At 42.8% G+C, this 70,853-nt stretch overlaps 3 protein-coding genes and 1 long non-coding RNA gene across 6 annotated transcripts; 2 read left to right on the plus strand and 2 right to left on the minus strand.

Moving 5' to 3' along the window:
• The first annotated feature begins 1,250 nt into the window (after positions 1–1,250).
• On the plus strand, positions 1,251–12,640 carry LOC110777896 (uncharacterized). The gene is made up of 4 exons (XM_021982477.2): positions 1,251–2,647; positions 8,796–9,367; positions 9,460–9,679; positions 11,147–12,640. Exons 1-4 carry the CDS (start codon positions 1,448–1,450, stop codon positions 12,485–12,487), a joined length of 3,333 nt encoding a protein of 1,110 aa, XP_021838169.1. The 5' UTR covers positions 1,251–1,447; the 3' UTR covers positions 12,488–12,640.
• A 9,492-nt stretch (positions 12,641–22,132) lies between these two features.
• LOC130465688 (secreted RxLR effector protein 161-like) lies at positions 22,133–22,495 on the minus strand. Its single transcript, XM_056834554.1, has one exon. The coding sequence runs from the start codon at positions 22,493–22,495 to the stop codon at positions 22,133–22,135; it is 363 nt and encodes a 120-aa protein (XP_056690532.1).
• Positions 22,496–26,486: 3,991 nt separating this feature from the next.
• Positions 26,487–28,373, plus strand: LOC130466239 (protein SEH1-like). Its single transcript, XM_056834937.1, has 5 exons — positions 26,487–26,699; positions 27,274–27,385; positions 27,750–27,850; positions 27,951–28,028; positions 28,220–28,373. Exons 1-5 carry the CDS (start codon positions 26,538–26,540, stop codon positions 28,316–28,318), a joined length of 552 nt encoding a protein of 183 aa, XP_056690915.1. The 5' UTR covers positions 26,487–26,537; the 3' UTR covers positions 28,319–28,373.
• A 10,141-nt stretch (positions 28,374–38,514) lies between these two features.
• LOC130462577 (uncharacterized) lies at positions 38,515–41,267 on the minus strand. 3 transcript variants are annotated; one of them, XR_008923114.1, is made up of 4 exons: positions 40,887–41,267; positions 40,717–40,809; positions 40,194–40,332; positions 38,515–38,742 (listed from the first exon to the last, which is right to left on the minus strand). It is a non-coding gene; the product is annotated as an uncharacterized lncRNA (long non-coding RNA). The 3 variants fall into 3 exon arrangements; XR_008923112.1 differs by having other exon boundaries at positions 38,515–39,295; XR_008923111.1 differs by having other exon boundaries at positions 38,515–40,332; positions 40,887–41,263.
• Between the last annotated feature and the right edge of the window lie 29,586 nt (positions 41,268–70,853).

Consider the following 70,853-nt stretch of genomic DNA (forward strand, 5'->3'; position numbering starts at 1 on the left):
AGGTTTGAGACGAGAGAACCCTACTTTAGGGACTTTAATTTTGTTGACTATATATTATATAGTTGTTGATGTATTATAAAAATACAACAATGACCATACATGTGATCCACATTTGATGACATATCACTGTATTTTAACTCATATTTAATGACATTTTAGTAGACCTGTCAAACGGGTCGGTCGGGTTGTAAAAAATGATTTTCGGGTTCGGGTTGAATCGGGTCGGTCACTTTCGGGTTCGGGTTTACAAATGCTTGTTCAAGACCCAGGACTTTCGGGTTCGGGTCGACCCAACGGTTTGAGAGATTTTAAAACGTGCATTATATTTTCATTAATTTAGTTGATAAATATACAAAATATGAGCAAAAATTAACAAATTTTCCTACACAAGTTTATATTTAGTCAAATTCAACCATAAAATGGCGTATAATTCAAATTAAAATTATATTACACACAACAATAGTAAAAACAACGTGTTTATTATGCTTAAATTTTCTCATAATCTCATTTTTTAGTATAAATACAATGATTTTTAATCGATCGGGTTCAAAACGGGTTCGGTCGGATTTTGACCCATTAATTTTGGGGTTGCTCGGGTTCGGATAAAATCGGGTTACGGGTCACAAAATCTTGTTCAGGACCCATTATTTTCGGGTCGGATTCGGTTCGGTTTTCAGGTCGGGTCGATTTTTAATAGGTCTATATTTTAGTAATAAATTGTCAATTATTTATAAAAATGCCATTTGATTGGAAAAAATTCCCAATGAATGAGTTAGACGACTCAATTCTTAATCCTCAGGAGACGGAGGGTTTCTAAATCTTAAGTGACTTGTGTCCACATGGACACAAGTGATCCAAATACAATCATCTTGAATACCAATACATAATATGTCAGTACCAAAATGCAAAATTGCTTAGAAATACCACCAATATAAGTCATACTCCCTCTGTCCCTTATATGAAAGCAAATGTTAGTATATAATATATTGTTGGCTTCATCTTAATATATATTTTCAAAATATTAATATTTTTACAAGTTTTTATAATATGTAGTTAAAGATATTGGTGGTCAAAGTTGAGCATTGGCAAGCGTGTCAAGTAGAAACGGTGCCAGTATTAAGGGACGGAGAGGGTATGTGTTATTATTGGTATTCACATAATTTGTATTGGTACTAACATATTCTGTATTGGTACTCTTGTGTTATATGGACACAAGTCACTTGTGATAAAAACTTCCTCCAGCAGACGTAGATTTGGTTTAAGTTTTGATCTATAACGATGGTGGATGCAACAATAAAGCATTCTTCAGTCTAGCATGAAATGGGTAGTATAATTGTATATGTCCATTGATACGGGAGTAGTTGTCTGCTCGGAGTGAGTTGCCATTACTACTCTTCAGATCCGTCCCTTAACTGTAATTTGTCACCACCACCGGGAAAGGGGGACGATGTTACCGCCGGAGCTTCAACCCTTACAGTATCGTCCTTACATATCACCGTCGTCATCTTCATCTTTGAGATTCAGTGGGGGTGGAAATCCTAACCCTAACCCTAGGTCTGATCGATTGAAGAATTCGCGATACACTCCATCCACCTTCGCTCACAATGCTCGGATCGCCATCGCTCTCGTCCCCTGCGCCGCCTTCCTTGTTGACCTTGGTGGTACTCCCGTCGTTGCCACCTTAATCCTGGGCCTCATGTGCTCTTACATCCTCGATTCCCTCAATTACAAGCCTGGCGCCTTCTTTGGAGTATGGTTTTCTCTGATATTCGCCCAGATCGCCTTCTTCTTCGGAGCCTGGTTCTCCCTCTCCTCTGCCTTCAACTCCATCTCTCTTGCCATTCTCGCCTCTTTGCTATGTGCTCAAACTACCTTTCTGATCGGGGTCTGGTCATCTCTTCAATTCAAATGGGTTCAGATGGAGAATCCTTCTACTGTACTTGCTTTGGAGCGCCTTCTCTTTGCCTGTGTTCCTGTTGTTGCTGCTTCCACCTTCACATGGGCCACTGTTTCTGCTCTTGGTATGGCCAATGCCTCTTACTATCTCATGTCTTTTAACTGTGTATTCTACTGGCTTTTTTCCCTTCCCTGTCCTTCGTCCTTCAAGTCTAAGCTCGAAGCTCCCCCTCGTTACCATGGCGGTGAACTTCCTGATGATATGTTCATTCTTGGTCCTCTAGAGAGCTGTTTTCATCTTCTTCATTTGCTCTTCTTTCCTTTGCTCTTTCACATTGCATCTCACTATTCCATCCTTTTTTCTTCCTCTTCCTCCTTATCCGATGCCTTCCTTCTATTCTTTGTCCCCTTCCTCTTTTTGCTCTATGCATCCACCAGGAATTCTCTCTGGTGGCTCACTAAAAATCCTTCCCAGCTGCATAGTATCCGCATCGTTAATGGGGCCATCGCTTTACTTGTCGTTGTTGTCTGCTTGGAAGTCAGGGTTGTTTTCCATTCTTTCGGCCGTTACATTCAGGTCCCTCCTCCTTTCAGTTATCTTCTTGTTACTGCTACAATGCTCGGTGGAGCAGCTGCTGTTGGTGCATTTGCCTTGGGTATGATTGCTGATGCTGTCACTTCTCTGGCCTTTTTCACCTTGGCTGTCATAGCTAGTGCTGCTGGCGCTGTTGTTGTGGGATTCCCCATTTGGGTATGTTCTGCACTTTTCTAATTTTTGCAATTCAGTATTACGGAGTACTTTGTTACTGACTGGTGCATTGAAAGAATGAAGATTTCATAGTTGTCTTGCTCATGCTTTTGAGTCATAATGTAGCTCACTAATCACGAATAAGTGAATAACATATCTAACCCAAGTCATTTACATAAGTTGACCCCAGTTTTTGCTTAGTCATCAGTCTTCACTGTATTTAAGTAAAAGGAACATTAGTACCTTGGAAAACAAGGGAAATCCCATTGACGTGACTTGCCTGCTGATGGAACTCGTCTTGTAGTCCATTTCTTTTGTGTTCTTATTTGTTCTTTATTAGCTTATGTTCCAATGACATTATAATATCAAGTTAATTATAATGTTGGGTAAGTAACATGAATTTCCATGAAGATAGTGTAGGGTTTCACTTTTATAGTTTTATGTGTATCCTTAAGTTAATGCCACCTTTGCAAAATTCTTGACTATTCTGATGAAAACTCAAGAAGTTTTATTGGGTCAGTTGTCTTGATGTCATAGTTTTGAGGTTATCTTCCTTACTTGGGGTTTTGGGGGTGTAACACTTGTAACATTCATAGTTGGAAGGGGAAGACTTCATTTTGCTTAAATTTCCTCTTTTTCTTTTCCTCTTCAAGATTTCTTTTTGATCAGTCACCCAGCTCTTGTTGGTATGAGTTGTAGTTCAAGAGCTGATGACTTATTCTTATAGCTACTATTAGAGAAGTACTTACTGTCACCTTTTATATTCCTTTTCGGGGTGTCTCTTTGAGATTGCTCCATACCTTAATGAAAAGTTTTTCCACTTGCTCTCACTCTATCTCCCTCCTCATGGGTCCACTTTATCAAACCATGTGCACATTTTACACCTAATTCTTAATAAAGTGAATTTTGGTTATGGGGCAATAGAAAGGGATGGATAGAGTATAGGACTATAGGGTAATACAAAAATAGTAAAGGTCCAAAATGGCTGCCTTCATTTTCTTGTTATTTTCTCCCGCATATTGCTGATTCCCCCTTTTTGGTCCTTTATTCTCTATCAACTTAAATCTTTGATTTTTTTTGTTCTTTTGATTACTTTCCAAGTATTGCATTTTCCCTTTTTGTCCCTTTCACATTTAGACTATCATCTCTCCGGGGAAAAAAGTTACGTTTAATAATATCTTATAGTCATTGTGCTATAATTGTTAATTGTCTTGTCCACATTTCCCCATTTCATTATGTTAATTCTTTATTATAAAGTGTTAAAAGCTTCCCCCCCCCCCCCCCCCCAAGTTTTGGTATTGGAAGTATGAACCATTTTCTATGTTCCTTTTGGTTCTTATTTGATAAAATTAATGCTATACGGAGTATTATAGTAAACATCTTCTCATAGTTTTTAGAGGCCTAACACTAATCCATATTGACTCCCAATTGCGCAAGACTTGGCAATCGAGCGTCACATTTTAGTTCAAAATATAGCCACTGCCACTCATGTAAATAAATAGAGTTTATAGAGAACCACCAATTTTAATGATATCAGTGAAAACGGAACACTAGGAGTTTATTTTATGGGAAACTCAAAGAATTAGCGGTCCGCTTCTAGTTTCTCAAGAACCTAGAGAAAACTACTTTCTTGGGCTAATACCTCTGATTCAGCTCAACTATACACTTTAGTCATCTTTTCTCTGTCTTATCTTTGTAAACGACCACAGGAGCATTTTCTCAAAAAAAAGAAAAAAAGAACAATACACATTTATCTCCTTTATTTGATGGCTTTGGATTTTAAAAGTTGGAGTAGTTTAGCCTTTCTTAATAAGATTTTGATGGTATGAAAGTAGAAATTATGCCAGTAGTTTGGGACTTCTACTGGTAATGATATATATTTCGTAGTAAGATTTTGATGGTATGAAACTGATTAAGTTTATGTGACTTGAATTGTTTAGGCATGGCCCTTCTCATAACTTGTGTCTAGTTCCTTAGGTTGGAGGTTATTGGTGAGAAGCTAAATAGGTTCTAAGAGATCATTTGGGATGATCTTAAATTCACGGTGAAGTTTGTAAATGGAGATTTTAGATGAATTTGGTGTACATTGATTTTACTTGTGCGATTTGAGCTCTTCTTCATTTGGGAGTGGAATTTTTCCTTTTCACACTTTTGGAGAACCTCTAGCTATTATGGAGACGAAGGTTGAATTGTATAGTTAAGGGGAGGATTTTTCAATTAGTTAGGAGGATTGAATCCTTTTCTCATGATGGATAAACCGTCCAATCTTCTACTGCTAATAAAATATACTTCCTCTGTTATTATTTATATGACATAATTATTTAGTCACATTTGACAATGCACGATTTTAAACATTAACATCTTCAACCACGGATAAGAAAAAAATATAAAAGTTGATATTTAAAAAATATTTATTGAGACGAATCTAACAAAACCCCACATGATGACATGACTATGTTTTTTTCTTAAGTATAAATCACAAAAGGAAGTCCAGTAGCTTGTGTGAATAGTGTCCAAAATCCAATTGTGTCATATAAATAAGAATGGAGGAAGCATTTTCTTAATAAAAAAAAAGAGACAAACCATCCAATCTTTTTTTTTGAGAGGGGAACTTGGACTTAAGGGGTACTAATTGGGATAAATTAATTCTGTTAGTGTCTTTATGGGCCAAGGTGGATAGGACTTTCAAAGGCTATTCAATCTGGGAAATACCAAGGAATTGGGCTAATTTGTTTGTACTTTCTTTTGAGGACACCTTGCCTCCATGCTGTACTCTTTCTACTGTTTTAATAAGTATTTTTCATGTAAAAAAAGGCTTAAGGGGTTCTACTAGAGTGATTTGTTAAATATTTGGAAGTATGTGACTATCTTGCTCCAGTGCCAATCATGTCGCGGAGTAATTCTCATCATCTGACTGTAACCTATTACTTTTATCTAGTTGTGCATGCCAGGTATTGTTCACGAACCCTTCTTTTTCGTGTTCACGAACCCTTCTTTTTCGTTGTTATAACGAACTGCCTTACGTACCAATCTATCATGTCCCGCTAACCTCCATATTTCTAGTCATACTCTTTCCCTTTTAATATTAATAACTTATCCTACTTTGGGGGTGGGGGGTTGTGGACTTGTGGGTATCCTATGGATCCGAGACCCCATCCTTGATCTTGTCGTATCATATGGGGCCCATGATTTATTCAATTGGGGAAGCTAAGTCGGTGCCATTTATGATGCTTTAGTGGAACTTGTCATATGATTTGTAGAGACAACTCACATTCATTTTTTGTTGTTTACAAAAAAAATTAGAGACAGCTCACATTCATTTTTTGTTGTTTACAAAAAAAATTGCATGAAGCATAATTGTTTTTTGTTTCATATGCGTTCCTACTATGTTCAAATTTCTTTATGTCTTATTTACCCCAATTGAACTCCGTCAAGGGTTTGTATTTATCTTGAATCAAGTATTCATATAGAAAAAGGAAGTACTGTAGGAGGGAAAGAGCAGAGAAAATTATGTAATGCAGAGAATATCCTCACAAATGGGCTACAAGCTAGCAAATAAGTTGATCTAAAATGTGTGCATATGAATTAGTTATGTGAATAACATATGCAAAGTCTTAAAAGTTGTTTATGTGTTGGAAAATTCAAGCCTTGACGTATCACTGTAATATGTATCTGTCTTAGTTTTAAAAAGCGCGAAGCGCACTGAAGCGCAAAAGGGCCCTGGAGCTTAAGCGCACGCTTTTCGTAGGCGAAGCGCATCCGAAAAGAAATAATAAATTTTCAAAAGTTCAGAAAATATGGAGAAAATATGGAAAGAAAATATGAAAATAAAAAGAGAAATCAAAACGATGAAAGAAAAATTCAGCATCCGACGGGAAAAATCCGTCGAGAAGGCTAGAGAAATCAGGCTACGGGAGAAAATTGCACTAGGGTTTTCAAAAACTTCCCAAATATTCGCTTTTTAAAAAAAAGAAATCACGTGATACTTTAAAAAAGAATATTAGAGTCACGTGGCTTTATTTTTTATAAAAAAGAAGGATCTGATGTGCCTAGACTACAGGAAGCGCTAGGAAGCGCAGAAGCACCGAAGCGCTAGGAAGCGCGCGCTTCTTGTATGTCGCTAGTCTTCGGGTGGCAGAAGCATTTTGTTGTGAGCTTCTGGGCTTCCGAGCTTTAAGCGCAAAAAAGCGCGCTTTTTAAAACTAAGGTATCTGTACGACTGTACCCCCACACTCAAACCTGAGTAACAAAGTCTTAAAAAATTGTTTCTGCGTTGGGAAATTCGAGCCTTGACGTGTATTGACACTGTAATATGTATCTTTACCCTCACACTCAAACCTGAGTAAAATAACTACCCTTATTTATAATGTCGTTGTTTGAAATTTCAGAATGATTATATTTTTGAGCACTACCGTTTTCCCCTATTTAGGATGTCATAAATTCTAAACTTCAATTTTGTAGAAAGAGATGAAATACTGTTAAGGCACTTGCTCTTTTTAAAGTTTTCAGCTATGTATTACCTTTCAAAAGCAAGATCTTGAATATAGGAAGGAGAGAGGAGAAGCTAATGTAGATGTTAAATCTGTTTTTAACAAGATAAAGTTTCCTGTGAATTGACAACTCCATTTGAAGGCCATGATGACAAGAAGGCTGTACAGGGTAATTGAGTCGGAAAGCTTTGGAACTTAATGCTAGTGAGATTTTGTATTGTCAGAGGAATGGCTTTAAAAACGTTCTTAGGGTTTGGATTTGTATGTTGTAAGGTGCCTCGTGTCCTTTATTTTGGAGATTTTGCCTATAATAGCACCAACTTTAGGCAATTTACTATCATTGACACGAACTTGACACCATCAATACTAGAAACTGTTTGTATTTCTACTTCTAATTAAAGGTTTTACCGGAGATGCTTATGTGGCATGTTATTTTTTGGATGTGTATGTTTTTTTCTGTATGCTTACATGGCATGTATCATTTTGGATGTGTATGTTTCAAGTCCTTGCCTCTTTTTTTTTTTTTTTGGTGTGAATCTCTCTTTTGTAACAGGACAATAACTTGACTCCCTATAACCAGTAATACATTTTTTCCCCTCATCTCAGTCTTCCTTTTCCACTTCACCAAACCCATGCTGTTGTCTCTCGCTCTCCGCTTATGGGATTTAAGAAGAAAATCTGAAAATGAGACATTGCTTACGAAGAAGTAAATGTTTGAAATTTTAAATAGAAATAGTAACCTCTTCATCATTATCATTATCATTACCCCATTGCCTCAAAGAGGCTCCCGCAAGAAGCGGGGTAAGGGGGGATCGGGTGTACGCAACCTTACCGCTGCAATTGCAGAGAGGTTGTTTCCAATTGAACCAAAAGCAATAACGGGACGACCATCTTCTACTTCATGGAAAGGAAGCGAAGAGGTTTTAAGAGCCATTTTGATTTAGTCCATTACTTCCCATAGCTAAAAAAAACAAATGAATCTTTGGCTCCATCGGAAATGGACATAGAAATAGTAACATCTTAATGTTATAAAATTATAAATCTATGAGAGATTCATGCCATATCTTTAGTGCAATCTTAGTTCTGTAACACCCGATTACTATTAGACCTAGGAATATTAGAAGTTTGTTTTGTAACTTTTAGCCAAACAGGTTATCAAGTTGTTATGAATGGTTGAAGAGAGTCCAAAAGACGCAGAGTTTATGTTGTACTTAGGCAAATAGCCCTTATTATTTTTCTAATCTTGGGATCAAAATGGCTACAAACATTTGTGCTAGATGAATGCTTATTACATTGCTTGTGAGTTTGAAATGTAAAAGGCTGAGTCCTGTAATTCTTTTGTGGATGATGTCCTCATTCTTGTGGCCTTATTTTGTCTAAGAGCTTTCTTTGTCGACGGTAATTGAGCCTTGTGAGGATTCACATAGGATAACTCTTTGGCGAGAGAATCTTCTTGAAATTACACATGCATATCTTGCAAGTCGCACCTGTTGTGTACTTGTGTTTACCTGATAAAATTATTTTTTCTACTTTGACCCGAGAAAAGGGTATCAAGAAACAGGCAAGAAAATAAAGAATTGTGTGTACAACGATAGTTATACTGTGTTTCTATTCATGTCAACATTTCTTCACATTAACTTTATTCCTTCCATTATTTGCAGCTGCTTCCGCTTCCTGCAGTGTCTGGATTTTATCTTGCTCGTTTTTTGGTTAAGAAGTCTTTGCCGTCATATTTTGCTTTTCTCGTGCTTGGGAGCCTGATGGTTATGTGGTTTGTGATGCATAATTTCTGGGATCTCAACATATGGTTGGCAGGCATGTCTCTGAAATCCTTCTGTAAGCTCATCGTTGCAGGTGTTGTCCTTGCTATGGCTACTCCTGGCTTGGCTCTTTTCCCTCCTAAGCTTAAGTTTCTGACTGAGGCTGCTTTAATCAGCCACGCTGTGCTGCTGTGCCACATTGAGAATCGATTCTTCAATTACAGCAGCATATATTATTATGGTCTGGAGGATGATGTGATGTACCCTAGCTACATGGTTATGTTAACAACTTTTCTTGGCTTGGCTCTGGTAAGGAGGCTTACTTCAGATAGCAGAATTGGGCCCAAGGCAGTCTGGATTTTGACTTGTCTGTATGCTTCAAAGCTAGCAATGTTGTTTATCATGTCGAAGTCTGTTGTATGGGTCTCAGCTGTCCTATTATTGGCCGTTTCTCCTCCCTTGCTTCTTTACAAGTATCAACTCATCCTCGATACATTTTCATAAGTTATATTATGAATTTGGTTACTTCTGGTTAATCAATGAACTGTCATTTTGTATCTTGCAGGGACAAGTCAAAAACAGCCTCAAAGATGAAACCTCAGCAAGGATATATGCATTCTTTTGTGGTTGCTTTCGCTGTCTGGTTTTGTCGTGAAGCCATTTTTGAATCTCTTCAATGGTGGTATGGCAGACCTCCAGCTGATGGCCTACTGTTGGGTTTCTGCATCATTTTGATAGGAGTGGCTTGCATTCCTATAGTTGCCCTCCACTTTTCCCATGTGCTGGTATGATACTTATTGTCGTTTATTGTTGTAGTTATATTAAGTTCATAGACTTCCCTCAAAAAATAAAAAAGGTTAAGTTCATGGACTTTATTCATGGAGAGACAGAACACTGTAGATATCTGATATTCGATACAATGTATGAATTCACAGAATCACTTGAAATATCACATTTCTTTTCTGCTGGCTAGAAATTTGGATGTGGATAGTGGGTTTTTCAATAAATCCATTATACCTTTTGAGGGATACATAACATTAGAAACTGGAAGATCTTGTCTGACATCCATTTGTTAGTCATTGTAGCCCTCTATTACGTGATATGATAATCATGTAATATAACTTGCACACTACAGATAAGTGATTCTCTCCTGGTATTTCAGGTAGCATATCTTGTATGTTAAGTAACAAATACTTCTTTTAAAACACTTATTTATGGAAGTCATACTTATTTGATACCGATATGATTGTCTAACATTATAATTGAGCATGCATGTGATTTTGGTATTAGCTTATCTTGATAGAAAATGTGCTAATGTTTTTCGTTTCAAAGTATTCTTCTTCAATTTATATTTCCATTTAGTGCATTCTATGGAGATAGTTCATGTGGTGTCATGTGATGTCTTACCTAAAACCCTAGAGCAATGCCTGTACTTCGATGGTCCTAGAAATTTCACAAGCTAATGCTCGATTAAGAGTCTTGTATACTTTGGACTTGACTTGTACTGATCAGCTCCGAGAAGCTAATTTGCAAGATGATGTTTGAATTGTGAAACACCAAAATGTGATGTGAACTGAACCCTTCTTGAGAACCGTCTACAAGATACCTTTTTCAAGGCATGAATGTTCAACCTTTTGTTTTGTTATTAATTTAGTTCTAAATGATTCTACCTACTTGTTCTTCTTCACATGAAGGGTAGTTAAGGAGATGGAGATGGAGATGGAGATGCAGATAGAGGCTTCTAGTCAAATTATCCAGTTACCTCTAAGACTCCGTTTGTTTTGACGGAAAACATTTTCCCGGAAATTGATTTTCCCATTTTCCTTAGTTTGTTTTACCCCAAGGGAGGAGCAATTTTCCAGAGGTGGGAAACAACTTTACTTTCCTTGGGGGAAAAATAGCTTTCCTTTTGAAAAGAAGGAATGCCACATTTCTCTCTCTAATTCCTTACATGTCTTTTTCTCTCCTCCTATCTATCTCTCCTTTCCACTTCTATGTTCTCTCTCTTTATAACTTCTCTTGTAAGGAAACAAACAAAGGAAAGCTATTTCCCATGATGTTTTCCTTTGAAAATTGTTTTCCATGGAAAATCATTCTCCTTTGAAATTGTTTTCCTTCGAAACAAATTGTTTTCCTTAGACATAAGAGTGCTAGAAGTTTCTGGAGATGTGTGATTCTGTACTCATTTATACAATTATACGTTTTGAATTGATATTCTAAGTGGTGTTTATTTCTCCTTGTGATTTGTGTAGATTGCCAAAAGGTGCTTAGTACTTGTGGTGGCAACTGGACTTCTCTTTATCTTGCTGCAGCCACCCATCCCATTTTCATGGACTTATCATTCTGACCTCATTAAAGCTGCTCATCAGACTGGAGACGACATCTCTATATATGGCTTTGTGGCAGGGAGAGCTACATGGCCTTCTTGGCTTCTTATTGTGGCTATCTTGCTCACCCTTGCTGCAACAACCTCATTAATTCCTATAAAGTACGTTGTCGAGTTAAGAACCTTTTATTCCATTGCTGTTGGTATTGCTGTGGGTGTCTACATATCTTTTGAGTTCTTCCCTCAAGCTGTTGTCCTGCAAGCCCTAATTGTTTTAACCATGATCTGCACCTCGGTATTTGGTGTCTTCACACATTTCCCATCTGCTTCTAGCACAAAAGGTTTACCATGGGTTTTTGCTCTCCTTGTTGCACTTTTCCCTGTAACCTACTTATTAGAAGGTCAGGTTAGAATTAAAAGCCTCATAGATGGTGGAGATATCACAGAAGAGGAACAGAGACTAACTACAATATTGTCTGTTGAGGGTGCGAGGACGTCACTCCTTGGATTATATGCTGCAATCTTTATGCTTATCGCATTGGAAGTAAAGTTTGAGTTGACTTCGATAGTGCGGGAGAAAGCTCTTGAAAGGGGTGGTTATAAGCCGAGTCAATCTGGTCAAAGCAGTTTGGCAAATTTCCCTGCCAAAATGAGATTTTTGCAGCAGCGTAGAGCTTCCATGGTGCCAACATTCACTATTAGGAGGATGGCTGCCGAGGGAGCCTGGATGCCTGCAGTTGGTAATGTTGCTACTATTTTGTGCTTCGCAATATGCTTGATCTTGAATGTTAATCTCACTGGTGGTTCAAATCGTGCTATATTCTTGCTGGCTCCGATCTTGCTGCTACTCAATCAGGATTCTGATTTTGTTGCTGGGTTTGGTGATAAACAACGGTATTTTCCTGTTGTTGTTGTTATTTCATCCTATTTAGTCTTAACTGCTTTACACAGCATTTGGGAAGAAGTGTGGAATGGAAATGCTGGTTGGGGGTTGGAGATAGGTGGGCCAGACTGGTTTTTTGCAGTAAAAAATGTGGCTCTCCTGATTCTGACATTCCCAAGCCATATTCTTTTTAACCAGTTTGTGTGGAGCTACACAAAGCAGAAGGACATGGCCCCTTTGCTTACTCTACCTCTAAATCTGCCAGCCATCATAATTACAGATGTGATCAAGGTCAAAATTTTAGGGCTGTTGGGAGTTATTTATTCCTTGGCCCAATATCTAATATCAAGACAACAGTACATTTCCGGATTGAAATATATCTAGATATGCAGAAACTTTGTACAATACTTTTTTGTAATCGTCAGATGGGAATTTCAGGTTCGTCTTTGGCCACTCATGGTTTAGCATAGTTTGAGTTGTACATTGGTTGCTTGAGCTGGCTGTTGATTTTGAAATCCATATATTAGCGCTCTAAAATGATGTGTGTTCAAGTTTCTTTGCCATGTAATTGTGGTAAAATTGCATTTGCTGTAACTTTTATTATGCCTGAAGCACCTGTTAAAAGAAAGAAGTGAAGCCTAGATTGGCGGCAACTGAGTGCCGTTAGAGAGTGCAGGTGATGGGGTGGGGGGTTGTAGGAAGGCTGAACGACGAGACTTGCTGCCCTTTAGACGTGAGATTGTCAGCACATCTGCTTGTACTGAAAATATGGGGCTGATGCAATGGTATTGTGATTTTTTGTATTTCATTTTAAATTGATTTTTTGATGTCTGCCTGCTTCTACGATTTGTGCCGTGTAAAATATCTCAAGAAAACCTGCAAACTTGGATGTGAGAAAACTCCGCCTGACAGTAACTATTTGGAATGAGTTGGTGACATGTCTTCAGCTTCGAGGATAATTGTTGGAGGATGAAGTGTGACGTAACTATTTGAAATAAGGTGCTTGCATTTGCAGCTGATACCGGGGTGGGGGTGTTCTGGTCTGTAGGTTAGAATATTAGATTAGTTCCTTATGTCCCAATAAGGAGTGAAATCTGGGATGGGTTTGAAATCAGTTGTTGTCTTGGATGTGCAGGTTATAGTTTTTTTTTTTTTTTTTTTTTTTTTTTTTTTTTTTGACATAAGCTTAATCATACATATAAGAAAGAGTTTTACAACACTACAAGGTCTTTATAGACCTTTACAAAACCTACATTAACAACATGAGCACTGGTAGCTCTTACATCAAAAACTAGAAATGACAAGCTTAAAGTAATTGCTATCCGTGCTGGCCCTTGGCTGTTGGACTCCTGTTGTAAGTAGCACCACTTCAAATTGTGCGTGCCAAAACCTACAATACACATGCTTCCCAATTTTCCTTTTCTACAAAGGGTGAAGCTTGGGTGAAAACAACTGAGATGGTCCTCTAATAACCTGTGGCATTTGAAAGATAATGCAAGACACAAAAGGAAAGTAACGTCACGGGGCAACAAACCTCTAAACCTCCCTTTCAAGAGGAAAAGACACAACTCGATTAGCATGCTATGAATCCCCCAAAAAGGGGGAGCAGCGCTCATATATGAAATTTTGAATGCAATGAGAATAAAACTCATCGCAAACCTAAACTGAGACTTAACGGTCAGTCCCAATGACCTCCGATTAACCAAATCGGAACAAACACCCAAACCCGTGAAAACCAAACTTCCCCCCAACATAATCCCACACCTAGTAAATGAAGACCTACATAAAATAGACCCTCATAAACCCCGTCAAACCCACTAACAAGGTCACCGTTGTCATATTTGACAACATCCAGGACAAGAACTTCCCCAAAAATAAGACACCAAATATTGGGGAAGGGTAGGGCATCTCTTCCCTTGACCACCCTATTCCTAGGGCTTAATCCCAAACTTACTTCACCTAAAACCTTTGTAAACTGATACACCCATAAAGGACATTCAAACAAGAAGCCCACTTGCATCAACACTAAGGAAGCATAAGAACCAACATAAACACCAGGAAAACAACCAACCCCTAAGCAAATTACTAAGCTAAACAACCACAACAACATAACAAACATTCCGAGAAACAACTAAAAGAAACACTAAAACTTAAAACCAACAAAAATAGCCAAAACAGGGAAGTATGAAAACTATCAAAATCGGAAATGGTTAGTTCAATCCCAAAACAGAGACCCTCTACTTATCTTTACCTTTACCGTCAAGATCGGGGTTCTCCGACACTACAAGACGGCGGCGATAGGATCCCTCTACTAAACTTTACCTTTACCGTCAAGATCGGAGTTATCCGACACAACGAGACGGCGGCGATTAGAAAAGATTTGAGATTTGAAAAACCAAAAAACCCCAATAACAGATCACAACCAAAAATAGCGATTCCAATCCCAAATTAGACACCCTAACCTAAACTTTTACCTTTACCGACGATGTTACGACGGCGGCGTTTGGGGTGAATTTGGAAATGGCGTCCCAAGTTGTTGATCTGGCCTGATTAACCTCCCTTAACGAATTGGCAAATCGTTGATGGCCGGATCTAAAGAACACTCGCTAAAAGAACGACGCTCCTCGGAGATGAGCTTCCACCGCTTCCTCTAAACTCTGGACGGAAACGTAGGACAACTACTTCGACGAACTATGCAGGTTATAGTTATGGAAGTGATAATGGCTGATTTTGTTTGTTTGTTCGTCAAACCCTAAACCCTAAATTCTACTTGTATTATTTGATCAATATATTCAAAGTGCTTATTTTTTAGGAAAAAATGATTCTAATTATCCAACCTAACGACGATTTCCGTTAATAATCCAATATTTGGATTATTATTTATTAATCTAACCTTTATACTCCATTAACTTTTATTGCATTCAATCGGTCACCAACCTGATACAACAGGTAACCTATACACGTGTCATGCACCAATTCGTTAAATATTTTTTTTTAAATAATTTATTGTTCTCTTATTTTTTTTTCAATTCCTCCCTTCCTTCTTCATTATCTTCTTGTAATTTTGATCATTATCTTGTTCATCCTCATCAACCCTTTTCTATCTCCCCTTTCCCCGTCTCCTTTCCTCGTCTCCTTCATTGTCAATTGATCAATTCAATTGCTTTCATCTTTCTCCTCTCCATTAATGGCGGTTAGAAAAAAATCAGTAGATGGTGATGGAAGATAACAAGATCTTCAACAACAAGATTTCCCGATCTCCTTTTTATCCTTGGTTATTGTAATAGCCTAATTTTGATGTTTAATTTAGAAATTTGTGGTTGATTTTAGCGAAATATTTTTGTTTTATTTATTGTTTTTGCGGTTCACCAATACCAATATATTGTTATAATTATTAGGTTTCAACGGATTAGGATTTTCTTGGGCATGTGTATTTCCTGGATTTTCATTAATTCGTGCTAATTCAACAACAACAAAGCCTTGGTCCCAAAATGTCCGAAAATGTTTTGGGGTCGGCTAAAATGAATTATCGGAGGAGATCGTTATTGTCACTAATCAAACCAGAAAGAAGCGGGAAGTTAAAAAATAACAAACAAGGAAGAGAAAGTGGAATTAATGAAAGTAAGATAAGAGGAAAATGTATATATATTACAGAAAAAATATTATAAGAGATAATAAAAATAAGTAGAGTTTAAAATAAATGAATAAGTAAAATAAGTACATTTCAAAATAGCATGTAAAATTAAAAAAAGAAAAAAGGAATTTTAAAAAAAATAAAAATAAATAAAAAATAAAAAGAAACAAGAAAATGGAAGCCGTAAAGATCCTGATTTACCTTTGCTCTAGCCTCTCTTACGACCTTCTTTGCTTCCCTTTTAGCCTCCCTGTACTTCTCGTAGTTCTCATCACTTCTACATTTTTCCAACTCTTTATAGCTTGTTACACAACTTCGTTACGCCAAGATGTGTCCTTACTTGGTGGCATGCTTTCTTTAGATTGCCCTATGACCTCTTTCGCCACTTCTTTATGATGTGCTCCATTTTTGTCCATAATGAGTCTATATCCAAATCCATATCACCGGCCCAAATACCTTCACTTGTCACATTTTCCATGAATTTTAGTTGTTGCTCCACTTGAAGTTTCCACCAGTTGATCCTAGGCTCCACTAGTGGTCTTCTCCTCCTTATATAACTTCTACCTCGAACATCAAGCACAACAAATCTATGTTGGGTTGATGTACTCTCACCCGGAATCACCTTACAATTGGTGTAGCACTGTCTCAAAGCAATTCTTACTAAAAAGAAGTCAATCTGACTCGTATTACCTCCACTCCTATAGGTTACTAGGTGAGTGTAATCCCCCGTAATTTTATTATATTTTATTTATATATTTTAACGTATATTTAATATATTTAAATAAGAATTTATGAATTTTGAAAATAAATATATATAATTAACGTATATTTATTTATTACATTTTAATATTTCAACGATTTACGAAATCGAAAATAATTTTAGAATTTTAAGTTGAAAAGAATTTGCATTACGAAAATTGATTGAATTTAGAAAACGATCCTATTCAGTTTTGGATTCGAATCAGAAAAGCTAAATCCTAATTCTAGCCCACTTGAGAAAGCCCAACATGAAAACCCAAACCTCATAACCTCACCCAAACTGTTTCACGTAAAACAACTCAAAGCCCCCTCTCCCTTTTCTGTTTCACGTAACTCAAACCCTCATCCATCACACTGCAGTTTTCTCTCCTCCCTTCACGCCCGTCGCTTCTGCCAGCCGCCACAGCCACCGGCGACCCTAACGTCGGTAACCCCTTTCCCCTTCTTCGATCTCCTTCTTCGTTCTCCTTCTTTTTCTCTTTTCGTTCTTGATTTTTCGTTGTTCTCGCCATTAACTCCTCCCCTTGTTCGTTTCTCACAAGCAGCCACCGCAAGTTGTCGCCGCCGCCACCACCAGACGACACGTCACCTCTCACTCACCGTCGCCGGTAACTTATCTCCTTCCTCTCCTCCTTTTCTTTCTCTTTCGTCTGCGTTCCTCCCTTTGTTTAATCGCAGTTATTCTTTTGTCAGCCACCACCGCGAGCACCGTGAGCCGCAACCAACTCCACCCTTGCTCACAGTCGTCGCCACCCTCGTAACAACCTGCCGCCGTGACTCGGTTCGCCGGCCGCCCATCCCTCCTCTTTAGTGGGTTATTTCTTGAACCCTAAGTAATTAAATTAAATATTATAATTTTATGTTATTAATCTAAGTTATGTTTAATTAAATTGAATTTAGAATTTCTATGATTTAATTCGAATTTCATATTTTTATATTATGTTTAAGTAGTAAATTTAATTTTCAGATTACCTAAATATATTGAAATAGTGAATTTGATTATCTAAAGTATGAAATTCAAGGTTTTTATGATTGTAAATCATGGTGGGACGAGTATGCATTATTAAATTTATTGTTTCGATGTAGTAGGAACGTAGATTGGCCTTGGTGAAGTTTTTAAATGAATTTATATTGCTGAAAATTTAAAGTACGATGTTTGCAAAGAGTTTTCAACGAATTTCAATCACTAGTTCAATAATTATGATGCTAGGAAATCAAATGTTTAGGTTTTGATATTGGGGAAGGTTCTAAATATGTTTAGGATGCATTTAGAATGCTTTATTATGATTGCCAATGATTAGAAATTGATTGGGATTATTTGTTGGTTGTTTTAGACGGAGAATTCTCTTTAGGCGACTTTTGAAAAGTGTTAAAGTGGCCTATCAGTTTGTTTACACAAGGTACGTACATACCTGTGTGCTTGGAATGTGTGTTATCTGTTGAAACCAAGTTGAAATTTGTTGATGAACTTGATTATGTTGGAATTACATGTTTAATATTGTTGGATGGACATGTTGAACATATATATTTCGTTGTGAGTATTATAACATGTTAGTATGGATGATTGATGCAAACATGTTGGTTGGTAACACTAGATTATTTTATTCATATATTGATTCAGGTTGATTGATCGTTGTTCCCTTTTAGCTTTTCACTACTTTATGAGGGCCGAGGACCTGGTTCAGTAAGTTGAAACCTTATACCCATATAGAGGGGTTGATTAGTATTAAAGGAAAGGTTGAATTTAATTGGAATGAGTCTTGATTGATACCCTTGTGATCACTTACTTAATTCCAAGATAAAAACAGTTGTGAATAAATGTGGATTGCATGCCTTATGTGATTGTTGAGTCATAACAGAGTTTCAATTTGTAAATCATGTAAAGTGAAACTGAGTAGCAATAGCTTTAGACTGTGCACGTCTAAAGTGACGGACAAACAGGAATTGGGGTTCATGGTGGTAGCCCATGGCCTTTTTCTCGGACCGGATTGATCACCGTGTCCTATTTTTATTCAAACGTTCCTCGATATCGCAGGTCACTGAGGTTACGGAGTCGCGCCCGTACCTCGTCTTCCTTAGTGAAGCTTCTAGCTAGAAAACTCGGTCCATTGCCTATTTCAATTAAAATAGTGTCATTGTTATAAAAGTCTAGTCCAGTCTAGCCTAGTCTAGCCAAGTGTGGTCGTCAAATTATCATGTTTTGTCTGCCCTTACTTATGTTTAATAGTATCATGTTAGGATTGTTATTGTTTTAGTATGTAGTACTCAGCTTTGCTGATTACGTGCTTTGTTTGTGTGTGTTGATCATGGCTATGCTTAATTGATCCTGTGATGACCCATCTTTGGTGAGCAGTCTCTAAGGATTAATAAGCGTTGTCCATCTACAGGTTTGAAGATGATGCATCATTGGGATCGGGATTAGAGAGCTTGTATTTAGTTTTGTTTGCTAAGTGACTTGGTTTGTTAATTTGAACTTGAAACTTGTCGTACTATTTATATCTCCTTATTTTCGTTGATTGATTTTTGGATTTAATATGTAATCGATTATTTATAAACCCAAAAGTTAGTTTTATGTTTTCCGCTGCAAAATTCTGAATAAGCCGTTACGTTTTCACACGGGCGATAATGCCTTGATAATTCTCTACGTTTTATGTTAAAAAGTTATTTTAGAAAAGAGAGAATTGTCGGGGTGTTACAGTGAGAGTCTCTTTTCTCAAACCAAGTGTTCATTATATCCAAGTCATATGCCAATGCAAAATCCAAAATAGCATTTCCCGCTTCATTCCGATCCCCATACCCAAAACCACCATGAATGCTTTCAAATCCATCACCACTCGAGCCTACATGTTCGTTGAGATCCCACCAATGATTTCTCACTTCTAGGGACACGCTGCACCACTTCTTCTAAATCCTCCCAGAATTCTTGTCTAGTTGAAGCATCTAGTCATGCTTGAGGTGCATAGACACTCACAATATTACAACTTCATCCCCTATCACAAGCTTAATACTCATATTTCGTGCTAATTCAAAAAGTGGTAAAATGTAATTGGGATTTTGAAGGTTTGTAGCCTCCGCCGTATAAGTTTTTTGTGCAAGGTATGTAAAAGCAGTTCATCAACTTGAAGATACTTTCATAATTCATTTATTTTATAAAAATGTACAGTTCGAATTACAGAAGATCCGTTTTTTCAAAAAACATAGCAACTTCTAAAAAATGGCAACTTTCCAAAATAGTAAATGAACAAAGTGGAAACTTTCCAAAAACAGAAGCCATATATCCATGACTTCCAAAAAATAATAATTAGAATATGGAAATCAAAACCTCTTCTTACACCTCCTTCCTTCCTAAATGTGCACACCCCAAGCTAGTATTTCATCTCACATATCTATACATTGGGGTATTAACTAAAATAAATGTCAACAACTGACATTGACTTACACAACAAGTGAAGCGTATGAAGATAAGTTCCATAAATCTAGGAAGATCCATTATCCCATAAATATAAAGTTTTCATAAAAGACATGAAGTTTCCAAATCATTTATTTTCCATAAAAGACTTTCCATAAACCTTCCACAAAATAAAAATACCTTGACATATAAGGCTTTTCCATAAAATAAAAATGTCTTGTTTTACCAAGTATTTAAGTATAAAAAAACACTTATTTTATTATTCAAACATGTTTCTAAAGATCAAACAACATGATTAGAATAAAGATTTGACAACCAAACAATTTGGTTCAACAATATAGTTCTCAAAATTCATTAGGTTAGTCGAAAACAATATTAAAAATAATACTCAATCTCAATATTAAAAAAGTAAATTCACTCTAACGGAGACTTAACGTTATTTACAGAAAATGGCCATTAAGGTTTTTTTTGTTATTTTTTAAAACCTCAGGGGTATTTTGTGCATTCTGGATAGTTTAGGTGTATTTTGTGCATTGAGGCAAACCTCATGGTCATTTCATGAAAAATCCGTAAGTTTTAAGCATTAAAAGTGTCAACTCATTAATCCATCCAACCTTAAATCAACCAATGAGATAATTGAAAAACCAATAGAATTATAAAGAAAATAAATGGGAAGATCATTTTAGGACACCTTAAAAGAAAATGGTAAAAATATTTAGAGACAGAGGGAGTAATAAAAATGTCATTACTTATACGTAGTACATATTAAGAAGTTGTTTTCTTTTTGAAGGGGATAAAAGAAAGCAAACAATATGAAGAATATTAGAAGGGACGGCAAAAAGAAAATTATTGTAATCATAAATTTTGAAAGAAAAAGAAATTCCAAGATTGAGAGTCGAATTTTGGATCTGATCAAAATTGCAGAATATTCCTAACCACTATGACAAAGCACGTGCACATCACTTTATCACAGAGAAAATTAAAAAATGGACATATTGCGCCAAAATTGAAAATTCAAAATTTTCACGAAATTGTGAAAATTTTGGATTTCACGCTGCCGGTTAATTCTATCCTCTATATTTGAATTATGAAGAACTTCTCTACTCATAATACTTTATCACTCCTTCCAAAGTTTCTATCCTTTTTCGATTCTCTCTCTATTTTTCTTTGCTTCAACAGTTGCTTTGAAGCTTATGTAAATATAAAACCTGGGATTTTCTTCATAATTCTCTTCTTTATATTTGCTTCTTCATCATTTTCCTACAACTTTCACTTCTTTCCAAAGTTTCCTCACTTTTCAATTTTCTCACTCACACTCGCTACGGGAGGAGAAGACGAAGACGAACATTGCGTGTCTAAAAGCAGAAATATTTAGAATTAATCAAATAACTAATCATGTTCATCAAACTAGATACGAACATGTAATGTAGGAGCGGAAGCTATAAGGATCAAGAATACCTCCAGCCATTGCTATTGTATCGACTGCTTGTGCCGCGAACCCGCTTATCGAATTCGATCTTTGCTTCTGACTTCCGGTGCCAAACCTTCACTCTCTTAATATTTAGATGGTGTTTCAGAATTTTTGGAGAGTATATTCAGTGACCTTTTTCAGAATAAAACACCTATATTTATAGTGGAATCTTGCCATCAAAGATCCCAAAAAATTAGTGTACGGTTGGTGAGTAGTTTCAAAAGAAGGGGAGACGATCATGGTATCATGGGTAGTTCCTTGATCATAGGCAACCACCCACTTAAAATATGGACCATATATTATTTAGTTGACTAGATATTAATTAATTAGTTAACTAAAATTCCAACATTCTCCCACTTGGTCCATATTTATTAAGAAAAACTTCATACACGAATCATAGCGACGAATTCTCTTAGAACAAGAATTAATCTTCCATGTATCACAGTATATTCAGTCTTTCACCACTCATACCACTTAATGAATAAACCTTATGTTTACTCTAGGCCAAACATAATGACATTTCTTCAATAGAATAACAAAAATAACATGTACGTGCATAACTTAAAGAAATATCCAACTGAATAAAAGGTTACAACATAAAAATATATGTCAATTGATGAGTCCAAGACCCATCTTTTCTACATGACCCTTGAAAACATTTATTGGCATTCCCTTGGTCAAGGGATCAACAATCATCAATCCACTGCTAATGTGTTATATGATCACTTTCTTTTCTTGAACACGTTCTTTTACGGCTCAAAATTTAATGTCGATGTGTTTACTTCGGCTTCCACTCTTATTGTTCTTAGCCATAAAGACATCAGCTGAATTATCACAATACATTCTTATTGGTCGACAGATAGAGTCAATGACTCTTAGCCCAGATATGAAACCTTTCAGCCAAACACCATGTGAGGTAGCCTCAAAACAAGATACGAACTCAGCCTCCATAGTCGACGGAGCAGTTAAAGTCTGCTTCGCACTCCTCCAAGAAACGGCACCACCAGCTAGCATAAACACATATCCTGAGGTGGATTTTCGTGAATCAATGCAGCCACCGAAGTCGGAGTCAGAGTATCCCACTACTTCGAGAGTATCAGTTCGCCTATACATAAGCATGTAATCTTTGGTACCCTAAAGGTACCTCAGCACTTTCTTTGCAGCCTTCCAGTGATCAGGACCTAGGTTACTTTGATATCTTCCTAACACTCCGACAACATATGCAATGTGAGGTCTAGTGCAAACTTGAGCATACATAATGCTTCCAACAGCTGAAGCATAAGGAATATTTTTCATTTGTTCCTTCTCAATATCATTCCTGGGGCATTGGTCCAAACTGAACCGATCACCCTTCACAATTGGTGCTACACTTGGTGAACAATTTTTCATATGGAATCTATCAAGTACTTTATTGATATAGGTCTCTCGAGACAAACCTAAAATGCCTCGAAGTCTGTCTCTATGGATCTTAATGCCAATGACATAAGATGCCTGACCCATATCTTTCATATCAACTTTACTTGAAAGAAATTGTTTTACCTCATATAACAACCCCTTATCATTGGTTGCTAGCAAAATATCATCCACGTATAACACAAGGAAACAAATCTTACTCCCATTAACCTTCTGGTATATGCATTGATCCATGACATTTTCTTCAAAACCAAATGAAATTATCACTTGATGGAACTTCATATACCATTGGCGAGAAGCTTGTTTCAGTCCGTATATGGATTTATTTAGCTTACAAACCAGATGCTCACCCTTTTTAGAGAAGAATCCTTCAGGTTGTTTCATGTAAACCTCTTCCTCTAAATCACCATTGAGAAATGCTGTTTTCACATCCATTTGATGTAACTCATAATCAAAATGAGCTACTAAGGCCATAATCACTCGGAGAGAATATTTCTTTGATACGGGAGAGAAAGTCTCCGTGTAATCGATTCCTTCCCTTTGAGTGAATCCTTTAGCAACGAGTCTAGCCTTATGTCTCTCGATGTTGCCCAGTGAGTCTTTCTTTCTCTTAAATACCCATTTACATCCAATGAATTTTACTCCATCGGGCAACTCAACGAGATCCCAAACTCGATTAGATGCCATAGAATCCATCTCATCTTTCATGGCATCCATCCACAAATTTGAATCCATAGAACTTGCGGCTTGTGAAAACGTAATTGGATCATTGTCAGCGTCATAATTACAATCCGATTCTTGCAAATACACCTGATAATCATCAGAAATAGTTGATCTCCTCATTCTAACAGATCTTCTTAAGGGAGCTTGATCAATGTGTTGATCATCCCGATGCTCCTCATTTTCTTCATGATCTATCAAATTGTTATCAACATTTTATGGAATTTCCATTACTGGTTTCCTTACACCCGATTGAATTGGAGCGGTGTGAATGACAATCATCTTTTCACTTGAATCAGAGGGTGGAACTTCAACATGATCGTTTTCAGAAACAATATAATGTCCTGGAATCGATCACTCCCACTGACTAAGTCATTTTCAAGAAATTTAGCGTTTCTTGATTCCACAATTATGGTGCTGTGGGATGGACAATAGAATCTATAACCCTTAGATTTATCGGGATATCCAATGAAATGCCCACTAATAGTCCTCGGGTCAAGCTTCTTTTCATGCGGGTTGTAAACTCTTACTTCTGACGGGCATCCCCAAATGCGCATATGACGCAGACTAGGTTTCCATCCTTTGAACAACTCAAAAGGCGTTTTAGTGACAGCCTTAGAAGGAACCTGGTTTAATATATACGCTGCTATCTTAAGAGCTTCAATCCACAAAAATGTTGGAAGTTTCACATTACTCTACATACTTCTCACCATGTCCAATAAGGTCATATTTCTTCTTTCTGCCACACCATTTTGTCATGGAGTACCAGGCATAGTGTATTGGGCAACAATCCCATGCTCTTGAAGAAATTTTGCAAATGGACCACATGCTTGTCCATTCTCGGTGTATCTACCATAATACTCTCCACCTCTATCGGATCTCACGATCTTAATGTGCTTACCACATTGTGTCTCTACTTCAGCCTTAAACAATTTAAAGGCATTCAATGCTTCATCCTTGGAATGAAGAAAGTAGAGATACATGTATCGCGAATAATCATCAATGAATGTGATAAAGTATTTCGGATTTTAGCGTTCATGTCCGGACAACAAATATCCGTATGTATGATTTCTAATAGGTCAGAACTCCTCTTAGCACCCTTTTTAGATTTGTTAGTTTGCTTTCCCTTATTGAAACTAATACATGTCTCAAAATCAGCAAAGTTTAGAGTATCAAGTACCCCATCCTTTACTAATCTTTTGACTCTCTCAATGGATCACTAGTAGAAAAAACCCCTGTTGCAGCCCCCTTGTTGCAGCGTACATGTATTAATACGCTTCAATAACCAGTCGGTCAACGCGGGTCAAACCTTTTAAAGGGTTGTTGCAGCGTACAATTTAATTGTTCCCTGCAAAAAAGTTTGTTGCAGCGTACAATTTAAAAGCCCCCTGCAATAACCTATTTTTGTCGCAGCGTACATTTAAAAGCCCCCTGCAATAGCCCGGGTCAAAAAAAAATTCGCTGCAATATTAAAATTTCATTTCTCGCGCTTAACTCCCCTCTTCTTCCCTTACCTTTTCCTGCGTAGTCCCCAAAAAAAACCCTTCCTGCGTCGCCATAGCTTACTCGTCGGTGGTTCTGGCCTCCTCGCCAGTCGCCACCTTTATTCGAAACCCTCTCCTCTTCCAAGAAAAACCACGAGCAGCTAGTGAGCTACCAGCCTACCCTCTCAGTCCTCCCATCTTCAATTCTCTGAACCTGTACCTTTCTTTCACGAAAGCCGGCCACCAAGGGTAAGACGGATTTGTAATCTCGAAATTCTGCCGCGTTCACCACCGTCTCACCACCTTCCGATGGAGATCCAATTGGGTTCAACTACCACCGTTTCTCACCAATCGCGTTTCTCACCACCACCACCACCGCCCGTTTTTCTTCAAATTTAAGTGAATTTATGCACTACGGAGGTATATATCTCTATTCAATTTAAGATTCGGCTTATTCAATTTTTGTAAAATTGAATTAACTATTTTCCCCCAAATTTTAGGGTTTTGGCTCCATTTTATTTTTTAATCGAAAGAGGGAACGATCTACTAAGCTAGGGTTTCCTTTTTTCCTCTTTCGTTCAGAATTAGGGATTTGAGGACGCTTAATTATCAGGATTTCATCCGCAAACTCTGCACTTAGATTTTGGGATATGGGTTGAGGTTGATTCTTTTTGGTTATGCTACTGCTCTTTAAGTATAGGCATCGGTATGCTTCTCTTATTTGTTCTTTAAGATTTACATAATTTTTAGTGTTGATTGAAGTTGGATTTGCTGATTGTTAGAGGTTTTAGTAATCTTGTATGATATAGTAATTTATGGCAGATATGAAACATTTAAGTTTTGTTAACCATCATTTTGCCTTTAATCTCTTTGAAGAAGTTAAAATAAAATAAGACTTAAAGTTTTAGTTAGGGAACGATTAGAGCTGAGAAATACCATGTTTATCAAGTAATACTGTCATTTGATGGGAATTAGGATGTTCACTTCATATTATTAGAAGAATTGAATCCATCTTTACTAAAATTTGTGATAATTTGGGTTTCATATTATTAGTAATGTCTCAGGATTGAATATAGCTTTGCAATTTCACTACAATAGTATAGATTTGTGATAATTTGGGTTTCATTGTTCAACACCAGCAAAGCAAATGGAGAGGCGTCGAGATTAGGTTTCAGAAATTGATGGTGTTTTTAATGATTAAATAAGACAGCTGGTGTTGGAAATGCTGCTGGAGTTGGAACTCATTCCTGTACTGAATGTGTTTCTGAATGTGCTGCTAAATGTATGCTTCTCTTCTTTCTTCTTCAAGATTTGTATTATTACATGGTTTACATAGTTTTTAGTATTATATTGAGGTTAGTGGATGTTTGAGGTTTTTTGTTATTCTTATATGACATACTGATTGTTAAGTAGATATGAACTAATTAAGTTGCTAACTTTTTGACACCAGACCATACACAGCTCAAGTCAACAATGGCCCATGTTGACCTAACAACTGCAAACAGTATCCAACAAACTCACTCCCAACTGAGAAAGAGAAAGCAATGGAGAAAACGGTGGCGACATTGGAGAAAGGAACAGTATGCTCAGCTTGGAATTACAGCGCTCAAAGATTAGCTACTGGTTCAATCAATGGTCTTCTCACCATCTTCGATTCTCCTGACCCTGCTTCCTCTTCTCCCTTCTCTCCTTCTTCCTCTTTTCAGGTCTGCTCCTCCTTATTTTCCCAATCAATTGCAATTTTTTTTTTGGAGACAAATTCATTTCTTAATTGCCCATCTTTGTGTTTATACTATAATGTATGATATTTTCAGTTAAATATACAATCTTTTATTTGCTGAACTTTATTTCTTTCTAGTAGTATGTTTGTTGTTCTATGTATGAAACAATTTAATTTATGATGGAAGTTTGTGAATGTTGGTTACTTGATACTATGGCGCATGGTGATCTTTCCGATTTTAAAAATGTTAACAATTATTCATCTTAGAGCTGTCAAATTGGTGTTTTGGTCGGATTGTGTGTTCGTCGAATCATCCCCGGTAGATCATCTAAGGTCCGGTAGCTCTAATTATAATGTATGTGAGATTTTGATGTAATTCCGAATTATGATTCAATTTAACATTTTTCAGTGTATCAATATTTGGGGGTTTATCAAAATTATGTTGAGTTTTTGAGAATTAAGTTGGAGGGTATATATCTAATTTCTTCCATTGAAGCTTCTGAAGTAGTATGATGCAACTTTCATGTGACAATTAACATGAGATTAGATTGTGGTTTTAGGTGCATGAGGGTAGCATTGTGAAGGTGGCATGGGTTCCTCCAGAGTATGGAGATGCCATCGCGTGTATTTTGGATGATGGGACGTTATCATTATGGGAAGAAGTTACAGGAGGTAACACTAACTCAAACCTCTTGTTACATTCATACAAAGCAATCATTTCTGCACATGTCAATTTACACCATATTGTCTTTTCTATAATGACTGTACTTCCCTTCTTAAAGAATGAGTTGTGAAATTGTATGCTCGTGTAAGCTTTCTAGCCGAGAGAATTATGTTTCCAACTACTTTCAGATCTCCGCATTACAAGTAGAGTAATGATTTACAAATCTTATGCTACCCTTTTGGCCTTTACCCTAATGACTACTAGTAATAAGTAAGACATTGATTTCAGAATTGATACGAGAGTGGTGTTATTGGTGTATGGTTACGAATGATTTAAAAATCTAAAACATTTGCGCTTCCCTTTTCCATTCAGAGGGGCAATCACTTCAGTGGAAGATCTGTACCAAGTTTCAGAATAAAAGTGCCCGTGTATTAGATATTCAATTTGGAGGATCCTCTACTTGTTTGAAGTTGGTAAGTGTTAGATAATAAAAAACTTGCTGAATGTGTTCTTCTTGGTGCATGGTGAAATCCTCTGACTTTATAATTGTGTCATGCATTTCTTTGCTTGTAGGTTGTTGCATATTCAGATGGGTATGCCAAAGTCTATGAGCTCCAAAATCCTTTGGAACTGAACACTTGGCAACTTCAGGTATATTTCCTGCTTGAATAATTGAATAAAAAATTTAAATGCTCCATTAACTTGATGCCTACTTATCTAAGGAGCTTTCGTTTAGTTAGAGTATCTGTAATAGTCGGAGCCCTCTGCAGCTGCTCTTGTAACTTATTAAGTACAAGTTCGGATTTCTGTTAACAAACTTCTATTGTCAAATTGTGGTGTAGGCCGAGTTCCAGAATGTCATTGACTCTGTATCTAAATTTGCGAAAGCTTCATGCTTATCAGCATCCATTTCATGGATTCCACAAATAGGTGAAAGCTAGCAATTGAGCTTCGTTCTGGGATTCAATTCAGATATACCACAACTCAATTCTTCCAAGGTATTGTTGAGTCCAATAAGTTTTGCTGAGTATTCTAACTTTTCTTTTTCTTTTTCGTTCACATGCCCTTATAGCATTGGTAGTTATGTTGTTCTAGGCCTTCTAGCGTATATATAGAGAGAGTATACATGTGATTCGCCCTCTTCTATCACTTTTCATTGTGTGTGGTTGCTGTAACTGACCTTTGCCTTTTTTGCGTATGCTTTAACGTTTATTCTTAGTTACTGATATCACTCTTTATGCCACTTTGTTTTCCTCTCCCGGGATTTAATTATTGCTACTAAAGTAGTAATACTCCTCTAGTGCTCCTCTCGTCTCAGAAGTTGTGTTCATAGTAAATAGTTTGGAATCAGCCTCTTTGAATGCTGAATGATAAAAGGTAGGCTATATGCAATTTGACTTCCCAAATATAACATCAGTATGGGGATCCACCGTGAGTGTTGTTTTTCTTACTATTGTTTGTTGTGAGATGAATAAGATGCTTGTGCTTCGCCGACTCATATCATATGTTTAACTTCGGCTCACTTACAAGTTACAACTGACAAGTATTAGCTTTTTTACTTTAGGTCTTTAGTACTTCGTATTGTTTCAATTTTCTTTTTGTTTGTGTGTGTGTGTGGGGGGGGGGGGGGGGGGGGGGTTGGTGTAAAACTTTACATAATTGCATATATATATATAAGAACATATAGGTGTGTAAATCTAAACTGAAACTTTTCACGAAGCAATTTTATATATGTAGAAAACATAGCCACCATGAGTTTTGGCGCCAAATTGCCAACAATGTCTAAGAAAACTATGCTATTATTGTATTATCTGTCAGAGGAAGATCAACCCCAATCCTGCAACTTAGAACAGAGGTCTGGATTTGGTTAGGCTTTGTTTTGTTCGACTTATTTTCGACAAAATAAGTTCAGATAAGTTCAGCAAAAATAAGTTTTTTCCAGACATTTTCACACACAAATAAGTTTATTTTAGACAAAATAAGTTTTTTTCAGATAAAATAAGTTCAGATAAGTTCAAATAAGTTTATAAAGAACCTAAGGACTTATTTTAAACTTATTACATGTTTAATATGCTTAGTTTTAAGTTTCTAAGACTTATTCTAACTACTTATACACATTTAAGGCTTGTTTGGTCGTTATAGGACATATTTAGGCTAAAATGACATTTTCGCTCCCAACTATGAACCAAAGAACCTAAGGACTCATTTTAAACTTACTAAATGTTTTATATGCTTATTTTTAACTTTCTAGGACTCATTCCAATCCATTTATGCACATTTAAGGCTCATTGTGTCGTTATGGGTCATATTTAGGCTAAAATGACATTTTCGCTCCCAACTTTGAACTTAAGAACCTAATGACTCATTTTAAACTTATTATATGATAAATATGCTTAGTTTTAAGTTTCTAAGACTTATTCTAATCTACTTATACCCATTTAATGCTTGTTTGATCGTTATAGGTCATATGTAGGATAAAATAAGGCGTTTTCGATCCCAACTTTAAAATAAAGAACCTAAGGACTTATTTTAAACTTATTACATGTTTAATATGCTTAGTTTTAAGTTTATAAGACTCGTTCCAATCCATTTATGCATATTTAAGGCTCATTGTGTCGTTTTAGGTCATATTTAGGCTAAAATGACATTTTCGCTCCCAACTTTGAACTTAAGAACCTAAGGACTCATTTTTAAATTATTATATGATTAATAAGCTTAGTTTTGAGTTTCTAGGACTTATTCTAATCTACTTATACCCATTTAATGCTTGTTTGATCGTTATAGGTCATATCTAGGCTAAAATAAGGCATTTTCGCTCCCAACTTTAAAATAAAGAACCTAAGGACTCATTTAAAACTTATTACATGTTTAATATGCATAATTTTAACGATCTAAGACTCGTTCCAATCTATTTATGCACCTATAGGCTCATTGGGTCGTTATAGGTCATATTTAGGCTAAAATGACATTTTCGCTCCCAACTTTGAACTAAAGAACCTAAGGACTCATTTTAGACTATTAGGACATTGTCATTAGTTTCTTGAATGTTAAAATGTGATATTTAATTTGTATTTAATCTAATGTTTAATTTAAATTTCTGTTTTTGTAAAGGTCTACACTCCGAGGATTGCGCCTTATGCGAGGAATTTGATGTGGTTCGTGAGCAATGGGCTAAGTTTTTTAACAACAAATATTTATTATTGGCTTTAGCGCGCTTGATCGAGTTGGTTTAGTTGTTATAGAATAAATTTTATATTAAAATGTATGTTTATGTTGAAATTGGAACATATATTTAAATGTAATATGTGCACTTTGGTTTTGGGATATATAGTATACAAAACTCCAGTTGTTGTTTTTATATTTGTTATACAGGTTGCGTTATACTATTATTGTTTTGACAGGTTTCTATATTTGGTGCAAGGCACTCTAGGTATCCCTAAACAAAATTAGAATTTTCCCGCCAAAAGTGTTTTTTTGCAGCGTACATATATGTTGTACGCTGCAACAAGGGAAAAAAATTTCGCAAAAATTCAGACTTGTTGCAGCGTACAAATAAATGTACGCTGCAAAAAATTGAGTAATTCAGACTTGTTGCAGCGTACAAATAAATGTACGCTGCAAAAAGTTGAGTCTTTTGCAGCGTACATATATATGTACGCTGCAACAAGTCCAAAATTTTGCCAATTTTTTGGCACTTGTTGCAGCGTACATCTAAAAGCCCGCTGCAACAAATCACTTTTTGCAGCGAACATTGTACGCTGCAACAAGTTCAGACTTGTTGCAGGCCCCCCAGTTGCAGCATACGATGTACGCTGCAACAGGGGTCTAAAAGCCCGCTGCAATAAGGGTTTTTTCTACTAGTGGATATATGTCCCAATCTCTGGTGCCATAACATGGATGAATTTTCATCTATAATACATCGTTTTAAACCATTATTAACATGCATGGAACTATGGGAGATCTCATTTTGCAATTCAAGGCGGTATAAACCATCAGACAAAATACCATAACCAATAATTCCAGAATTTTGAATTAAACTAAAACCAGAATCTGAAAAATTAAAGGAAAATCCCAAAGGCACAAGTCTTGAAACTGAAATCATATTTCTAGAGAAATTTGGAACATAAAATTTCCTTTCTAAATGCAAAATAAAACCACTACTTAAAGTTAATCTGCATGTCCCAGCGGCTTCTACATGTGAACTCATCTGATTTCCTGAATAGATGTGATATTCACTGCCCACTGGTTTCCTTAGGTTTGTCATACCTTGCAAGGTATTCGAAACATGGATTGTAGTACCAGAGTCAATCCACCATGTATTATTATTCACATTAACCATATTAGATTCATAAGAAACAAACGCAAGAAAATTACCTTTCTTCTTGAGCTAAGCCTTGAACTTCACACAATCTTTCTTCATGTGTCCCTTCTTCTTACAGAAGAAACACGAAGACTCCTTCTTAATGGATTGAGTTGCAGGAATCTTCCCCTTTCCCTTGTCCTTAGCGTGATCCTTCTTCTTTACAGAAGTAGTAAGGTTCACATTTTCACCCTCCTCCATCACCAGTCTTCCCTCCTCTTGAACACACATGGTCATAAGCTTATTAATTGACCATTTGTCCTTATGTGTGTTGTAAGAGACCTTAAAAGGGCCATATTGATGTGGAAGAGTGCATAAAATGTAATGCACAAGGAAAGAGTCAGATATGGTAACTTCTAAATCTTTAAGCTGAGCTGCAATGTCCCTTATGCGCATGATATGATCACGCACTCCCTTAATCTCGGTAAGCCTTATGGATGAAAACTGCATAATTAAGGTGCTAGCAAGAGCCTTGTCAGAAGACACAAACTTCTCATTGATGGCCTTAAGAAGACTTTTGACATTGGTATGCTGATCGACAGAACCCCGAATACTAGCACTGATCTTGGTCTTTATGAACATAACGGAAAGGCGGTTAGACCTCTCCCACTTTTCATAAAGATCAACCTCATCTGCAGTTGGTTCGTCTTTCCGAATAGCATAGTCAATATCCATCCATCCTAACTGCAGAAGCACTCTTTCTCTCCACACCTTATATTTATCACCCTTTAATTCAGGAATGTCACATTTGATATCGGAAATGTTTCCAGGTAAAACTATTGAAAAAGTAAGGTACAAACATAAGTAATCATGCTTATTATCAAATTTTGAGAATTTTATCATTAATCATGCTTTACCATTGTAAATTATGCAAAATATTAATCTGATGACATAAAACTTGCATGTGGGCTAATGTTCTACTCAATTAGATTTACAATAACTCATTCCTTTTACAAAATCTTGAGATGCAACCTCAAAGTCCTTATATACTAGAAGAATCCATTTTAAGTTCTTCTTGGCAATCTAAGTGAGCTATAAAAATACGAAACTCGGACAACGAAATGACCGACTCGGATTGCAAAGCATTAAGGGACTCATTATGAAGAATTTCATGGCGGAGAGACGTGAAATCATCTAGCGTACACGATTCATCATTTTGACGGATACAGATAGTTGACATATTTTTGCAAAATTTTCAAAAATAAAAAGAATCAAACAAATTACCTAAACTAATCACTAACCACAAGTAAAGCGATAAGTATAGGTCGAAATTCACAAGGACTAAGGTGCGCTAATTTATGCTAATCAATCGATAAACTAGGTCGGAACGGGGTTTTAGAAAAATCACTAATCGACTAAAACTAATTTAACTAAACTAACTACCAAAGATAAGCAAGTTAGGAAATGGGGATCAAACGCCAACCAATTAATACATTACACATTTACAGACCAATTGATCAAACGCTAACCAATTGATCAAACGCATGGTTGATACATTACACATTCACAGAAATCATAGTGATTCGTACATCATATCGCTCTTAGGCGACTATTTGAAGATATTTCGCTTTCATTTGGTATTAGGCTTCTTTGCTTCAGTAATCTTGTCGTTGACTTTCATTACTCGATTCGTTTTGATTTCGATCTTCAATCTTTTCTTTTACGTCAAATAACTTAGTTGACCACGTCCGTTGCATGGGTTCGAGTCCAATCACGTGACTAGAAATACATCGTTAGACATATGACTTTGTTACATATCAAGTGTGCCTTTATCAGAAACAATCTAGCTCCCAGAAAACTTAGTTCCAACTTAGTTCATTTGTTGATTTGTATTCTTAATTCCATTGCATTCCTCAATAATTCATAATTCTTTTCGAATTTCTAACATTCATTGATCGATATCATCAACCTTATTGACAGATTAATTCTTGATAACTTATTTTGGTATAATCCTCAAAGCTTCATGTGTAAACTCAACTTAATCTTTTCACCATTCACTCATCATCGTTTTATTGTGGAATGCTATTCACTTTCCCAATATATTCAGGTTCAACCTCAGTATCACTAGAGATCTCAATAGGGGGTTCAGGAATAATAGGATTAGGATTCTCAATTTCAACCACATCATCATCACTATCCTCATCCAAAACCTCATTCATAACAACATATATGTTATCATCCCCATCCGAATGATCTAGACCTAGACTTTCCACAAACCTACCATTCTCATAGCTCTTTTCTGCAAGATCTAAAATCGTGGTCATGACTTCCATTTCATACCTCCATCTACCATCACGAGTACCATACTTATACATATTAGGGGTACCATCCTCATAATGCATATCTCTAAATTGATTCTTCAGGGCAATATAGGGAGTCGAGTCTTATAAGTCAAGCAATGAATCACCATTTCTGACATCACATCCCTATTCCTTAAGTGAGGCAAATATTTGACCGTAGCAAAATAGTTACATGCAAACTCAATCTTCTTGACATATAGATGCGGAGGCACACACTCCAAATTCTCTAGGTGTCCTAGATTAGAGAACTTTGATGGAAACATTTCCATTCCTTAAAGTAGACAAACTAAAAAGTCTTACTAACGCTTTTCCAACAAAATTCAATCCCCCAACATAAATAAGCTTAAACAAATTCATAATCTTAATTAACTATAAAAATTACGGTTAGACATTAAAAATCCAAGCTTTAATAAATAATCAAATATGAAAATAATAACTCTTTTAATTAAAATCATCCTCATGAATTTAAACACGTAAAACATCACAATACGGTGTTCATAACCGTTCCCAACAGTTTAAATAATCAAAATCAATAATAATAATAAAATAATTTTAAATACGGAATTGAAATAAAATAGGCAAGGAAGAAGAGAATAATATCAATCCGGCCTACAGTACGGTGCATAACTTTAAAATTTCTACAAAACTGTAGACCAACGTGGTTCTACAGACTGTAGACCAACGTGGTTCTACAGACTGTAGACCAACGTGGTTCTAACCTGTAGACCAACGTGGTTCTACTGTAGACCAACGTGGTTCTAACCTGTAGACCAACGCGGGTCTACTCTAGACCTACGTGGTTAGGGCTGAATATGGATAGTCGTATTTGTATTATTGATGTTCATTGATTTTTATTCAAATTTTGTTGTAAAAGTATTAAGGTTTTCATAATTGTACCATTACTTTGTAAGATGTGAATATTTTGGGTGGTTTTCTTTGTTTGGATGTTCTGTTGTTGACCCACTATGGAATGAGGATATCTTACTGCTTGAGAAGGAATTGTTGGATGTTTTGGCTGTGATGTGATTCGAATTCTTATGAAGAGGGGAGACAATGTTACCCATTGTTAGTGGTTGGATTATTTCATTGATAAAGGGGGTGAGTTGGAGCATGTGACGATCTTAAAGCAGTGAAGATCTTAAAGTTCAAAGCGCACAAAAATATATATGTCAAATTCTTGGTAACCTAAATCCTAGCACTCAAGTGACTCAACTAGTGTAATGTCCAAGTCTATTTTAAATATAAATATATTAATATACCTATTATAAAATTCAAGTTGAGAAGAACTACTAGCATCAATCGTTAGTATCCTTAAACAGCTGGCAACAAGCCCTGGGTCGAATTCAATGTGTGATATCAATCAAGTTTGCTTCTACTGCAAATTGAATATATAACAGATATAGTAAGTACCGTAAAATGTGTAAATAGGAATTTTTATGTTAATGATTTTGACGTTTAGCAGTTGGTTGTGATGTTAGGAGTATCAAATTAATAAAAAATATTTTGGTTTTTTCATGACTGTTAATTGAATGAATTCCGTATGTAGTGAAGACGGAAGTAATATAATGTTTGGAAGATGAGTTTCTGTTTCAGTATTATTCAAATTTGTATTTTCCAGCGGTTGGTATTTCGCACTAACTCTTACTAGCTCTATGTCCTCTGCCTCTCTAATCTAAAAAGATCACAGATCTTGATTGTTCGACCTTCTCAATGGATTTTGCGTCTTTTACCTCAAGGTATATAATTTTATATTTCAATAAACTCCCTTTTTGGGTATGATTTTATTTCTTCCATATTATGTGTTTCAATTTGTGTAATTTGGGATATTTGGGTGAGCTGAATATGGATAGTCGTATTTGTATTATAGATTTGGATTGATTTGTTCAAATTTTAATTTGAAATTTTTTTATACATGTATTTACGATTTCCTAATTGCCAGAAAACCATTGTTTTTAATGGAAGGGATGTAAAATTGATGAAAGATCGTTTGTCAATCAAGGGTTCTAACTCAAGCAATTAGGCCGTGCATTCAGAAATTCGAGAATTGAGAGTTTCAATTTTTCCTAAAATGGGTGCCCTAAAACGAAAGCCCTGAATTATGACCCTATAACTTGGTGCTCGGGAATGATTTTAACCAGATTTTTTTTTAAAAGTTGCTTATTTTTTCACCCACTATTAGGCCGTGCATTCAAAAATTCGAGAATTAGAGTTTCAATTTTTCCTGAAATGGGTGCCCTAAAACGAAAGCCCTGAATTATGGCCCCATAACTTGGTGCTCGGTAATGATTTTAACCGGATTCTTTTTTAAAGTTGCCTATTTTTTCACCCACTATCAGGCCGAGCATTAAGAAATTCGAGAATTAGAGTTTCAATTTTTCCTGAAATGGGTGCCCTGAAACGAAAGCCCTGAATTATGACCCCATAACTTGGTGTTCGGGAATGATTTTGACCGGATTCTTTTTTAAAAGTTGCCTATTTTTTCACGCACTATTAGGCCGTGCATTCAGAAAATCGAGAATTAGAGTTTCAATTTTTTTCTGAAATGGTTGCCCTAAAACGAAAGCCCTGAATTATGACCCCATAACTTGGTGCTCGGGAATGATTTTGACCGGATTCTTTTTCAAACGTTGCTTATTTTTTCACCCACTATTAGGCCGTGCATTCAGAAATTCAAGAATTAGAGTTTCAATTTTTCCTAAAATATGTGCCCTAAAACGAAAACCCTGAATTATGACCCCATAACTTGGTGCTCGGGAATGATTTTAACCGGATTCTTTTTTAAAAGTTGCTTATTTTTTCACCCACTATTAGGCCGTGCATTCAGAAATTCAAGATTTAGAGTTTCAATTTTTCCTAAAATATGTGCCCTAAAACGAAAACCCTGAATTATGACCCCATAACTTGGTGATCGGGAATGATTTTAACCGGATTCTTTTTTAAAAGTTGCTTATTTTTTCACCCACTATTAGGCCGTGCATTCAGAAATTCGAGAATTAGAGTTTCAATTTTTCCTGAAATGGGTGCCCTGAAACGAAAGCCCTGAATTATGACCCCATAAGTTGGTGCTCGGGAATGATTTTGACCGAATTCTTTTTTAAAAGTTGCCTATTTTTTCACCCACTATTAGGCCGTGCATTCAGAAATTCGAGAATTAGAGTTTCAATTTTTTCTGAAATTGGTGCCCTAAAACGAAAGCTCTGAATTATGACCCCATAACTTGGTGCTCGGGAATGATTTTGACCGGATTCTTTTTTAAAAGTTGCCTATATTTTCACCCACTATTAGGTCGTGCATTCAGAAATTCGAAATTGAGAGTTTCAATTTTCCCTAAAATGGGTGCCCTAAAACGAAAACCCTGAATTATGACCCCATAACTTGGTTCTCGGGAATGATTTTAACCCGAATTTTTTTTAAAAGTTGCTTATTTTTTCACCCACTATTAGGCCGTGCATTCAGAAATTCGAGAATTAGAGTTTCAATTTTTCCTGAAATGGGTGCCCTAAAACGAAAGCCCTGAATTATGACCCTATAATTTGGTGCTCGGGAATGATTTTGACATGATTCTTTTTTAAAAGTTACCTTTTTAATTCACCCACTATTAGGCCGAGCATTCAGAAATTCGAGAATTAGAGTTTCAATTTTTCCTGAAATGGGTGCCCTGAAACGAAAGCCCTGAATTATCACCCCATAACTTGGTGCTCGGGAATGATTTTAACCGGATTCTTTTTTAAAAGTTGCTTATTTTTTCACCCACTATTAGGCCGTGCATTCAGAAATTCAAGAATTAGAGTTTCAATTTTTCCTGAAATGGCTGCCCTAAAATGAAAGCCCTGAATTATGACCCCATAACTTGGTGCTCGGGAATGATTTTAACCGGATTTTTTTTTAAAAGTTGCTTATTTTTTCACCCAATATTTGGCCGTGCATTCAGAAATTCGAGAATTAGAGTTTCAATTTTTTTCTGAAATGGGTGCCCTGAAACGAAAGCCCTGAATTATGACCCCATAACTTGGTGCTCGGGAATGATTTTAACCGGATTCTTTTTTAAAATTTGCCACTTTTAGACGCTACCTTTTTACGGCAGTTACTATTTTTAGCAGGTTTTCATAAATAGCAGGTTTCGGGTGAAATGAAATGGGGAATCGAGATTCGTTTATTTTATAGGAGATGCGTTGTCAAGTGGAGTTTTTATGCTTTTATCATCGAACCTTTCCCTTGCGGGAACGGGGACAAAAGTAGGTGTCTACAGTAATCTGAATTAAGTTATGTGTGTAAGGTGTAATTCAGAATAGAAATGTACTATCCTTAAGTGCAAAATACGGGGTCTTCTACTCGCTGGAAACTTTCTATATTAACTTCACTAACTTCAAATGCATTCAACACAAAATATTTCCCACTTTACTAACTCCCACCGTAGAAATGCCCATTTAAGTCCTCTTTGCGACGATTGACCATGTCATTATAAAGTTGTTAAAGATTAACAAAAAAGGTAATCATTTAAAGTGATTGGTAATACCATATTTGAACTCTAATTAGCTCATCAAGCTAAAAAATTACAACATCGATCATACATTCAAACTTCGGATACCGAAATAAACATAACCTAAAATGAGAAACTTAAAATCAGATGCAATGTCTTTCATACCCGTTGTGAGGTGAGAATCCAACAGTAAGAAACCAGGGTGAAAATCTGTTTGGAATATGGCTGTCAAATAAAAGTAAATTCTTTAGTGAAATTGGGCATTGCATTTTAAAAACATACATACATTGATCTGAAAGTTCACTGTTTGAGTGACAAAGATCCAAGCAAGCAGATCGATCAAAGCTCAGAGATAGTAATGACGTTTGGAGTGACAAAGATCCAAACCATTGTAAAAGAAACGATAATATACCATTTCAGTACGAGATGTTAGTTTAGATTCCTCTTCAAAAGCCACCATCTTATCTATGTTTCCTCACTCCATTGCAATATCTTTACCACTAGAACCCTTCACTTGATTGTGAGTGGCTATATCCGGAACTTGAGGAAGGCCTTATTTCGGAACATCAGGGTCTAAATCTATCACTCTAACAGGCCGACCTCGACCAACACCACAAGCTTGCCTAACAACCCTTGCTCCTCTCCCTCTGCCACCACTTCCTCGCCCCGTTTTGTTTTGGGTAGGTGTAAGAAAATGTTCACCATGGTCATTCAATTAAGGGGGCAGGGTACTGAAGATCACTATCCCTCTTCGATCTTCGTGCTCCACTTCGCAAGTCTAGCATTATCCACTCATTCAAAAAATCACAAAATTTACTAATAAAACCAATTATTTCAAATATTGCAACCAATCGCAAAACTTGCAATTAACCCACTTTTAGTACTCACATAAACCACTACCCATTTTTGTTAAGAAATAAAGTTAACCATATACATCTCAAAAAGCATATGGTACTAATTATTTTTAAGTGTTCTCATAGTAAGTAGTCTTATTCCACACAACAAGTTACATATCAAAGTCTAAAACACTTATCAGAATCTAAAATTTTGTACCATCTTCTAGATTCACTCACATACTGCCAAATGATCCTGCTCGATCAAGTACCATATTCCACAAAACAAGAACATCCATTCTAAAGGTTCCATGTATAACAATAAATCTGAGTGTCATCAAAATTCTAACACATCTAATTGTTGAAGTTCCCACTGACATAAAAGAGAGAAACATTTCAATAGCTAGATCTACCTTGATCACCAAGAAACAAAGATGGTAATCTTATCCTTAGACAACACCAACATTGAAGAGATAATCATTTTAATAATTTCTGTAAGTAAACAAAAACTAGTTGTTAAACCTTTGTCCAGTTTGTTTTTATTTTTATTTATTTCGTATAAAAACTCTACAGAACAACAGTGTGTCAGATATTTCAAACACAGACACACAAGCACGACAACACATCAAGCATTAACAATTTAGCATCACCAAATGATGATAATTTCAAGAATAGCTCCCGTTCTATCAAGGAAATGCAAATAGTCTACGGAAATAATGTTTGAGAAAGCAATGGAGTCAAGATAAACATGATCAAAGTACATGTCACAAAAAGAAAAGATAAAAATATGAAAGTTAGCCATGTAAGAGTTACTTATTGAAAATCAGATGGAAGCGGACCAACCTAATGAAAAAGAGTCCAGCAGTAAGCACCAATGGAATTTACTGCCCAAGAAACCAGTTCAGAAAACGGCATTTTTGTCACCCACTGCTGGAAGTGACCATCTTTCTGGAAGTGCTGGTCTGTGGCCTGTTCCATGACTCTGCAATGGAGTCTAGACTTGGTTATGACACCTTAACACATTGAATAACCAACTCCATGCCATAATTTTTTTAAAGCACTACCAAATTTAGATAAAGCACAATCGCATACTGTTATTTTCAAGCACCCAAATATCCAAAACAAACACTTCACCAATTTTACACACGTAGTGCAGTGCAAATACTTCAACCACATGACTCAATATTTTCCAAGAAACAATTCCCTGTAATGGACAATAAGCAGCCAGTAATAAACAACAACAAAACAAACAAAAACGCTTCCTAGGACCACAATATTTGAGTTCAACTTAACCCACAATTTCAAGCTTTATATCACAAAAACATAATACGGAACTAAACAAACTTGATTGAAAACCAATACATACCATTTAAAATAAAATCAGACATCGAGAGTTCCAGATCTGTGCGTTGATAGCTCGTTTCTTCATCATCGAGCTCCGCGAAACACCATTTACTACCTAAACCGAAATCTTCATATTTAATCAATTAAAGGAATTAATTCTCATTAAAAATGTCAAAAATGACATATCAGTACCTTAACGAGGCTTTAATGGTGGTAGCAGCAGCTTCCTAGGACCAATCTTCAAACATATATAGCGTCAGAGTTTGGAAGTAGTTCTGCAAGTCGACATCTTCGGGAGCTAAACCAGCGTCAAATGGATGTTATCGAAGCGCTCTTCGACAGCAATATCTCACCTCACGATTCACGCCGGCCAAATGAACGGCGCGACGCTGGTGGCTACGTCTCAAAGGAGAGAGAAAGTTAGGGTTTTGCGTCTTTCACAAATTAATCGGGTTTCAATTGAATATTGATATCGAAAATAGCAAAAAGTCGAACCCATAGGATAGGAGATTTGACGATTAGTATTAGTGTTAAAACACAAATGCAACATAAATAAGCAAAATAAAATGTTTTCCAAGAACAATCGATGACTGTGCGTTTATTAGAACATATTAAATACTATAACCCTTAAAACTGTGCGTGCGCAGTAACGGTTGCCCACCCATGGAGAAAGGCCAAAAACTAAAAATGTCATAAAATAAAAAACATACATCCTCTTGGGTCAAATGAAAACTCGTTCTCTTCGTAAAGATGAGACCTACGAGAACATGGTGACGAAACGCGAAATCGACAAGGTATCGATGCGTTTTCGAATAAAAATGGGGCATTTTCGTGATCTCGGTAAACTCGAACTGGCATAACTCCGACCCCTAGAGTCCGATTGGAGCGATTTTTTGTTTGAAACCCCTTATTTTTAAGAGTACTAAGCCGCCAAGGTGGTCGGTCGGTCCGCCGATTCACGGATAAGCCAATAACGAGAAAAAACTTCAGACGGCCGTAACTTGGTCTCCGGTCGTCCGATCGGGGCGAATTTTTTTTTGAAATCGCGTATTTTTTGGAGATCTATGCAACGCAAACTCCCTACTCTGTAGAGGGTTTGTGAAATTAGAATTCCAAAAAAATTCCTCTAAGTGGGAGATTGTGAGTTCTAGGGGCATAGTGGTCATTGTGTAATTGAAACTAGGTTTATGTATATACTAGTTTGTGGTCGTGCTAATGCACGAGACGTCTATAAGATTACAATGTTATTAAAAGAATGCATTGCATTAGATAAAAACAATTACAAAGTACTATGTATAATGGAAATGACAATAAACATCAAGTAGTTACGAACTTAACCAAGGAAGTAAACATTTATATGATAAATACGTTCTCTCAATGTTAGATAATTAAATTGTTGTTAGATGTCTAAGATATATAAATTATCATGCTCTAATAATGACGTAACATATTTTATAGCTACTGGTAAGTGACTTTGCTGAATTAATGGTATAGTATGATTTTATGGTTGTTCAACTCAAAAAATTTATTACATTTCCTTAAATAACGGTATTTGAGAGTCGGGGATTGGGGTTTTGAAGACCTCACATTCTCCCACCACTCTTCTTTAATAATATAGATATTAATGTATTACCTATTGAGCAATTGAGTTCAGAGTTGGTCTGGTGGTAATGATGAGGTTGATACCTTAAGTACGCTATCTCCCTCAGATATGGGTTTCAATCCTTGTCTAATGGATTTTTTTTTTCATTTTGTGAATTATTCGTAAAACTTTAATAATGGCTCAAAACTTGAGTTTTTGTGATAATAATGCCCCGTTTTTTTTTTGTTGGAAAACCTTACATGGGCATTAAGCTTAATTTTGGTGAATTTTTTTTTGCAAATTTTTTTTTTCCCGGAAATGGGGAAAATAGGGGTAAAAACGGGGAAAATTCAAAGAAATCCCAAAAAATAGGAAAAGACATCTAAAAATATATAAAAAATATTGGTGTTAGGAATTTTTATTTTGGGACCTCGAGGGGTGCCCCGTGTGGTCTCGGGTTTCTATTTTAGGGGTAAAAACGGGGAAAATAAGGGGAAAATTCAAAAAAATCCCAAAAAATCCCAAAAAAATAAGAAAAGACATCTAAAAATATATATAAAATATTGGTGTTGGAAATTTTTATTTTGGGTGTTCCCGGGTTGCTATTTTAGGAAAGTTTCCGGGAAAATTCATTCATGATGTGTTTGTTGTTCATGCACAAACAATACCAAACCTAACATGTATTACTATTATTTACAAAACTTATATATATAGTTTACAAACCAAACCAAACCAAACCAAACATGTATCATTTATTATTTTTGTTGAATAAAACGGGAATTTTGGGGAAATAGGATAGGAGAACCAACCAACCATGTGGTTGAATTCATATTATGAAAATAGCAATCTTTTGGGGGCATTGGAGGCTACATTTAAGTCTTGAATGGTTTAACCCATCTTTTGAGACTTTCCCATGGTCGGAACCATCTCATTATTCGTATCGTCTGCTTATAGTCGGAGCAATGTGCATGTGGTCCGATCGTTTTGCCTTGGGCCATGCCTTGGGTCCGATTGTTGTGCCTTGGGCCATGCCTTTCCCTTGCGTGCTTATGGATGCCATGCCCTTGGTCCATGTCAATGCGATCGTTAGGAATGCAACACAGAAAACCATCACTCGCCCAAGGCCTGTATAGCACTTGGAGCAAACACTGAAGAGGTTTATCGGCGTGCGGTTCACGGAGCCCGCCAGCTAAAAAAACCAAACACCACTCACACGCGTAGCGTACCGCTTGGCCAAGAAACAACGAGCTTGCATCCCACGACCACAAAGTGGCCGCAAGGATGGGCTAGATGTCCCCCGACTAGCACCGTTTGACGTGAAAGAAACAAACAAATCGAGGCGGGACAACACTGGCTAAGGTTAGCTAACACAACGTCGACTAGAATTGGACTGCACCCACATGCCGCTTGATATCGCCCGCATCCGGGAACGGTCCGCATCGAGTTTCGGAAACATTAGCACACTAAAGCCAAAAGGGACAAGAGGTTTGTTCAAAGATCGACGACGAGATTTAGTCCGCTCTCTAGTGTGCTGCTTGGTCCTCTGCCCGCACACAAGAACAGTTCGAATCCGGTCATCGAGGCCCAAGCTCCCCTCGACTATAGTACCCGTTCCAGGTTTGCTCGAAGGAACGACGACGAGATTAGTAGCTCTTGTGTGCTTCTTGGTCCGTTGCCCGCACACTAGAACACACCGCATCCGATCATGGATTCCAAGCTCCCCTACAATACCTACGAGGTTTGTTCGAAGGATGACGTCAACTAGATTTTAGTCCGCGCTCGTGGGCTGCCGGTCCGCTGCCCGCAAGAACAGACCCGCATCCGTGTCGACAAGTCCCAAAACTCCCCTCCGCAACCATCGAGAGACGACCGCGGGACCATTGCGGCATACGAAAAAACGAGGTCAAGTCGGGACGTTAGCCCGTATTGCGGGCCAATCCACCACCGTCATCCCCCGACTTTACGGAGCCGAAAAATTCCCTCAATGCATCGTTGATTTTTTTTTCTGAACAACGAAACTCAAGGTCAAGTCGTTACTATGGCGGGTCGTAGGCCAATTCCACAACCGTCATCCCCGAAATAGCGTAGCCTACGTGTTGGGCCATGTCGTGCCCTTGCTACCTTTCTCTTGGGTCATGCCTGCCTTGCTTGGCCATGTCGTGCCCTTGCTTACCTTTCTTGGGTCTGCCTTGCCTTGCTTGGGCCATGTCGTGCCCTTGCTTACCTTTCTTGGGTCATGCCTTGCCTTGCTTGGGCCATGTCGTGCCCTTGCTTACCTTTCTTGTGTCATCCTTGCCTGCTTGGGCCATGGTTGCCTTGCTTTACCTTTTCTTGGGTACATGCTTACCCTTGTTTTGGGCCATGTCGTGCCCTTGCTTACCTTTCTTGGTCATGCCTTGCTTGCTTGGGACATGTCGTGCCCTTGCTTACCTTTCTTGGGTCATGCTTGCCTTGCTTGGGCCATGTCGTGCCCTTGCTTACCTTTCTTGGTCATGCTTACCTTGTTTGGGCCATGTCGTGCCCTTGCTTACCTTTCTTGGTCATGCCTTGCCTTGCTTGGCCATGTCGTGCCCTTGCTTACCTTACTTGGGTCATGCCTTGCCTTGCTTGGGCCATGTCGTGCCCTTGCTTACCTTTCTTGGGTCATGCCTTGCCTTGCTTGGGCCATGTCGTGCCCTTGCTTACCTTTCTTGGTCATGCTTACCTTGTTTGGGCCATGTCGTGCCCTTGCTTACCTTTCTTGGTCATGCCTTGCCTTGCTTGGCCATGTCGTGCCCTTGCTTACCTATCTTGGGTCATGCCTTGCCTTGCTTGGGCCATGTCGTGCCCTTGCTTACCTTTCTTGGGTCATGCCTTGCCTTGCTTGGGCCATGTCGTGCCCTTGCTTGCCTTTCTTGGGTCATGCCTTGCCTTGCTTGGGCCATGTCGTGCCCTTGCTTACCTTTCTTGGGTCATGCCTTGCCTTGCTTGGGCCATGTCGTGCCCTTGCTTACCTTTCTTGGCTCATGCTTCCTTGCTTGGGCCATGTCGTGCCCTTGCTTATCTTCTTGGGTCATGCCTTGCCTTGCTTGGGCCATGTCGTTGCCCTTGCTTACCTTTCTTGGGTCATGCCTTGCCTTGCTTGGGCCATGTCGTGCCCTTGCTTGCCTTTCTTGGGTCATGCTTACCTTGCTTGGGCCATGTCGTGCCCTTGCTTACCTTTCTTGGTCATGCCTTGCCTTGCTTGGCCATGTCGTGCCCTTGCTTACCTATCTTGGGTCATGCCTTGCCTTACTTGGGCCATGTCGTGCCCTTGCTTACCTTTCTTGGGTCATGCCTTGCCTTGCTTGGGCCATGTCGTGCCCTTGCTTACCTTTCTTGGGTCATGCTTACCTTGTTTGGGCCATGTCGTGCCCTTGCTTACCTTTCTTGGTCATGCCTTGCCTTGCTTGGCCATGTCGTGCCCTTGCTTACCTATCTTGGGTCATGCCTTGCCTTGCTTGGGCCATGTCGTGCCCTTGCTTACCTTTCTTGGGTCATGCCTTGCCTTGCTTGGGCCATGTCGTGCCCTTGCTTGCCTTTCTTGGGTCATGCCTTGCCTTGCTTGGGCCATGTCGTGCCCTTGCTTACCTTTCTTGGCTCATGCTTCCTTTGCTTGGGCCATGTCGTGCCCTTGCTTATCTTTCTTGGGTCATGCCTTGCCTTGCTTGGGCCATGTCGTGCCCTTGCTTACCTTTCTTGGGTCATGCCTTGCCTTGCTTGGGCCAAGTCGTGCCCTTGCTTGCCTTTCTTGGGTCATGCTTACCTTGCTTGGGCCATGTCGTGCCCTTGCTTACCTTTCTTGGGTCATGCCTTGCCTTGCTTGGGCCATGTCGTGCCCTTGCTTACCTTTCTTGGGTCATGCTTCCCTTGCTTGGGCCATGTCGTGCCCTTGCTTACCTTTCTTGGGTCATGCCTTGCCTTGCTTGGGCCAAGTCGTGCCCTTGCTTGCCTTTCTTGGGTCATGCTTACCTTGCTTGGGCCATGTCGTGCCCTTGCTTACCTTTCTTGGGTCATGCCTTGCCTTGCTTGGGCCATGTCGTGCCCTTGCTTACCTTTCTTGGGTCATGCTTACCTTGCTTGGGCCATGTCGTGCCCTTGCTTACCTTTTTTGGGTCATGCCTTGCCTTGCTTGGGCCATGTCGTGCCCTTGCTTACCTTTCTTGGGTCATGCTTCCCTTGCTTGGGCCATGTCGTGCCCTTGCTTACCTTTCTTGGGTCATGCCTTGCCTTGCTTGGGCCATGTCGTGCCCTTGCTTACCTTTCTTGGGTCATGCCTTGCCTTGCTTGGGCCATGTCGTGCCCTTGCTTACCTTTCTTGGGTCATGCCTTGCCTTGCTTGGGACATGTCGTGCCCTTGCTTACCTTTCTTGGGTCATGCCTTGCCTTGCTTGGGCCATGTCGTGCCCTTGCTTACCTTGCTTGGGTCATGCCTTACCTTGGGTCATGCCTTACCTTGGGTCATGCCTTACCTTGCTTGGGCCATGTCGTGCCCTTGCTTGCCTTGCTTGGGCCATGTCGTGCCCTTGCTTACGTTTTGTTGGGTCATGCCTTGCCTTGCTTGGGCCATGTCGTGCCCTTGCTTGCCTTTCTTGGGTCATGCCTTGCCTTGCTTGGGCTATGTCGTGCCCTTGCTTACCTTTCTTGGGTCATGCTTACCTTGCTTGGGCCATGTCGTGCCCTTGCTTACCTTTCTTGGGTCATGCCTTGCCTGCTTGGGCCATGCCGTGCCCTTGCTTGCCTTTCTTGGGTCATGCCTTGCCTTGCTTGGGCCAAGTCGTGCCCTTGCTTGCCTTTCTTGGGTCATGCTTACCTTGCTTGGGCCATGTCGTGCCCTTGCTTACCTTTCTTGGGTCATGCCTTGCCTTGCTTGGGCCATGTCGTGCCCTTGCTTACCTTTCTTGGGTCATGCCTTGCCTTGCTTGGGCCATGTCGTGCCCTTGCTTGGCTTTCTTGGGTCATGCCTTGCCTTGCTTGGGTCATGTCGTGCCCTTGCTTGGCTTTCTTGGGTCATGCCTTGCCTTGCTTAGGCCATGTCGTGCCCTTGCTTGCCTTTCTTTGGTCATGCCTTGCTTTGCTTGGGCCATGTCGTGCCCTTGCTTGCCTTTCTTGGGCCATGTCGTGCCCTTGCTTGCCTTTCTTGGGTCATGCTTTGCCTTGCTTGGGCCATGTCGTGCCCTTGCTTGCCTTTCTTGGGTCATGTCTTGCCTTGCTTGGGCCATGTCGTGCCCTTGCTTGCCTTTCTTGGGTCATGGATTGCCTTGCTTGGGCCATGTCGTGCCCTTGCTTGCCTTTCTTGGGTCATGCATTGCTTTGCTTGGGCCATGTCGTGCCCTTGCTTGCCTTTCTTGGGTCATACCTTGCCTTGCTTGGGCCATGTCGTGCCCTTGCTTAGAGCCAACAAATTTTTTTTTCGCGTCAAATCGGGTCTCGGACAAAAAATTATGCGTCAAATCCGTCGAATGATCCAAAATTTTCAATCCGTCTAATGTCATGGGCATGTGTGGTGTCGTAGGGGGGCCGACCATGCCCAATGGTGCCCAACGGTGCCCACAAGAGAGTTTTAAGCCAACCTTGACCATCCATCCTTCCACTCTCACCCTCCCCCTATAGAGGTTTATTTTGAATTAGCTAAATTTTCCTAGTGAACACCCAAGTGACAGTAACATAATAATGGCTCAAAACTTGAGTTTTTGTCATAATAATGCCCCGTTTTTTTGTTGGAAAACCTTATATGGGCATTAAGCTTAATTTTCATGATTTTTTTTTTTCAAAAAAATTATTTTTGTTTTCCGAAAATAGGGAAAATAGGGGTAAAAACGGGAAAAATAAGGGAAAAATTCAAAAAAATCTCAAAAAAATCCCAAAAAATCCCAAAAAATTCAAAAAAAATCCCAAAAAATTATTGGTGTTGAAATTTTTTATTTTTGGACCTAGGGGGGTGCCCGTGTGGTCCCGGGTTGCTATTTTAGGGGTAAAAACGGGGAAAATCCCAAAAAATTCAAAAAAATCCCAAAAAATCCGAAAAAATAGGAAAAGACATATAAATATATATAGAAAACATTGGTGTTGAAATTTTTTATTTTGGGACCTCGGGGGGTGCCCGTGTGGTCCCGGGTTGCTATTTTTGGAAAGTTTTCGGGAAAATTCATTCATAGTGGTCATTATTGTGCATGTGGTCCGATCGTTTTGCCTTGGGCCATGCCTTGGGTCCGATTGTTGTGCCTTGGGCCATGCCTTTCCCTTGCGTGCTTATGGATGCCATGCCCTTGGTCCATGTCAATGCGATCGTTAGGAATGCAACACAGAAAACCATCACTCGCCCAAGGCCTGTATAGCACTTGGAGCAAACACTGAAGAGGTTTATCGGCGTGCGGTTCACGGAGCCCGCCAGCTAAAAAAACCAAACACCACTCACACGCGTAGCGTACCGCTTGGCCAAGAAACAACGAGCTTGCATCCCACGACCACAAAGTGGCCGCAAGGATGGGCTAGATGTCCCCCGACTAGCACCGTTTGACGTGAAAGAAACAAACAAATCGAGGCGGGACAACACTGGCTAAGGTTAGCTAACACAACGTCGACTAGAATTGGACTGCACCCACATGCCGCTTGATATCGCCCGCATCCGGGAACGGTCCGCATCGAGTTTCGGAAACATTAGCACACTAAAGCCAAAAGGGACAAGAGGTTTGTTCAAAGATCGACGACGAGATTTAGTCCGCTCTCTAGTGTGCTGCTTGGTCCTCTGCCCGCACACAAGAACAGTTCGAATCCGGTCATCGAGGCCCAAGCTCCCCTCGACTATAGTACCCGTTCCAGGTTTGCTCGAAGGAACGACGACGAGATTTAGTATGCTCTTGTGTGCTTCTTGGTCCGTTGCCCGCACACTAGAACACACCGCATCCGATCATGGATTCCCAAGCTCCCCTACAATACCTACGAGGTTTGTTCGAAGGATGACGTCAACTAGATTTTAGTCCGCGCTCGTGGGCTGCTCGGTCCGCTGCCCGCAAGAACAGACCGCATCCGGTCGACAAGTCCCAAACTCCCCTCCGCTAACCCATCCGAGAGACGACCGCGGGACCATTGCGGCATACGAAAAAACGAGGTCAAGTCGGGACGTTAGCCGTATTGCGGGCCAAATCCACCACCGTCATCCCCCGACTTTACGGAGCCGAAAAATTCCCTCAATGCATCGTTGGATTTTTTTTTCTGAACAACGAAAACTCAAGGTCAAGTCGGTACTATGGCCGTGTCGTAGGCCAATTCCACAACCGTCATCCCCCGAAATACTCCGTCATGCCTTACCTTGCTTGGGCCATGTCGTGCCCTTGCTTACCTTTCTTGGGTCATGCCTTGCCTTGCTTGGGCCATGTCGTGCCCTTGCTTACCTTTCTTGGGTCATGCCTTGCCTTGCTTGGGCCATGTCGTGCCCTTGCTTACCTTTCTTGGGTCATGCCTTGCCTTGCTTGGGCCATGTCGTGCCCTTGCTTACCTTTCTTGGGTCATGCCTTGCCTTGCTTGGGCCATGTCGTGCCCTTGCTTACCTTTCTTGGGTCATGCTTACCTTGTTTGGGCCATGTCGTGCCCTTGCTTACCTTTCTTGGTCATGCCTTGCCTTGCTTGGGCCATGTCGTGCCCTTGCTTACCTTTCTTGGGTCATGCTTGTCTTGCTTGGGCCATGTCGTGCCCTTGCTTACCTTTCTTGGGTCATGTTTGCCTTGCTTGGGCCATGTCGTGCCCTTGCTTACCTTTCTTGAGTCATGCTTACCTTGCTTGGGCCATGTCGTACCCTTGCTTACCTTTCTTGGGTCATGCCTTGCCTTGCTTGGGCCATGTCGTGCCCTTGCTTACCTTTCTTGGGTCATGCCTTGCTTTGCTTGGGACATGTCGTGCCCTTGCTTACCTTTCTTGGGTCATGCCTTGCCTTGCTTGGGCCATGTCGTGCCCTTGCTTACCTTTCTTGGGTCATGCTTACCTTGTTTGGGCCATGTCGTGCCCTTGCTTACCTTTCTTGGTCATGCCTTGCCTTGCTTGGCCATGTCGTGCCCTTGCTTACCTATCTTGGGTCATGCCTTGCCTTGCTTGGGCCATGTCGTGCCCTTGCTTACCTTTCTTGGGTCATGCCTTGCCTTGCTTGGGCCATGTCGTGCCCTTGCTTACCTTTCTTGGGTCATGCTTACCTTGTTTGGGCCATGTCGTGCCCTTGCTTACCTTTCTTGGTCATGCCTTGCCTTGCTTGGCCATGTCGTGCCCTTGCTTACCTATCTTGGGTCATGCCTTGCCTTGCTTGGGCCATGTCGTGCCCTTGCTTACCTTTCTTGGGTCATGCCTTGCCTTGCTTGGGCCATGTCGTGCCCTTGCTTGCCTTTCTTGGGTCATGCCTTGCCTTGCTTGGGCCATGTCGTGCCCTTGCTTACCTTTCTTGGCTCATGCTTCCTTTGCTTGGGCCATGTCGTGCCCTTGCTTATCTTTCTTGGGTCATGCCTTGCCTTGCTTGGGCCATGTCGTGCCCTTGCTTACCTTTCTTGGGTCATGCCTTGCCTTGCTTGGGCCAAGTCGTGCCCTTGCTTGCCTTTCTTGGGTCATGCTTACCTTGCTTGGGCCATGTCGTGCCCTTGCTTACCTTTCTTGGGTCATGCCTTGCCTTGCTTGGGCCATGTCGTGCCCTTGCTTACCTTTCTTGGGTCATGCTTCCCTTGCTTGGGCCATGTCGTGCCCTTGCTTACCTTTCTTGGGTCATGCCTTGCCTTGCTTGGGCCAAGTCGTGCCCTTGCTTGCCTTTCTTGGGTCATGCTTACCTTGCTTGGGCCATGTCGTGCCCTTGCTTACCTTTCTTGGGTCATGCCTTGCCTTGCTTGGGCCATGTCGTGCCCTTGCTTACCTTTCTTGGGTCATGCTTACCTTGCTTGGGCCATGTCGTGCCCTTGCTTACCTTTCTTGGGTCATGCCTTGCCTTGCTTGGGCCATGTCGTGCCCTTGCTTACCTTTCTTGGGTCATGCTTCCCTTGCTTGGGCCATGTCGTGCCCTTGCTTACCTTTCTTGGGTCATGCCTTGCCTTGCTTGGGCCATGTCGTGCCCTTGCTTACCTTTCTTGGGTCATGCCTTGCCTTGCTTGGGCCATGTCGTGCCCTTGCTTACCTTTCTTGGGTCATGCCTTGCCTTGCTTGGGACATGTCGTGCCCTTGCTTACCTTTCTTGGGTCATGCCTTGCCTTGCTTGGGCCATGTCGTGCCCTTGCTTACCTTGCTTGGGCCATGTCGTGCCCTTGCTTACCTTTCTTGGGTCATGCCTTGCCTTGCTTGGGCCATGTCCTGCCCTTGCTTACCTTTCTTGGGTCTTGCTTACCTTGTTTGGGCCATGTCGTGCCCTTGCTTACCTTTCTTGGGTCATGCTTACCTTGCTTGGGCCATGTCGTGCCCTTGCTTACCTTTCTTGGGTCATGCCTTACCTTGCTTGGGTCATGCTTACCTTGCTTGGGTCATGCCTTACCTTGCTTGGGTCATGCCTTACCTTGCTTGGGCCATGTCGTGCCCTTGCTTACCTTTCTTGGGTCATGCCTTGCCTTGCTTGGGCCATGTCGTGCCCTTGCTTACCTTTCTTGGGTCATGCCTTCCCTTGCTTGGGCCATGTCGTGCCCTTGCTTACCTTTCTTGGGTCATGCCTTGCCTTGCTTGGGCCAAGTCGTGCCCATTGCTTGCCTTTCTTGGGTCATGCTTACCTTGCTTGGGCCATGTCGTGCCCTTGCTTACCTTTCTTGGGTCATGCCTTGCCTTGCTTGGGCCATGTCGTGCCCTTGCTTACCTTTCTTGGGTCATGCTTACCTTGCTTGGGCCATGTCGTGCCCTTGCTTACCTTTCTTGGGTCATGCCTTGCCTTGCTTGGGCCATGTCGTGCCCTTGCTTACCTTTCTTGGGTCATGCTTCCCTTGCTTGGGCCATGTCGTGCCCTTGCTTACCTTTCTTGGGTCATGCCTTGCCTTGCTTGGGCCATGTCGTGCCCTTGCTTACCTTTCTTGGGTCATGCCTTGCCTTGCTTGGGCCATGTTGTGCCCTTGCTTACCTTTCTTGGGTCATGCCTTGCCTTGCTTGGGACATGTCGTGCCCTTGCTTACCTTTCTTGGGTCATGCCTTGCCTTGCTTGGGCCATGTCGTGCCCTTGCTTACCTTGCTTGGGCCATGTCGTGCCCTTGCTTACCTTTCTTGGGTCATGCCTTGCCTTGCTTGGGCCATGTCCTGCCCTTGCTTACCTTTCTTGGGTCTTGCTTACCTTGTTTGGGCCATGTCGTGCCCTTGCTTACCTTTCTTGGGTCATGCTTACCTTGCTTGGGCCATGTCGTGCCCTTGCTTACCTTTCTTGGGTCATGCCTTACCTTGCTTGGGTCATGCTTACCTTGCTTGGGTCATGCCTTACCTTGCTTGGGTCATGCCTTACCTTGCTTGGGCCATGTCGTGCCCTTGCTTACCTTTCTTGGGTCATGCCTTGCCTTGCTTGGGCCATGTCGTGCCCTTGCTTACCTTTCTTGGGTCATGCCTTGCCTTGCTTGGGCCATGTCGTGCCCTTGCTTACCTTTCTTGGGTCATGCCTTGCCTTGCTTGGGCCATGTCGTGCCCTTGCTTACCTTTCTTGGGTCATGCTTACCTTGTTTGGGCCATGTCGTGCCCTTGCTTACCTTTCTTGGTCATGCCTTGCCTTGCTTGGGCCATGTCGTGCCCTTGCTTACGTTTCTTGGGTCATGCTTGTCTTGCTTGGGCCATGTCGTGCCCTTGCTTACCTTTCTTGGGTCATGTTTGCCTTGCTTGGGCCATGTCGTGCCCTTGCTTACCTTTCTTGAGTCATGCTTACCTTGCTTGGGCCATGTACGTACCCTTGCTTACCTTTCTTGGGTCATGCCTTGCCTTGCTTGGGCCATGTCGTGCCCTTGCTTACCTTTCTTGGGTCATGCCTTGCCTTGCTTGGGCCATGTCGTGCCCTTGCTTACCTTTCTTGGGTCATGCCTTGCTTTGCTTGGGACATGTCGTGCCCTTGCTTACCTTTCTTGGGTCATGCCTTGCCTTGCTTGGGCCATGTCGTGCCCTTGCTTACCTTTCTTGGGTCATGCTTACCTTGCTTGGGCCATGTCGTGCCCTTGCTTACCTTTCTTGGTCATGCCTTGCCTTGCTTGGGCCATGTCGTGCCCTTGCTTACCTTTCTTGGGTCATGCCTTCCTTGCTTGGGCCATGTCGTGCCCTTGCTTACCTTTCTTGGGTCATGCCTTGCCTTGCTTGGGCCATGTCGTGCCCTTGCTTACCTTTCTTGGGTCATGCCTTGCCTTGCTTGGGCCATGTCGTGCCCTTGCTTGCCTTTCTTGGGTCATGCCTTGCCTTGCTTGGGCCATGTCGTGCCCTTGCTTACCTTTCTTGGGTCATGCTTCCTTGCTTGGGCCATGTCGTGCCCTTGCTTACCTTTCTTGGGTCATGCCTTGCCTTGCTTGGGCCATGTCGTGCCCTTGCTTACCTTTCTTGGGTCATGCCTTGCCTTGCTTGGGCCATGTCGTGCCCTTGCTTACCTTTCTTGGGTCATGCTACTGCTTGGCCTTGGGTCTGCCTTGCCTTGCTTGGGCCATGTCGTGCCCTTGCTTACCTTTCTTTGGGTCATGCTTACCTTGCTTGGGCCATGTCGTGCCCTTGCTTACCTTTCTTGGGTCATGCCTTGCCTTGCTTGGGCCATGTCGTGCCCTTGCTTACCTTTCTTGGGTCATGCTTGCCTTGCTTGGGCCATGTCGTGCCCTTGCTTACCTTTCTTGGGTCATGCCTTGCCTTGCTTGGGCCATGTCGTGCCCTTGCTTACCTTTCTTGGGTCATGCTTCCCGTGCTTGGGCCATGTCGTGCCTTGCTTACCTTTCTTGGGTCATGCCTTGCCTTGCTTGGGCCAAGTCGTGCCCTTGCTTGCCTTTCTTGGGTCATGCTTACCTTGCTTGGGCCATGTCGTGCCCTTGCTTACCTTTCTTGGTCATGCCTTGCCTTGCTTGGGCCATGTCGTGCCCTTGCTTACCTTTCTTGGGTCATGCTTACCTTGCTTGGGCCATGTCGTGCCCTTGCTTACCTTTCTTGGTCATGCCTTGCCTTGCTTGGGCCATGTCGTGCCCTTGCTTACCTTTCTTGGGTCATGCTTGCCTTGCTTGGGCCATGTCGTGCCCTTGCTTACCTTTCTTGGGTCATGCCTTGCCTTGCTTGGGCCATGTCGTGCCCTTGCTTACCTTTCTTGGGTCATGCTTGCCTTGCTTGGGCCATGTCGTGCCCTTGCTTACCTTTCTTGGGTCATGCCTTGCCTTGCTTGGGCCATGTCGTGCCCTTGCTTACCTTTCTTGGTCATGCCTTGCCTTGCTTGGGCCATGTCGTGCCCTTGCTTACCTTTCTTGGGTCATGCTTGCCTTGCTTGGGCCATGTCGTGCCCTTGCTTACCTTTCTTGGGTCATGCCTTGCCTTGCTTGGGCCATGTCGTGCCCTTGCTTACCTTTCTTGGGTCATGCCTTGCCTTGCTTGGGCCATGTCGTGCCCTTGCTTACCTTTCTTGGGTCATGCTTGCCTTGCTTGGGCCATGTCGTGCCCTTGCTTACCTTTCTTGGGTCATGCCTTGCCTTGCTTGGGCCATGTCGTGCCCTTGCTTACCTTTCTTGGGTCATGCCTTGCCTTGCTTGGGCCATGTCGTGCCCTTGCTTACCTTTCTTGGGTCATGCCTTGCCTTGCTTGGGCCATGTCGTGCCCTTGCTTACTTTCTTTCTTGGGTCATGCCTTGCCTTGCTTGGGCCATGTCGTGCCCTTGCTTACCTTTCTTTGGTCATGCCTTGCCTTGCTTGGGCATGTCGTCCCCTTGCTTGCCTTTCCTTCTTGGCCATGTCGTGCCCTTGCTTACCTTTCTTGGGTCATGCTTTGCCTTGCTTGGGCCATGTCGTGCCCTTTGCTTTCCTTTCTTGGTCATGCCTTGCTTGCTTGGGCCATGTCGTGCCCTTGCTGCCTTTCTTGGGTCATGCTTGCCTTGCTTGGGCCATGTCGTGCCCTTGCTTACCTTTCTTGGGTCATGCTTGCCTTGCTTGGGCCATGTCGTGCCCTTGCTTACCTTTCTTTGGTCATGCCTTCCTTGCTTGGGCCATGTCGTGCCCTTGCTTACCTTTCTTGGGCCATGTCTTGCCCTTGCTTTGCCTTTCCTTTCTGGGTCATGCTTTGCCTTGCTTGGGCCATGTCGTGCCCTTGCTTACCTTTCTTGGGTCATGCCTTGCCTTGCTTGGGCCATGTCGTGCCCTTGCTTACCTTTCTTGGGTCATGCCTTGCCTTGCTTGGGCCATGTCGTGCCCTTGCTTTCCTTTCTTGGGTCATGCCTTGCCTTGCTTGGCCATGTCGTGCCCTTGCTTGCCTTTCTTGGGTCATGCTTACCTTGCTTGGGCCATGTCGTGCCCTTGCGTAGCTTTCTTGGGTCATGCCTTGCCTTGCTTGGGCCATGTCGTGCCCTTGCTTACCTTTCTTGGGTCATGCTTCCTTGCTTGGGCCATGTCGTGCCCTTGCTTACGTTTTGTTGGTCATGCCTTGCTTGCTTGCTTGGGCCATGTCGTGCCCTTGCTTGCCTTTCTTGGGTCATGCCTTGCCTTGCTTGGGCCATGTCGTGCCCTTGCTTACCTTTCTTGGGTCATGCTTACCTTGCTTGGGCCATGTCGTGCCCTTGCTTACCTTTCTTGGGTCATGCCTTGCCTGCTTGGGCCATGCCGTGCCCTTGCTTGCCTTTCTTGGGTCATGCCTTGCCTTGCTTGGGCCAAGTCGTGCCCTTGCTTGCCTTTCTTGGGTCATGCTTACCTTGCTTGGGCCATGTCGTGCCCTTGCTTACCTTTCTTGGGTCATGCCTTGCCTTGCTTGGGCCATGTCGTGCCCTTGCTTACCTTTCTTGGGTCATGCCTTGCCTTGCTTGGGCCATGTCGTGCCCTTGCTTGGCTTTCTTGGGTCATGCCTTGCCTTGCTTGGGTCATGTCGTGCCCTTGCTTGGCTTTCTTGGGTCATGCCTTGCCTTGCTTAGGCCATGTCGTGCCCTTGCTTGCCTTTCTTTGGTCATGCCTTGCTTTGCTTGGGCCATGTCGTGCCCTTGCTTGCCTTTCTTGGGCCATGTCGTGCCCTTGCTTGCCTTTCTTGGGTCATGCTTTGCCTTGCTTGGGCCATGTCGTGCCCTTGCTTGCCTTTCTTGGGTCATGTCTTGCCTTGCTTGGGCCATGTCGTGCCCTTGCTTGCCTTTCTTGGGTCATGGATTGCCTTGCTTGGGCCATGTCGTGCCCTTGCTTGCCTTTCTTGGGTCATGCATTGCTTTGCTTGGGCCATGTCGTGCCCTTGCTTGCCTTTCTTGGGTCATACCTTGCCTTGCTTGGGCCATGTCGTGCCCTTGCTTAGAGCCAACAAATTTTTTTTCGCGTCAAATCGGGTCTCGGACAAAAAATTATGCGTCAAATCCGTCGAATGATCCAAAATTTTCAATCCGTCTAATGTCATGGGCATGTGTGGTGTCGTAGGGGGGCCGACCATGCCCAATGGTGCCCAACGGTGCCCACAAGAGAGTTTTAAGCCAACCTTGACCATCCATCCTTCCACTCTCACCCTCCCCCTATAGAGGTTTATTTTGAATTAGCTAAATTTTCCTAGTGAACACCCAAGTGACAGTAACATAATAATGGCTCAAAACTTGAGTTTTTGTCATAATAATGCCCCGTTTTTTTTGTTGGAAAACCTTATATGGGCATTAAGCTTAATTTTCATGATTTTTTTTTTTCAAAAAAATTATTTTTGTTTTCCGAAAATAGGGAAAATAGGGGTAAAAACGGGAAAAATAAGGGAAAAATTCAAAAAAATCTCAAAAAAAATCCCAAAAAAATCCCAAAAAATTCAAAAAAATCCCAAAAAATTATTGGTGTTGAAATTTTTTATTTTGGACCTAGGGGGGTGCCCGTGTGGTCCCGGGTTGCTATTTTAGGGGTAAAAACGGGGAAAATCCCAAAAAATTCAAAAAAATCCCAAAAAATCCGAAAAAATAGGAAAAGACATATAAATATATATAGAAAACATTGGTGTTGAAATTTTTTATTTTGGGACCTCGGGGGGTGCCCGTGTGGTCCCGGGTTGCTATTTTTGGAAAGTTTTCGGGAAAATTCATTCATAGTGGTCATTATTGTGCATGTGGTCCGATCGTTTTGCCTTGGGCCATGCCTTGGGTCCGATTGTTGTGCCTTGGGCCATGCCTTTCCCTTGCGTGCTTATGGATGCCATGCCCTTGGTCCATGTCAATGCGATCGTTAGGAATGCAACACAGAAAACCATCACTCGCCCAAGGCCTGTATAGCACTTGGAGCAAACACTGAAGAGGTTTATCGGCGTGCGGTTCACGGAGCCCGCCAGCTAAAAAAACCAAACACCACTCACACGCGTAGCGTACCGCTTGGCCAAGAAACAACGAGCTTGCATCCCACGACCACAAAGTGGCCGCAAGGATGGGCTAGATGTCCCCCGACTAGCACCGTTTGACGTGAAAGAAACAAACAAATCGAGGCGGGACAACACTGGCTAAGGTTAGCTAACACAACGTCGACTAGAATTGGACTGCACCCACATGCCGCTTGATATCGCCCGCATCCGGGAACGGTCCGCATCGAGTTTCGGAAACATTAGCACACTAAAGCCAAAAGGGACAAGAGGTTTGTTCAAAGATCGACGACGAGATTTAGTCCGCTCTCTAGTGTGCTGCTTGGTCCTCTGCCCGCACACAAGAACAGTTCGAATCCGGTCATCGAGGCCCAAGCTCCCCTCGACTATAGTACCCGTTCCAGGTTTGCTCGAAGGAACGACGACGAGATTTAGTATGCTCTTGTGTGCTTCTTGGTCCGTTGCCCGCACACTAGAACACACCGCATCCGATCATGGATTCCCAAGCTCCCCTACAATACCTACGAGGTTTGTTCGAAGGATGACGTCAACTAGATTTTAGTCCGCGCTCGTGGGCTGCTCGGTCCGCTGCCCGCAAGAACAGACCGCATCCGGTCGACAAGTCCCAAACTCCCCTCCGCTAACCCATCCGAGAGACGACCGCGGGACCATTGCGGCATACGAAAAAACGAGGTCAAGTCGGGACGTTAGCCGTATTGCGGGCCAAATCCACCACCGTCATCCCCCGACTTTACGGAGCCGAAAAATTCCCTCAATGCATCGTTGGATTTTTTTTTCTGAACAACGAAAACTCAAGGTCAAGTCGGTACTATGGCCGTGTCGTAGGCCAATTCCACAACCGTCATCCCCCGAAATACTCCGTCATGCCTTACCTTGCTTGGGCCATGTCGTGCCCTTGCTTACCTTTCTTGGGTCATGCCTTGCCTTGCTTGGGCCATGTCGTGCCCTTGCTTACCTTTCTTGGGTCATGCCTTGCCTTGCTTGGGCCATGTCGTGCCCTTGCTTACCTTTCTTGGGTCATGCCTTGCCTTGCTTGGGCCATGTCGTGCCCTTGCTTACCTTTCTTGGGTCATGCCTTGCCTTGCTTGGGCCATGTCGTGCCCTTGCTTACCTTTCTTGGGTCATGCTTACCTTGTTTGGGCCATGTCGTGCCCTTGCTTACCTTTCTTGGTCATGCCTTGCCTTGCTTGGGCCATGTCGTGCCCTTGCTTACCTTTCTTGGGTCATGCTTGTCTTGCTTGGGCCATGTCGTGCCCTTGCTTACCTTTCTTGGGTCATGTTTGCCTTGCTTGGGCCATGTCGTGCCCTTGCTTACCTTTCTTGAGTCATGCTTACCTTGCTTGGGCCATGTCGTACCCTTGCTTACCTTTCTTGGGTCATGCCTTGCCTTGCTTGGGCCATGTCGTGCCCTTGCTTACCTTTCTTGGGTCATGCCTTGCTTTGCTTGGGACATGTCGTGCCCTTGCTTACCTTTCTTGGGTCATGCCTTGCCTTGCTTGGGCCATGTCGTGCCCTTGCTTACCTTTCTTGGGTCATGCTTACCTTGTTTGGGCCATGTCGTGCCCTTGCTTACCTTTCTTGGTCATGCCTTGCCTTGCTTGGCCATGTCGTGCCCTTGCTTACCTATCTTGGGTCATGCCTTGCCTTACTTGGGCCATGTCGTGCCCTTGCTTACCTTTCTTGGGTCATGCCTTGCCTTGCTTGGGCCATGTCGTGCCCTTGCTTACCTTTCTTGGGTCATGCTTACCTTGTTTGGGCCATGTCGTGCCCTTGCTTACCTTTCTTGGTCATGCCTTGCCTTGCTTGGCCATGTCGTGCCCTTGCTTACCTATCTTGGGTCATGCCTTGCCTTGCTTGGGCCATGTCGTGCCCTTGCTTACCTTTCTTGGGTCATGCCTTGCCTTGCTTGGGCCATGTCGTGCCCTTGCTTGCCTTTCTTGGGTCATGCCTTGCCTTGCTTGGGCCATGTCGTGCCCTTGCTTACCTTTCTTGGCTCATGCTTCCTTTGCTTGGGCCATGTCGTGCCCTTGCTTATCTTTCTTGGGTCATGCCTTGCCTTGCTTGGGCCATGTCGTGCCCTTGCTTACCTTTCTTGGGTCATGCCTTGCCTTGCTTGGGCCAAGTCGTGCCCTTGCTTGCCTTTCTTGGGTCATGCTTACCTTGCTTGGGCCATGTCGTGCCCTTGCTTACCTTTCTTGGGTCATGCCTTGCCTTGCTTGGGCCATGTCGTGCCCTTGCTTACCTTTCTTGGGTCATGCTTCCCTTGCTTGGGCCATGTCGTGCCCTTGCTTACCTTTCTTGGGTCATGCCTTGCCTTGCTTGGGCCAAGTCGTGCCCTTGCTTGCCTTTCTTGGGTCATGCTTACCTTGCTTGGGCCATGTCGTGCCCTTGCTTACCTTTCTTGGGTCATGCCTTGCCTTGCTTGGGCCATGTCGTGCCCTTGCTTACCTTTCTTGGGTCATGCTTACCTTGCTTGGGCCATGTCGTGCCCTTGCTTACCTTTCTTGGGTCATGCCTTGCCTTGCTTGGGCCATGTCGTGCCCTTGCTTACCTTTCTTGGGTCATGCTTCCCTTGCTTGGGCCATGTCGTGCCCTTGCTTACCTTTCTTGGGTCATGCCTTGCCTTGCTTGGGCCATGTCGTGCCCTTGCTTACCTTTCTTGGGTCATGCCTTGCCTTGCTTGGGCCATGTCGTGCCCTTGCTTACCTTTCTTGGGTCATGCCTTGCCTTGCTTGGGACATGTCGTGCCCTTGCTTACCTTTCTTGGGTCATGCCTTGCCTTGCTTGGGCCATGTCGTGCCCTTGCTTACCTTGCTTGGGCCATGTCGTGCCCTTGCTTACCTTTCTTGGGTCATGCCTTGCCTTGCTTGGGCCATGTCCTGCCCTTGCTTACCTTTCTTGGGTCTTGCTTACCTTGTTTGGGCCATGTCGTGCCCTTGCTTACCTTTCTTGGGTCATGCTTACCTTGCTTGGGCCATGTCGTGCCCTTGCTTACCTTTCTTGGGTCATGCCTTACCTTGCTTGGGTCATGCTTACCTTGCTTGGGTCATGCCTTACCTTGCTTGGGTCATGCCTTACCTTGCTTGGGCCATGTCGTGCCCTTGCTTACCTTTCTTGGGTCATGCCTTGCCTTGCTTGGGCCATGTCGTGCCCTTGCTTACCTTTCTTGGGTCATGCCTTCCCTTGCTTGGGCCATGTCGTGCCCTTGCTTACCTTTCTTGGGTCATGCCTTGCCTTGCTTGGGCCAAGTCGTGCCCTTGCTTGCCTTTCTTGGGTCATGCTTACCTTGCTTGGGCCATGTCGTGCCCTTGCTTACCTTTCTTGGGTCATGCCTTGCCTTGCTTGGGCCATGTCGTGCCCTTGCTTACCTTTCTTGGGTCATGCTTACCTTGCTTGGGCCATGTCGTGCCCTTGCTTACCTTTCTTGGGTCATGCCTTGCCTTGCTTGGGCCATGTCGTGCCCTTGCTTACCTTTCTTGGGTCATGCTTCCCTTGCTTGGGCCATGTCGTGCCCTTGCTTACCTTTCTTGGGTCATGCCTTGCCTTGCTTGGGCCATGTCGTGCCCTTGCTTACCTTTCTTGGGTCATGCCTTGCCTTGCTTGGGCCATGTTGTGCCCTTGCTTACCTTTCTTGGGTCATGCCTTGCCTTGCTTGGGACATGTCGTGCCCTTGCTTACCTTTCTTGGGTCATGCCTTGCCTTGCTTGGGCCATGTCGTGCCCTTGCTTACCTTGCTTGGGCCATGTCGTGCCCTTGCTTACCTTTCTTGGGTCATGCCTTGCCTTGCTTGGGCCATGTCCTGCCCTTGCTTACCTTTCTTGGGTCTTGCTTACCTTGTTTGGGCCATGTCGTGCCCTTGCTTACCTTTCTTGGGTCATGCTTACCTTGCTTGGGCCATGTCGTGCCCTTGCTTACCTTTCTTGGGTCATGCCTTACCTTGCTTGGGTCATGCTTACCTTGCTTGGGTCATGCCTTACCTTGCTTGGGTCATGCCTTACCTTGCTTGGGCCATGTCGTGCCCTTGCTTACCTTTCTTGGGTCATGCCTTGCCTTGCTTGGGCCATGTCGTGCCCTTGCTTACCTTTCTTGGGTCATGCCTTGCCTTGCTTGGGCCATGTCGTGCCCTTGCTTACCTTTCTTGGGTCATGCCTTGCCTTGCTTGGGCCATGTCGTGCCCTTGCTTACCTTTCTTGGGTCATGCTTACCTTGTTTGGGCCATGTCGTGCCCTTGCTTACCTTTCTTGGTCATGCCTTGCCTTGCTTGGGCCATGTCGTGCCCTTGCTTACCTTTCTTGGGTCATGCTTGTCTTGCTTGGGCCATGTCGTGCCCTTGCTTACCTTTCTTGGGTCATGTTTGCCTTGCTTGGGCCATGTCGTGCCCTTGCTTACCTTTCTTGAGTCATGCTTACCTTGCTTGGGCCATGTCGTACCCTTGCTTACCTTTCTTGGGTCATGCCTTGCCTTGCTTGGGCCATGTCGTGCCCTTGCTTACCTTTCTTGGGTCATGCCTTGCCTTGCTTGGGCCATGTCGTGCCCTTGCTTACCTTTCTTGGGTCATGCCTTGCTTTGCTTGGGACATGTCGTGCCCTTGCTTACCTTTCTTGGGTCATGCCTTGCCTTGCTTGGGCCATGTCGTGCCCTTGCTTACCTTTCTTGGGTCATGCTTACCTTGTTTGGGCCATGTCGTGCCCTTGCTTACCTTTCTTGGTCATGCCTTGCCTTGCTTGGCCATGTCGTGCCCTTGCTTACCTATCTTGGGTCATGCCTTGCCTTGCTTGGGCCATGTCGTGCCCTTGCTTACCTTTCTTGGTCATGCCTTGACTTGCTTGGGCCATGTCGTGCCCTTGCTTGCCTTTCTTGGGTCATGCCTTGCCTTGCTTGGGCCATGTCGTGCCCTTGCTTACCTTTCTTGGGTCATGCTTCCTTTGCTTGGGCCATGTCGTGCCTTGCTTATCTTTCTTGGGTCATGCCTTGCCTTGCTTGTGCCATGTCGTGCCCTTGCTTACCTTTCTTGGGTCATGCCTTGCCTTGCTTGGCCATGTCGTGCCCTTTTGGTCCTTACCTCCTTGTCATTCGTGCTTGCTTGCCTTGGGTCATGCCTTGCCTTGCTTGGGCCATGTCGTGCCCTTGCTTACCTTTCTTGGGTCATGCCTTCCTTGCTTGGGCCATGTCGTGCCTTGCTTACCTTTCTTGGGTCATGCCTTGCCTTGCTTGGCCATGTCCGTGCCCTTGCTTACCTTTCTTGGTCTGCTTACCTTGCTTGGGGCCATGTTCGTGCCCTTGCTTACCTTTCGTGGGTCATGCTTACTTGTTGGGCCATGTCGTGCCTTGCTTACCTTTCTTGTGGTCATGCTTAGCCTTGCTTGGCCATGTCGTGCCCTGCCTTACCTTACTTGGGTCATGCCTTGCCTTGCTTGGGCCATGTCGTGCCCTTGCTTACCTTTCTTGGGTCATGCCTTGACCTTGCTTGGGCCATGTCGTGCCCTTGCTTACCTTTCTTGGGTCATGCCTTGCCTTGCTTGGGCCATGTCCGTGCCCTTGCTTACCTTTCTTGGGTCTGCGTCCTTGCTTGGTGCCATGTCGTGCCCTTGCTTACTTTCTTGGGTCATGCCTTGCCTTGCTTGGCCATTCGTGCCCTTGCTTACCTTTCTTGGGTCATGCCTTGCCTTGCTTGGGCCATGTCGTGCCCTTGCTTACCTTTCTTGGGTCATGCATTGCCTTGCTTGGGCCATGTCGTGCCCTTGCTTGCCTTTCTTGGGTCATGCCTTGCCTTGCTTGGGCCATGTCGTGCCCCATTGCTGACCTTTCTTGGGTCATGCTTCCTTTGCTTGGGCCATGTCGGGCCCTTGCTTATCTTGCTTGGGTCATGGCACTTGCCTTGCTTGTGCCATGTCGTGCCCTTGCTTACCGTTCTTGGGTCATGCCTTGCCTTGCTTGGCCCAAGTCGTGGCCCGTTGCTTGCCTTTCTTGGGTCATGCTGTACCTTTGCCTTGGGGCCCCATGTCGTGCCCTTGCTATCCTTTCTTGGGTCATGCCTTGGCCTTGCTTGGGTCAGGTCGTGCCCTTGCTTACCTTTCTTGGGTCATGCTGTCCTTGCGTGGGCCATGTCGTGCCTTTGCTTGACCGTTAGTTGGGTCATGCCTTGGTGCCGATGCTTAGGGCCAAGTCGTGGCCCTTGCTTGCCCTTTCTTGGGTCATGCTTACCTGGCTGTGGGCCATGGCCCGTGCCACTTGCTTACCTTCGTGGGTCATGCCTTGCCTTGCTTGGGGCCATGTCGTGCCCTTGCTTACCTTTTTTGGGTCATGCTTACCTTGCTTGGGCCATGTCGTGCCCTTGCTTACCTTTCTTGGGTCATGCCTTGCCTTGCTTGGCCTGTCGTGCCCTTGCTTACCTTTCTTGGGTCTGCATTGCTTCCCTTGCTTGGGCCATGTCGTGCCCTTGCTTACCTTTTCTTTGGGTCATGCCTTGCCTTGCTTGGGCATGTCGGGCCCTTGCTTACCTTGCTTCTTTAGGGTCATGCTCTGCCTTGCTTGGCCTGTCCGTGCCCGTGCGCTTCCTTTCTTGGGTCATGCCTTGCCTTGCTTGGCCCAGTCGTGCCCTTGCTTGCCTTTCTTGGGTCATGCGTACCTGCTGGGCCAGTTCGTTGCCCTTGCGTAGCTTTCTTGGGTCATGCCTTGCCTTGCTTGGTGGCCAGAGGTCGTGCCCTTGCTTACCTTTCTTGGGGTCATGCTTCCCTTGCTTGGCCATGTCAGTGCCCTTGCTTGACTTTTGGTTGGTCATGCCTTGCCTTGCTTGGGCCATGTCGTGCCCTTGCTTGCCTTCTTGGGTCTGCTGCTTGCCTTGCTTGGGCCATGTCGTGCCCTTGCTTACCTTTCTTGGGTCATGCTTGCCTTGCTTGGCCATGTCGTGCCCTTGCTTACCTTTCTTGGGTCATGCCTTGCCTGCTTGGGCCATGTCGTGCCCTTGCTTGCTTTCTTGGGTCATGCCTTGCCTTGCTTGGGCCAAGTCGTGCCCTTGCTTCCTTTCTTGGGTCATGCTTACCTTGCTGGGCCATGTCGTGCCCTTGCTTACCTTTCTTGGGTCATGCCTTGCCTTGCTTGGGCATGTCGTGCCCTTGCTACCTTTCTTGGGTCATGCCTTGCCTTGCTTGGGCCATGTCGTGCCCTTGCTTGGCTTTCTGGGTCATGCCTTGCCTTGCTTGGTCATGTCGTGCCCTTGCTTGGCTTTCTTGGGTCATGCCTTGCCTTGCTTAGGCCATGTCGTGCCTTGCTTGCCTTTCTTTGGTCATGCCTTGCTTTGCTTGGGCCATGTCGTGCCCTTGCTTGCCTTTCTTGGGCCATGTCGTGCCTTGCTTGCCTTTCTTGGGTCATGCTTTGCTTGCTTGGGCCATGTCGTGCCCTTGCTTGCCTTTCTTGGGTCATGTCTTGCCTTGCTTGGGCCATGTCGTGCCCTTGCTTGCCTTCTTGGTCATGGATTGCCTTGCTTGGGCCATGTCGTGCCCTTGCTTGCCTTTCTTGGGTCATGCATTGCTTTGCTTGGGCCATGTTTTGCTTGCCTTTTTTCATTTTTGCTTGGGCCATGTCGTGCCCTTTTTCCAACAAATTTTTTTTTCGCGTCAAATCGGGTCTCGGACAAAAATTATGCGTCAAATCCGTCGAATGATCCAAAATTTCAATCCGTCTAATGTCATGGGCATGTGTGGTGTCGTAGGGGGGCCGACCATGCCCAATGGTGCCCAACGGTGCCCACAAGAGAGTTTTAAGCCAACCTTGACCATCCATCCTTCCACTCTCACCCTCCCCCTATAGAGGTTTATTTTGAATTAGCTAAATTTTCCTAGTGAACACCCAAGTGACAGTAACATAATAATGGCTCAAAACTTGAGTTTTTGTCATAATAATGCCCCGTTTTTTTTGTTGGAAAACCTTATATGGGCATTAAGCTTAATTTTCATGATTTTTTTTTTCAAAAAAATTATTTTTGTTTTCCGAAAATAGGGAAAATAGGGGTAAAAACGGGAAAAATAAGGGAAAAATTCAAAAAAATCTCAAAAAAAATCCCAAAAAAATCCCAAAAAATTCAAAAAAAAAATCCCAAAAAATTATTGGTGTTGAAATTTTTTATTTTTGGACCTAGGGGGGTGCCCGTGTGGTCCCGGGTTGCTATTTTAGGGGTAAAAACGGGGAAAATCCCAAAAAATTCAAAAAAAATCCCAAAAAATCCGAAAAAATAGGAAAAGACATATAATATATATAGAAAACATTGGTGTTGAAATTTTTATTTTGGGACCTCGGGGGGTGCCCGTGTGGTCCCGGGTTGCTATTTTTGGAAAGTTTTCGGGAAAATTCATTCATAGTGGTCATTATTGTGCATGTGGTCCGATCGTTTGGCCTTGGGCCATGCCTTGGGTCCGATTGTTGTGCCTTGGGCCATGCCTTTCCCTTGCGTGCTTATGGATGCCATGCCCTTGGTCCATGTCAATGCGATCGTTAGGAATGCAACACAGAAAACCATCACTCGCCCAAGGCCTGTATAGCACTTGGAGCAAACACTGAAGAGGTTTATCGGCGTGCGGTTCACGGAGCCCGCCAGCTAAAAAAACCAAACACCACTCACACGCGTAGCGTACCGCTTGGCCAAGAAACAACGAGCTTGCATCCCACGACCACAAAGTGGCCGCAAGGATGGGCTAGATGTCCCCCGACTAGCACCGTTTGACGTGAAAGAAACAAACAAATCGAGGCGGGACAACACTGGCTAAGGTTAGCTAACACAACGTCGACTAGAATTGGACTGCACCCACATGCCGCTTGATATCGCCCGCATCCGGGAACGGTCCGCATCGAGTTTCGGAAACATTAGCACACTAAAGCCAAAAGGGACAAGAGGTTTGTTCAAAGATCGACGACGAGATTTAGTCCGCTCTCTAGTGTGCTGCTTGGTCCTCTGCCCGCACACAAGAACAGTTCGAATCCGGTCATCGAGGCCCAAGCTCCCCTCGACTATAGTACCCGTTCCAGGTTTGCTCGAAGGAACGACGACGAGATTTAGTATGCTCTTGTGTGCTTCTTGGTCCGTTGCCCGCACACTAGAACACACCGCATCCGATCATGGATTCCCAAGCTCCCCTACAATACCTACGAGGTTTGTTCGAAGGATGACGTCAACTAGATTTTAGTCCGCGCTCGTGGGCTGCTCGGTCCGCTGCCCGCAAGAACAGACCGCATCCGGTCGACAAGTCCCAAACTCCCCTCCGCTAACCCATCCGAGAGACGACCGCGGGACCATTGCGGCATACGAAAAAACGAGGTCAAGTCGGGACGTTAGCCGTATTGCGGGCCAAATCCACCACCGTCATCCCCCGACTTTACGGAGCCGAAAAATTCCCTCAATGCATCGTTGGATTTTTTTTTGCTGAACAACGAAAACTCAGGTCAAGTCGGGTACTATTGGCCGTGTCGTAGGCCAATTCCACAACCGTCATCCCCCGAAATACTCCGTCATGCCTTACCTTGCTTGGGCCATGTCGTGCCCTTGCTTACCTTTCTTGGGTCATGCCTTGCCCGTGCTTGGGCACATGTCAGTGACCTTGCTTACCTTTCTTGGGTCTGCCTTGCCTTGCTTGGGCCATTCGTGCCCTTGCTTACCTTTCTTGGTCCTGCCTTTCTTGCTTTTGGCCATGGCGTGCCCTTGCTTACCTTTCTTGGGTCATGCCTTGCCTTGCTTGGGCCTGTCGCTGCCCTTGCTTACCTTTCTTGGGGTCATGCTTACCTTGTTTGGCCATGGCTGCCCTCTGCTTGAACTTTCTGGTCAGCCTTGCCTTGCTTGGGCCATGTCGTGCCCTTGCTTACCTTTCTTGGTCATGCTTGTCTTGCTTGGGCCATGTCGTGCCCTTGCTTACCTTTCGTGGGTCATGTTTGCCTTGCTTGGGCCATGTCGTGCCCTTGCTTACCTTTCTTGAGTCATGCTTACCTTGCTTGGGCCATGTCGTACCCTTGCTTACCTTTCTTGGGTCATGCCTTGCCTTGCTTGGGCCATGTCGTGCCCTTGCTTACCTTTCTTGGGTCATGCCTTGCTTTGCTTGGGACATGTCGTGCCCTTGCTTACCTTTCTTGGTCATGCCGTGCCTTGCTTGGCCATGTCGTGCCCTTGCTTACCTTTCTTGGGTCATGCTTACCTTGTTTGGGCCATGTCGTGCCCTTGCTTACCTTTCTTGGTCATGCCTTGCCTTGCTTGGCCATGTCGTGCCCTTGCTTACCTATCTTGGGTCATGCCTTGCCTTGCTTGGGCCATGTCGTGCCCTTGCTTACCTTTCTTGGGTCATGCCTTTGCCTTGCTTGGGCCATGTCGTGCCCTTGCTTACCTTTCTTGGGTCATGCTTACCTTGTTTGGGCCAGGTCTTGCCCTTGCTTACCTTTCTTGGTCATGCCTTGCCTTGCTTGGCCATGTCGGGGCCCTTGCTTCCTATCTTGGGTCATGCCGTGCCTTGCTTGGGCCATGTCGTGCCCTTGCTTACCTTTCTTGGGTCATGCCTTGCCTTGCTTGGGCCATGTCGTGCCCGTGCTTGCCTTTCTTTGGGTCATGCCTTGCCTTGCTTGGGCCATGTCGTGCCCTTGCTTACCTTTCTTGGCTCATGCTTCCTTTGCTTGGGCCATGTCGTGCCCTTGCTTATCTTTCCTTGGGTCTGCCTTGCCTTGCTTGGGCCATGTCTGCCCTTGCTTACCTTTCTCTTGGGTCATGCCTTGCCTTGCTTGGGCCAAGTCGTGCCCTTGCTTGCCTTCTTGGGTCATGCGTAACTTGCTTGGGCCATGTCGTGCCCTTGCTTACCTTTCTTGGGTCATGCCTTGCCTTGCTTGGGCCATGTCGTGCCCTTGCTTACCTTTCTTGGGTCATGCTTCCCTTGCTTGGGCCATGTCGTGCCCTTGCTTACCTTTCTTGGGTCATGCCTTGCCTTGCTTGGGCCAAGTCGTGCCCTTGCTTGCCTTTCTTGGGTCATGCTTACCTTGCTTGGGCCATGTCGTGCCCTTGCTTACCTGTCTTGGGTCATGCCTTGCCTTGCTTGGGCCATGTCGTGCCCTTGCTTACCTTTCTTGGGTCATGCTTACCTTGCTTGGGCCATGTCGTGCCCTTGCTTACCTTTCTTGGGTCATGCCTTGCCTTGCTTGGGCCATGTCGTGCCCTTGCTTACCTTTCTTGGGTCATGCTTCCCTTGCTTGGGCCATGTCGTGCCCTTGCTTACCTTTCTTGGGTCATGCCTTGCCTTGCTTGGGCCATGTCGTGCCCTTGCTTACCTTTCTTGGGGTCATGCCTTGCCTTGCTTGGGCCATGTCGTGCCCTTGCTTACCTTTCTTGGGTCATGCCTTGCCTTGCTTGGGACATGTCGTGCCCTTGCTTACCTTTCTTGGGTCATGCCTTGCCTTGCTTGGGCCATGTCGTGCCCTTGCTTACCTTGCTTGGGCCATGTCGTGCCCTTGCTTACCTTTCTTGGGTCATGCCTTGCCTTGCTTGGGCCTGTCCTGCCCTTGCTTACCTTTCTTGGGTCTTGCTTACCTTGTTTGGGCCATGTCGTGCCCTTGCTTACCTTTCTTGGGTCATGCTTACCTTGCTTGGGCCATGTCGTGCCCTTGCTTACCTTTCTTGGGTCATGCCTTACCTTGCTTGGGTCATGCTTACCTTTGCTTGGGTCATGCCTTACCTTGCTTGGGTCATGCCTTACCTTGCTTGGGCCATGTCGTGCCCTTGCTTACCTTTCTTGGGTCATGCCTTGCCTTGCTTGGGCCATGTCGTGCCCTTGCTTACCTTTCTTGGGTCATGCCTTCCCTTGCTTGGGCCATGTCGTGCCCTTGCTTACCTTTCTTGGGTCATGCCTTGCCTTGCTTGGGCCAGTCGTGCCCTTGCTTGCCTTTCTTGGGTCATGCTTACCTTGCTTGGGCATGTCGTGCCCTTGCTTACCTTTCTTGGTCATGCCTTGCCTTGCTTGGGCCATGTCGTGCCCTTGCTTACCTTTCTTGGGTCATGCTTACCTTGCTTGGGCCATGTCGTGCCCTTGCTTACCTTTCTTGGGTCATGCCTTGCCTTGCTTGGGCCATGTCGTGCCCTTGCTTACCTTTCTTGGGTCATGCTTCCCTTGCTTGGGCCATGTCGTGCCCTGGCTTACCTTTCTTGGGTCATGCCTTGCCTTGCTTGGGCCATGTCGTGCCCTTGCTTACCTTTCTTGGGTCATGCCTTGCCTTGCTTGGGCCATGTCGTGCCCTTGCTTACCTTTCTTGGGTCATGCCTTGCCTTGCTTGGGACATGTCGTGCCCTTGCTTACCTTTCTTTGGGTCATGCCTTGCCTTGCTTGGGCCATGTCGTGCCCTTGCTTACCTTGCTTGGGCCATGTCGTGCCCTTGCTTACCTTTCTTGGGTCATGCCTTGCCTTGCTTGGGCCATGTCCTGCCTTGCTTACCTTTCTTGGGTCTTGCTTACCTTGTTTGGGCCATGTCGTGCCCTTGCTTACCTTTCTTGGGTCATGCTTACCTTGCTTGGGCCATGTCGTGCCCTTGCTTACCTTTCTTGGGTCATGCCTTACCTTGCTTGGGTCATGCTTACCTTGCTTGGGTCATGCCTTACCTTGCTTGGGTCATGCCTTACCTTGCTTGGGCCATGTCGTGCCCTTGCTTACCTTTCTTGGGTCATGCCTTGCCTTGCTTGGGCCATGTCGTGCCCTTGCTTACCTTTCTTGGGTCATGCCTTGCCTTGCTTGGGCCATGTCGTGCCCTTGCTTACCTTTCTTGGGTCATGCCTTGCCTTGCTTGGGCCATGTCGTGCCCTTGCTTACCTTTCTTGGGTCATGCTTACCTTGTTTGGGCCATGTCGTGCCCTTGCTTACCTTTCTTGGTCATGCCTTGCCTTGCTTGGGCCATGTCGTGCCCTTGCTTACCTTCTTGGGTCATGCTTGTCTTGCTTGGGCCATGTCGTGCCCTTGCTTACCTTTCTTGGGTCATGTTTGCCTTGCTTGGGCCATGTCGTGCCCTTGCTTACCTTTCTTGAGTCATGCTTACCTTGCTTGGGCCATGTCGTACCCTTGCTTACCTTTCTTGGGTCATGCCTTGCCTTGCTT

This window comes from Spinacia oleracea, chromosome 1 (assembly GCF_020520425.1).
Source record: "Spinacia oleracea cultivar Varoflay chromosome 1, BTI_SOV_V1, whole genome shotgun sequence".
In the NCBI taxonomy this organism is placed as follows: Eukaryota; Viridiplantae; Streptophyta; class Magnoliopsida; order Caryophyllales; family Amaranthaceae; genus Spinacia; species Spinacia oleracea.

What these genes read in the sequence shown, in the direction of transcription:
- LOC130465688 (XM_056834554.1), bottom strand. Translation starts at nt 22,495, where the DNA reads ATGCTTATGTATAGGCGAACTGATACTCTCGAAGTAGTGGGATACTCT.
- LOC110777896 (XM_021982477.2), top strand. Translation starts at nt 1,448, where the DNA reads ATGTTACCGCCGGAGCTTCAACCCTTACAGTATCGTCCTTACATATCA. An exon ending in CCTCCCTTGCTTCTTTACAA is followed by an intron (nt 9,368 to 9,459) that starts GTATCAACTCAT and finishes TGTATCTTGCAG; the next exon opens with GGACAAGTCAAAAACAGCCT. An exon ending in TCCACTTTTCCCATGTGCTG is followed by an intron (nt 9,680 to 11,146) that starts GTATGATACTTA and finishes TGATTTGTGTAG; the next exon opens with ATTGCCAAAAGGTGCTTAGT.
- LOC130466239 (XM_056834937.1), top strand. Translation starts at nt 26,538, where the DNA reads ATGGAGAAAACGGTGGCGACATTGGAGAAAGGAACAGTATGCTCAGCT. An exon ending in CTCCTTCTTCCTCTTTTCAG is followed by an intron (nt 26,700 to 27,273) that starts GTCTGCTCCTCC and finishes TTGTGGTTTTAG; the next exon opens with GTGCATGAGGGTAGCATTGT. An exon ending in TGAACACTTGGCAACTTCAG is followed by an intron (nt 28,029 to 28,219) that starts GTATATTTCCTG and finishes ATTGTGGTGTAG; the next exon opens with GCCGAGTTCCAGAATGTCAT.